Source organism: Helianthus annuus, chromosome 12, assembly GCF_002127325.2.
Source record: "Helianthus annuus cultivar XRQ/B chromosome 12, HanXRQr2.0-SUNRISE, whole genome shotgun sequence".
In the NCBI taxonomy this organism is placed as follows: domain Eukaryota; kingdom Viridiplantae; phylum Streptophyta; class Magnoliopsida; order Asterales; family Asteraceae; genus Helianthus; species Helianthus annuus.
This window is the reverse complement of record NC_035444.2, coordinates 18186392-18258480: the sequence shown is the minus strand read 5'-3', so window position 1 is coordinate 18258480 and position 72089 is coordinate 18186392. Positions and strand designations below refer to the sequence as shown.

The 72089-nt window shown below is 35.8% G+C and overlaps 3 protein-coding genes, 3 long non-coding RNA genes and 2 other non-coding genes across 11 annotated transcripts; 4 read left to right on the top strand and 4 right to left on the bottom strand.

Moving 5' to 3' along the window:
- The first annotated feature begins 14559 nt into the window (after positions 1-14559).
- LOC118485339 lies at positions 14560-14644 on the top strand. Its single transcript, XR_004875639.1, has one exon. It is a non-coding gene; the product is annotated as a small nucleolar RNA SNORD36 (small nucleolar RNA).
- A 305-nt stretch (positions 14645-14949) lies between these two features.
- Positions 14950-15034, top strand: LOC118485340. The gene has a single exon (XR_004875640.1). It is a non-coding gene; the product is annotated as a small nucleolar RNA SNORD36 (small nucleolar RNA).
- Positions 15035-21026: 5992 nt separating this feature from the next.
- Positions 21027-21851, bottom strand: LOC110892571. The gene has a single exon (XM_022139728.1). It carries the CDS (start codon positions 21849-21851, stop codon positions 21027-21029), a length of 825 nt encoding a protein of 274 aa, XP_021995420.1.
- Positions 21852-27587: 5736 nt separating this feature from the next.
- On the top strand, positions 27588-30386 carry LOC110894324. Of its 2 annotated transcripts, XR_002566251.2 has the most exons (4): positions 27588-27910; positions 27993-28206; positions 28972-29648; positions 30023-30386. It is a non-coding gene; the product is annotated as an uncharacterized LOC110894324 (long non-coding RNA). The 2 variants fall into 2 exon arrangements; XR_002566250.2 differs by having other exon boundaries at positions 27588-28206.
- A 1060-nt stretch (positions 30387-31446) lies between these two features.
- Positions 31447-32391, top strand: LOC110894325 (abscisic acid receptor PYR1). The gene has a single exon (XM_022141537.2). The coding sequence runs from the start codon at positions 31593-31595 to the stop codon at positions 32190-32192; it is 600 nt and encodes a 199-aa protein (XP_021997229.1). The 5' UTR covers positions 31447-31592; the 3' UTR covers positions 32193-32391.
- Positions 32392-36484: 4093 nt separating this feature from the next.
- Positions 36485-42311, bottom strand: LOC110894326 (protein AUXIN SIGNALING F-BOX 2). Of its 2 annotated transcripts, XM_022141539.2 has the most exons (4): positions 41673-42305; positions 38012-38504; positions 37884-37921; positions 36485-37198 (listed from the first exon to the last, which is right to left on the bottom strand). In XM_022141539.2, the coding sequence occupies exons 1-4, from the start codon at positions 42122-42124 to the stop codon at positions 37126-37128; spliced, it is 1056 nt and encodes a 351-aa protein (XP_021997231.1). In that variant the 5' UTR covers positions 42125-42305; the 3' UTR covers positions 36485-37125. The 2 variants fall into 2 exon arrangements, with proteins under 2 accessions (XP_021997231.1, XP_021997230.1); XM_022141538.2 differs by lacking the exon at positions 37884-37921 and having other exon boundaries at positions 41673-42311.
- A 5233-nt stretch (positions 42312-47544) lies between these two features.
- On the bottom strand, positions 47545-50968 carry LOC110894327. 2 transcript variants are annotated; one of them, XR_002566252.2, is made up of 3 exons: positions 50707-50968; positions 49179-49263; positions 47545-47755 (listed from the first exon to the last, which is right to left on the bottom strand). It is a non-coding gene; the product is annotated as an uncharacterized LOC110894327 (long non-coding RNA). The 2 variants fall into 2 exon arrangements; XR_004874531.1 differs by having other exon boundaries at positions 47545-49263; positions 50707-50934.
- Positions 50969-53458: 2490 nt separating this feature from the next.
- LOC110894328 lies at positions 53459-56859 on the bottom strand. The gene is made up of 3 exons (XR_002566253.2): positions 56618-56859; positions 55090-55174; positions 53459-53666 (listed from the first exon to the last, which is right to left on the bottom strand). It is a non-coding gene; the product is annotated as an uncharacterized LOC110894328 (long non-coding RNA).
- Between the last annotated feature and the right edge of the window lie 15230 nt (positions 56860-72089).

Here is a 72089-nt window from a genome sequence, read left to right as displayed (position 1 = left end):
GGACCATATTACATTGTAGTATAACCCTCTGAAGTTATATTGCATAGTGCCTAATCGTTTGTAATATATGCTCTTGATCGTAATTATGCTCATTAATGCCTAAAACGCCCTTTTTACATAAAACCAAGATTTTTAGCAATGTGAATGAACTAAAACCTTTGCTACTGATATTTAGACATGTCCCGAAAATTTGACATCAGTTTGAGGTCTAGAATGGGAGTTATGCTCAATAGCGTAATTAAGGGACTTTTTAGTAATTAAAAGGCGTAATTAGCATAAGACCTATCTAAACCCGATTTTTGACACCAAACTTTTTACCTACTGATGTTAAATAATATTTGGGATTTTTAAAGATTTTTATTTATTTTTAGGGTGAGCATAACATAGGATTATAGCCTAATTTCGGTAATTACCGGTTTTACCCTTTTCATGCATAAAATGAGTTTTACATAACTTTTTGAAGCCAAACTTTTTGCTACTGATCCCATATGATAAATATAATATTTTGAACCTTATAAACTGACCAAAATATCAGATTTCCTATTTTTACTATATTAGCCCTTTTAATCGCATTTTAAGCATTTTGGCACCTAGTGTGGGTCAAAACTATAATTATCATTTAAAACTCATAACCTACTGATATTTTAGGTTAATTTACATAGTATTACAGTAAGCTAAAGTCTTAAACTCGGAAACCTATTTTAGTCTCTAAAAGCCTATGAAAAATTACCAAAATGCCCCTACGGTGCATAAATTGGTTATAAAAGGTATATTTTCATATATTAAGTATCTTACTGATATAACTCAATAAAATACATCTTTTTACTAATTTAATCACACCTGGAACTCAGTTTTATAAATAAACTCTTTTATGAGCATCAAAATTACCAAAATGCCCTTATGGGACTTAATTTGGTTTAAATTGCTTTTTGGGCATAAATGTTGATATGCTACTGATATATTAACATATTTTGAGCATAATAATGATTAAGACCTGTATTTAATTTATTTGGTTACCCGCTACGCATTTACGCGTTCGGATCAGTTTACGTGACTAGTTTACGTAAAATAGCCGAAACAGGCTTAACCATGTCATTAAAACCTCATTTTCCAGAATGTATTTAGTTTAGCCACATTATACGAGTATCCAAGCTTGTCGGGTCTAAATTACATTCTATTCCGGTCTCCGTTTAATCTACCGGTTAGGTCTATAAGGTTTCTTTCTAGCTAGTCGGTCTAAGTCCTTGACTTAAGTAAAGACCTGTTAGCATCCTAATAGATAAATTAAACCTTCTATAAAGATTAATAGCTTCCGGTAAAAAGTGCCTTTCAAGAATCTTAGGAATTTTACTGCTACCACCAGGTAAATACTTTTAACTTATTTTCCCTATACGTGCTTGGGATACAGTATATTAATACCGCTTGGTCGGGTATAGGATTATTTTGTCGGATTGTGATTTAATAAATCCGCATAACCCGTTTTAATCTGTATTATTTGATAACATAAACAATTGGGGGTTAACGACCGTGTCCTGGATATCCTTGGCTCATTTAAATTATTAATGGCCACGACCTATGCACGGGGTGCAGGCATGCACCTGACAGATGCAAATGCTAAATATTAAATTACCCACAAGTTGGGGATAACTCCTTTGTGGGTTCTATAAGTGGTGAGTCAGTTAATCATGTTCGGCTTCCAAACCGGCCCCACTTGTATGACAAATATGTAAAGCTGTATACAAGATCTTAATAAACATTGTCCTAAGTTATAAAGGATTTGTGCCATGTGCATCTAAATCAATTATCTTAAATGTTTTCAAAACGAGTCAGTTAAATTGTATTTACCAGTGTATACTGGCGTATTTGTACCGGTATGTTACCGTTGGAACCGATTCTTATATGAATATTATCGTTAGAACCGAATCTTGATATATGTCAACACATTAAATGTAAAATATTACCTTTGGAACCGGTTCCTATATGACCGTTGGAACCGGTTATAGTATAAATATCACATTTTTTTATTTTTTTTCCACAAATCATCTTCTTCTACTATCTATTTCTTCTCCTTCTTTACATATTTTTAATGGCTTCCAAGAACTCTAAAAGCACAAACTCCCCATCCGTCAATAATGTTCCACAAGGTTCAAATGCTCCATTTGTGGTGGAAACATTATCGCATAGCCGCAATATGGATGTTTGGTGCAACTGGGATTTAGTCGAGATGAGCGATGGTTCGCAAAAGGCTCAATGCAAGCATTGTGGCTCCTTGTTAAGCAAGGAGTCTAATTCCACTTTAACGAAGCATGCGAAAAAGTATTGCAAAGCACTAAAAGATTTGACACCCGATCAAGTTCAACTTTCAAAAGATGGTAAGATTTTCCGCTACGAACAAAAGATAACTCGTGATAGGATGGCGAAGTTGGTCATCAAAAAAGCCTTGCCTTTTGGACACTTTGACGGCCCCGATCTCACTAAGCTAATTAGGGAGACGCTTCAACCTAGCTACAAACATGTAAGTCGTCAAACTTTAAAACGTCATTGTTTAAATATATGGGAAAATGCAAGAAAAGATTTAATTGCATTTTTTCAAAATTTAAAGACTTGTGTAAATTTAACTAGTGATGTGTGGTCGGCTCCACACGGTTTACCCGAATCATACATTTGTGTCACCGCTCATTGGGTTGATCCCAATACTTGGCAAATGACGAAGCATAAGTAAACAAACGCATCCACCAAACTACACATTAGAAGAACATAAGACATCAAACATAAGTAAACAAACGCATCCACCAAACTACACATTAGAAGAACCGGATCCTTCGCCCTTTTCTTCCTTTTTTGCCTTTGTCACCGGGCAATGTTTGTCGGTATGCTTCTTGAGGGTGGAGTTTGCCGCCGCCTTCATGAACTTCCCACAATTCTTGCAACGAGCCATCTCATGGTTATCCGACATCAAACACAAATCAAAATTTTTCCAAATTGCGGTGTTACGCTTGGTTTCTAAAATCAAAAGAACTCCTTCTTCCGATGCCATATTGTTCTTCCGGGTTTGAATGTGTTTTACAGAGAAAGAAGAGTGATGGACTGGATGATGCAAATTGAAATGTTTGAGGAAAAAAATCGATTTTTATATTTGAAAACCGGTTCTAACGGTACAAATTTAAAAAAAAAAACAGCTTTTTCTGTTAAGAACCAGTTCTTAACAGTAGTCGTCAGCAGCTTTTCTGAAATACGCAGTGGAACCGGTTCCAAACAGTACCCGTAACCGGTTCTACACAGTACCCGGACCCGGTTCTATTGTACCCGAAACCGGTTCCACCGGTTATAAAAAAAAATGATGTGTACCCGAGTTATACCCGGACCTGGTTCCACTGACAACCCGGTTCCGGGTTTTAAAAATACCCGATAATGCCCACCTCTACTTTAGAGTACCATTTTCACGGGTGACACTATTATGGTAACAAACAAACCTACAAACCGAACCATAACTGAAAAAATAAAATCGACTGAGAAAACATATGATCCTGTTATTGTTATTCTAATATCCAAGTCTATGTTTTCCTCATGATTATACATGTTTAGATAACCCGGTCATCATTAAACCTCAACCGTTATATTTTTATTTTTAATTTTACAAATGATATATCATATGTTTGGGAAATTTGTTACAAGTTTTTATAAACAAGCAAAACTTAATTACAAAGTTTTTAAAAAGTTAAGGGACTATAAATGTCAATGTCAATATCAAAAGTTGAAGAATAAAAGTATAAAAGAAAATGAAAAAAAAAGTCAAATGCAAGTTACTGTTCATGTAACTTGCAAATGTAAAGTTGAAGAATAAAAGTATAAAAGAAAATGAAAAAAAAGTCAAATGCAAGTTACTGTTCATGTAACTTGCAAATGTATATATGTATAAGTAGGGATCATCAAAACGTCAAACCATCCAATGTAAAGACGGTTTTCGGTGCTAGTTATCCAGTTACAGAAGCGACCCCATAGGCTTTCGCTTTCGCGTCTCTCTAAAATTGCAGTCATGGTAAAATCTTGGTTTTATTTAATTATCAGGGACTCCCAAGCGCACGAATTTTCAAATGGAAAACCAAAGGCTTGTTATTTAACAGTATAACATGACTTATATGCGCGTGTCAACCAACACTAGCTGGGTATATTTCAATTTTTTGTAAAGATTAGAGTACCATTTTCACGGGTGACACTATTATGGTAACAAACAAACCTACAAACCGAACCATAACTGAAAAAATAAAATCGACTGAGAAAACATATGATCCTGTTATTGTTATTCTAATATCCAAGTCTATGTTTTCCTCATGATTATACATGTTTAGATAACCCGGTCGTCATTAAACCTCAACCGTTATATTTTTATTTTTAATTTTACAAATGATATATCATATGTTTGGGAAATTTGTTACAAGTTTTTATAAACAAGCAAAACTTAATTACAAAGTTTTTAAAAAGTTAAGGGACTATAAATGTCAATGTCAATATCAAAAGTTGAAGAATAAAAGTATAAAAGAAAATGAAAAAAAAGTCAAATGCAAGTTACTGTTCATGTAACTTGCAAATGTAAAGTTGAAGAATAAAAGTATAAAAGAAAATGAAAAAAAAGTCAAATGCAAGTTACTGTTCATGTAACTTGCAAATGTATATATGTATAATATAATATAATATATTTATAATTTGTAACAATACTTTTCTTTTTTTTGGAACAAATAACTCATAAATATTCTAAACCTACTTTTAAATCTACACTAATACCCATATGATATATAGGGGAAGGTTCATTTGAGAAGAAATTTAATGTGAGAAGAAAAAGAAGAAAGGACATAATGGTAAAACATTAAATAATTTATAACTTCTTCCATTAATTATATTATCTCTTATTAATAAAGAAAAAAACATTTTATCCTACACATTTCAAAATTTATCCTACATATATATCTTACACTTACCGAATTTACCCTACGCATACTAAAATTTATCCCACACATACTAAAATTTATCCTACACATGTCGAAAATTGTCCTCCACCATAAATTATTTTATCTTGAAAGAGTATATTTAAAATGGGAGTTACAAGTTTTAATTAGTTAGCTAATTAATTACAATTAGAAATTTACCTATATGCTCTTATTAATAATATTAACTACACATATTAAATGAACTAAAATGGAGCATTTCTATTGGTTTAAAACTTATGCTTTTTATTCTTACAAAATTTTTCTTCTTATTTGAATCCTCCACTATGACTAAAAACTACAAATCACATAAAGAAGAATACATTTACTACACATCATGATATACTACTTTTCCTTTGCTGTTATTATGTTTTGTTTTATTTTTGTTTTCTTGTTTCAACAGGAAGCTCACCATCATGCCTCCAAGAGTAAGAGGGCGAGGCAAGGGTCCCATGCGTGGAGGACCGTCATCAGCTGGACCATCGCAAAGACGCGCTCCATCGGCGTCTCTATCCTCCTCCGACTCTCACGATATGTGGGGTCAACCTTACGAGCCGGCAAGACACTCGGTCTCGCTAAGCTCTTCGCTATCTTTTCATCCGTCTTTCGGACCATTTGCCCCAAACGAACCCGAACAATCTCACCCTTCGCATGAGTCTTACCATTCACACCACTCTTTGCAATCCCATTCATTTCACCACTCTGACTCCCCCTACTCTCCGGGACAGTTTAACCCAGCCGACTATGTTAATGATTTTCTTGGCTATAACCCATTGGGCCCTGAGGACCATTTCTCTCAAGAAATGGAAATGGATGATGACCCCGACCCGGAGATGCAAACAGGAACCCCGAGCCACCCTATCAGCATATCTAGTGGGTCTCCGTTTCAAGAATCTCCTTATCAAGGGCCCGATTCCTTCCAGGAGAAAATGGCTACCTATGACTGGTTCTTTACCCCATCTTATCATAGCTCACCGGCTCAACCACCTTTGGAAGATCCTCAACTTCAAGCTGTCTCACCACCACCAATCCCGGTAGAAGAGCCACCGTAGCAGCCACCGCAGCCACCTCCCGAGCCTCCGAGGCGAAGGAGGAACGCACGCATGTCCATAAGAGGAGGACCCCGTTTCAGTTCTCCTCGTGGTTTGAGTTCCTATCCCCCTATCCCAGAGGACCCCCAGATGGGTGGACCCTCAAACGCGGCACCGGAGGCTAATCCTCCGCAAGCTTCTTATGCACCACCTCAGCCGCCTGTGGGTTTTGATAACCCAATTCCAACGTACCCAGGTCCTTTCGGGTACAATCCTTATGAGAACCCATCAGGGTACCCCTCGGACTATGTATCACAGGACCCATACCTCACGGCTGCGCAGTATCATCACCTCTATCCTTCTACTTACCCTTCTATGCATCCAGCCCCACTTAATCATGTCCGGCTTCCAAACCGGCCCCACTTGTATAACAAATATGTAAAGCTGTATACAAGATCTTAATAAAGATTGTCCCAAGTTATAAAGGATTTGTGCCATGTGCATCTAAATCAATTATCTTAAATGGTTTCAAAACGAGTCAGTTAAATTGTATTTACCAGTGTATACTGACGTATTTTTCTAAAGATTGAATTGACAGGTACTTATCGAAATAGGCTGGAGCTATAGGGTGTTGTAGAGGATCTTGCAAATCCCATAGATACCCGGAGTCTGTAGTTTATGTTTCTTTGTACTTTATGATCCGCCTGTGGATCTTATTACATTCCAGTCTGTATTATTCATGTATTCGCACATCGACAGACAGTATGGTTTGTAATAGTTTATTTACCCAGCCTTCCGCTGTGCTATATTATTGTGTGTGTTGACAATGATGATATCAACTACGTCACGATACTCCCCGTCGGGCCCACCGGTAACACGTGGAAAAATTGGGGTGTTACAATCTATATAGGTAAGAGGTTTTAAAAAAATAATAATAAAAAAGCCAACTAGCCGTTGCTAGTTCTTCATTGGTCAGTCAAACCCACATGCAGCGTGATTCAAAAAACACCACATACAAATTCTTCCGAAATCACGCCCGATAACGCCTAAGGGGTCGGCGAGGGGGCGTTTTTGGGCGATACTGGGCAATTTTTTTTTATGAAACACGCCCACTACGAACAGTCTAAGGATAAGTAACAACACCCTCATAGAAAAGTTGTTAATATAATTTTGACTTATGGCAAAAGAATATAAATTTACTATATTTTTTTTTAACGGCAAATTTGGATCACTGACGGACCACTGGAGTATCATCGTGCCACCAGCAAAACCACCCGATCATATCCATCTCCACTAGGCAATAATGCCTATATACCAATTCAGGAGGAAACCCAATAAATATGGGAAAACCCCCCTTTGTGGGAATCGAACCTATAACCTATTGGTTATAAGTCTTATCCCACCCCTAAAATACCACTAGGCTATAATGCCATGGGTAAATTTACTATATTCTTCCAACATTTTGAATTTTGATTCAACGTTTCAGTAAATAACAAATATCCTCAAGATTAGTAGCAAAGAGAAGATCAAGTTAAAAAGAAACTTTAAACTCTCCATTCAAACTTAATAATCATTGTAGAAAGATGATTACACACTCAAAGGTTAGAAGGTAATGGTGAGCATTTTCATATCATAAGAATGAAGAAGTTGTGATGATCTACCATTTTGGAGAGAAGTTGCTGTGATCTTAGTCGTAAAAAGACATTTGTAAATCAACGAGATCGGGCATGTATAGATAAGTATAGTTGTAAAAAAAACTTTTGTGTCAAGGTTTAAGGTAAGGTGGATTCATTAAAATGCATCCAAAACCATCATACATCATTGCGTTTATTTGTGTGATGATATTTTCATACCGCTTACTCATTTATCTTCATTGACAAAAAAACTCTTGACGTGTCATAAAATATAAGAATTAAATTACAAGTTAAACATAACTTATTTGACTCCATGGGCTTTAGAGTACCATTTTCAAGGGTGACATTATTATGGTAACAAACAAACCTACAAACCGAACCATAACTGAAAAAATAAAATCGACTGATAAAACATATGATCCTGTTATTGTTATTCTAACATCCAAGTCTATGTTTTCCTCATGATTATACATGTTTAGATAACCCGGTCATCATTAAACCTCAACCGTTATATTTTTATTTTTAATTTTACAAATGATATATCATATGTTCGGGAAATTTGTTACAAGTTTTTTGTAAATAACATGTTACTTTTCTCATCTTTTGCCCTTTATAAGTTAAAAGACTCGTTGGCTTGTTTGACGCAAAACTTGATCATATTTTGAAACTAATCCCATATTAACCAAACGCTCATCTCCAATAACCGGAAAATCAAACTATCTTTGTAGTAAAAATTCATCATGGATGAAGAACTAGGGGAACCCATAATTTTTATAAAATGGTAGTGTTTGTGAGAGAGTTTTGATGTTTAAAATTGAAGGAGTTTGTGTATATATATATATATATAGGTAAGAGGCTTAAAAATAATAATAATAAAAAAAGCCAACTAGCCGTTACTAGTTCTTCATTAGTCAGTCAAACCCACATGCAGCGTGATTCAAAAAACGCCACATACAAATTCTTCCGAAATCACACACGATAACGCCTAAGGGGGCGGCGAGGGGGCGTTTTTGGGCGATATTGGGCAATCTTTTTTATGAAACACGATACGGGCAGTCTAAGGATGAGATACAACACCCTCATAGAAAAGTTATTAATATAATTTTGACTTATGGCAAAAGAATATAAATTTACTATATTCTTCCAACATTTTGAATTTTGATTCAACGTTTCAGTAAATAACAAATATGCTCAAGATTAGTAGCAAAGAGAAGATCAAGTTAAAAAGAAACTTTAAACTCTCCATTCAAACTTAATAATCATTGTAGAAAAATGATTACACACTCAAAAGTTAGAAGGTAATGGTGAGCATTTTCATATCATAAGAATGAAGAAGTTGTGATGATCTACCATTTTGGAGAGAAGTTGCTGTGATCTGAGTCGTAAAAAGACATTTGTAAATCAAAGAGATCGGGCATGTAATAGATAAGTATAGTTGTAAAAAAAACTTATGTGTCAAGGTTTAAGGTAAGGTGGATTCATTAAAATGCATCCAAAACCATTATACATCATTGCGTTTATTTGTGTGATGATATTTTCATACCGCTTACTCATTTATTTTCATTGACAAAAAAAACTCTTGACGTGTTATAAAATATAAGAATTAAATTACAAGTTAAACATAACTTATTTGACTCCATGGGCTTTAGAGTAGAGATGGGCATAAAAACTGGTTCCTACCCGATTCCGGTGGACCCGACCCGGACCCGGTTCCGGTTCCTACCCGATGCTCAGAGGAACCGGTCCCAGGTTTAAAAAACCCGACGGGTATTACCCGGTTCCTTTTTTTTTCTAAAAAAATCCACCCGTACCCGGTTCCTCTCTGTACCCGGTTTCTACCCGGACCCGGTTCCTCTCTGTAACCGGTTCCTATTTGTACCCGATATGTTACCGTTGGAACCGATTCTTATATGAATATTACCGTTAGAACCGAATCTTGATATATGTCAACACATTAAATGTAAAATATTACCGTTGGAACCGGTTCCTATATGACCGTTGGAACCGGTTATAGTATAAATATCACATTTTTTTATTTTTTTTTCCACAAATCATCTTCTTCTACTATCTATTTCTTCTCCTTCTTTACATATTTTTAATGGCTTCCAAGAACTCTAAAAGCACAAACTCCCCATCCGTCAATAATGTTCCACAAGGTTCAAATGCTCCATTTGTGGTGGGAACATTATCGCATAGCCGCAATATGGATGTTTGGTGCAATTGGGATTTAGTCGAGATGAGCGATGGTTCGCAAAAGGCTCAATGCAAGCATTGTGGCTCCTTGTTAAGCAAGGACTCTAATTCCACTTTAACGAAGCATGCGAAAAAGTATTGCAAAGCACTAAAAGATTTGACACCCGGTCAAGTTCAACTTTCAAAAGATGGTAAGATTTTCCGCTACGAACAAAAGATAACTCGTGATAGGATGGCTAAGTTGGTCATCAAAAAAGCCTTGCCTTTTGGACACTTTGACGACCCCGATCTCACTAAGCTAATTAGGGAGACGCTTCAACCTAGCTACAAACATGTAAGTCGTCGAACTTTAAAACGTCATTGTTTAAATATATGGGAAAATGCAAGAAAAGATTTAATTGCATTTTTTCAAAATTTAAAGACTTGTGTAAATTTAACTAGTGATGTGTGGTCGGCTCCACACGGTTTACCTGAATCATACATTTGTGTCACCGCTCATTGGGTTGATCCCAATACTTGGCAAATGACGAAGCATAAGTAAACAAACGCATCCACCAAACTACACATTAGAAGAACATAAGACATCAAACATAAGTAAACAAACGCATCCACCAAACTACACATTAGAAGAACCGGATCCTTCGCCCTTTTCTTCCTTTTTTGCCTTTGTCACCGGGCAATGTTTGTCGGTATGCTTCTTGAGGGTGGAGTTTGCCGCCGCCTTCATGAACTTCCCACAATTCTTGCAACGAGCCATCTCATGGTTATCCGACATCAAACACAAATCAAAATTTTTCCAAATTGCGGGGTTACGCTTGGTTTCTAAAATCAAAACAACTCCTTCTTCCGATGCCATATTGTTCTTCCGGGTTTGAATGTGTATTACAGAGAAAGAAGAGTGATGGACTGGATGATGCAAATTGAAATGTTTGAGGAAAAAAATCGATTTTTATATTTGAAAACCGGTTCTAACGGTACAAATTTAAAAAAAACAGCTTTTTCTGTTAAGAACCAGTTCTTAACAGTAGTCGTCAGCAGCTTTTCTGAAATACGCAGTGGAACCGGTTCCAAACAGTACCCGTAACCGGTTCTACACAGTACTCGGACCCGGTTCTATTGTACCCGAAACCGGTTCCACTGGTTATAAAAAAAAATGATGTGTACCCGGGTTATACCCGGACCTGGTTCCACTGACAACCCGGTTCCAATCACTTGTATCCATACCCGGTTCTGGGTTGGAACCGGTTCCGGGTTGTAAAAATACCCGATAATGCCCACCTCTACTTTAGAGTACCATTTTCACGGGTGACACTATTATGGTAACAAACAAACCTACAAACCGAACCATAACTGAAAAAATAAAATCGACTGAGAAAACATATGATCCTGTTATTGTTATTCTAATATCCAAGTCTATGTTTTCCTCATGATTATACATGTTTAGATAACCCGGTCATCATTAAACCTCAACCGTTATATTTTTATTTTTAATTTTACAAATGATATATCAAATGTTTGGGAAATTTGTTACAAGTTTTTATAAACAAGCAAAACTTAATTACAAAGTTTTTAAAAAGTTAAGGGACTGTAAATGTCAATGTCAATATTAAAAGTTGAAGAATAAAAGTATAAAAGAAAATGAAAAAAAAGTCAAATGCAACTTACTGTTCATGTAACTTGCAAATGTATATATGTATAATATAATATAATATATTTATAATTTGTAACAATACTTTTCTTTTTTTTGGAACAAATAACTCATAAATATTCTAAACCTACTTTTAAATCTACACTAATACCCATATGATATATAGGGGAAGGTTCATTTGAGAAGAAATTTAATGTGAGAAGAAAGGACATAATGGTAAAACATTAAATAATTTATAACTTCTTCCATTAATTATATTATCTCTTATTAATAAAGAAAAAACATTTTATCCTACACATTTCAAAATTTATCCTACATATATATCTTACACTTACCGAATTTACCCTACGCATGCTAAAATTTATCCCACACATACTAAAATTTATCCTACACATGTCGAAAATTGTCCTCCACCCTAAATTATTTTATCTTGAAAGAGTATATTTAAAATGGGAGTTACAAGTTTTAATTAGTTAGCTAATTAATTACAATTAGAAATTTACCTATATGCTCTTATTAATAATATTAACTACACATATTAAATGAACTAAAATGGAGCATTTCTATTGGTTTAAAACTTATGCTTTTTATTCTTACAAAATTTTTCTTCTTATTTGAACCCTCCACTATGACTAAAAACTACAAATCACATAAAGAAGAATACATTTACTACACATCATGATATACTACTAGATTATAAGCCCATTGGTTTGTAATTAACTATAAACTATAATTACGACCCGCCGCAATGCGGCGGGGATTCTTTAGTTATAACATGTTGAACTGTCAAACGGGAATAAAATAAACGATGTAAAAACGTTCACCCACACACGCACATTGCGTCGTGTTAACTCGTAAAATTTAGAAAGAAACGTAAAAACGTTAAACCAAAGACGCACGTTGCGATGTGTTAAATTCACAAAATTTAGAACGAAGCATAAAGCAAAAAGTTTGCGGAAAACGAAAACACTAAAGGACCAAAGTTGAAAGTAAAAAAAAAGTTGTGATGATAGATTGCAAAAGATAAAAGTTTTGGGTGAAAAGTAATTTTTTTTTTTTGAAAAACCCCCAAAGCCAAGGTTACAACAACCATATGCATAACCATTTTTTGTTTGAAAACCCCCAAAGCCAAGATTACTACACATAAGTAAAAAAAAATCAAAGTGGTTAAATCACAAAAGATGGAAACCTTTGAATTAGAAGTGAAAAATCAAATTAATCAAAGGGTTTAAATTGTATAAGATGGAAACTTTTGAATTAGAAGTGAAAAATCAAATTAATCAAAGGGGTTAAATTACCAAAGACTAAAACTTTAAATTTAAATTGTCAAAGATTAAAACTTTAGGTTTAAAAAGGAAACAAAGATTAAAACTTTAAACTTAAATTGTTAAAGATTAAAACTTTAGGGTTAAAAAAGAAAATTATATTTCTTTTTGAAAAACTCCCTAAGCAAATGTTACAACACATATATGCATATACATCTTGCTTCTTTATAGGTTAATAATAACATGTTACTTTTCTCATCTTTTCCCCTTTATAAGTTAAAAGACTCGTTGGCTTGTTTGACGCAAAACTTGATCATATTTTGAAACTAATCCCATATTAACCAAACGCTCATCTCCAATAACCGGAAAATCAAACTATCTATAACCGAAATCACTTGATCACGAAAAAAAATCAAATTATTGGATATATGTTATAAGTTATAACAGATAACTAAACCAAACCGACTCATACTTACTCAGTCACCCTTAACCCATTTAAGTGTTTTTATTTACCTTAAAATAGTCTCAGTCTCTTTTATATATATTTAGGATGATGACTTTTAACATTAAACATGGTTTTTAAAGTTATAGATTTCAGTATTCATTTCTGGAAACAAAAAAGATAAAAAATCCACCCATAAGTAATAAGTTCTGGATCCTAAAATTATAAGAGAAAGCCCAAAGCTGGATATACTAAAGTACTTGTCTTAGCCTAGGGCCGTTCAAATCGCTCGCCGCTCGTCGCTCGCTCGACGCTCGTTCGGAAATTGCTCGGAAAATGCTCGTTCGATTTGACGCTCGGTTGTAAACGAGCCGCTCTGCTCGGTTCGGTTTGGAAACGAGCCAAGCATGAGCAAAGGTCCGCTCGGCTCGGTTCGGCTCGAATTATTATTTTAAATAGTATATATATACGTATACATATACATATACACATACATCTATAAACATGTATATACACAAATATAAATTATACATATATATACACACATACACCTATATATACACACACACTTACACATACATATATACTTAAATATAAATTAAATTTATAGTTTTATATGTAACAATCTATTAGATTTTGGCCAACTATATACAAATTTACAACTATATCTATACGTACTAGCCCAACCACGCCAATAAAAATTAAAATCAAAACTAAAAGTTAAACCCTAAACCGATAAACGACAGTCTGTTCATCGCCTCAACGTTTCATGCCGTTACCCTAAGTCGATCGTCTCCTGCTCTCAACATAATTGTTCGTGCAATATGATCATCACCTCGTCAGCCACAACATTGTTATTCATAAGAAAAATATTATGCCATGAAATGTGCATGTTTTTAAAGACATAAAAACTTGAGACCCAACATTGTCACTATCTCTTTTAGCAAATTTAAATTGGGCGACACGGTTCTCCAAATCGCTCGAACTTCGCTCGACGCTCGCTCGAAATTTTTACTGCTCGAAAAATGCTCGCTTGATTTGATGCTCGGTTTGAAATGAGCCGCTCCGCTCGGTTCGGTTTGTAAACGAGCCAAGCACGAGCAAAGGTCCGCTCGGTTCGGTTCGGCTCGTGAACAGCCCTATCTTAGCCCCATACAAAAGGCAGGCCCAAGTATATGGGCTTCAGCATCTGAATCTGCCGAATTTGGGCCTTCACCGAATCATAGCGATCTAGGGTTTTATGTTATCTCTTTGTCTGTCTATATAAGCTGATGATGTATCTATCTAGCCTATGTTCATCTTCTAGGTTAGAACTGTAATCCATGATTATTTTTTTATTTTTTTTATAATTGGTGGAATTAAGGTTGCAGATGATGAAGAAACTTGATAATGTTTGGGCTGATTAAAACCATGAGGCTCCAAAATCGAGCTTTTTAAAACTGATGCTTCCTCTTTTCACCATTTGTCATCAATTCTAACTTCTTGTCAAAATCGAGCTTTTTCTAGGGGTGAACCGGAACCGGTTTTTTTACGCCTCTATCAACAACCCATCAAACATCATTGCGTTTATGTGCGGTGATATCTTCATATCTCTGAATCATATATTTTCATTGGCATGAAAAAAACTTTTATAAAAAAGTACTATAAAAATTAAAATTAACTTATTCGGCATGCATATGTGCATCTTCCAGGTTAGAACTGTAATCGATTATTAATTTTTCTTCTCTTTTTCTTTATAATTGGTGGAGCTAAGGTTGCAGATGATGAAAAAACTTGATTATTTTTGGGCTGATTTAAACCATGAGGCTCCAAAATCGAGCTTTTTAAAACTGATGTTCTTCTTCCCACCCTTAATCATCAATATATTAAATTTTCTTATCATATTTTTTTCTGTTTTTTTTCTGAAAAAACTTTCTGGATTTCTTTTGTTTATTTTGTTTTACAACAAGTCGATGATTTGTTAAATTTACTTATCTGTTTCTTTTCTTTTTTTCTTCCTTTTCCACTTTATATATATACTAGGTTAAAACATGTGGGATACATGGGGTTGGATAAAAAAAATGAAAATACAAAAAAATGAAAATAAAAAAAATGTGAATAAAAAAAAATGAAAATAAAAAACATTAAAAATAACCATTATTGACTAAGTTCATATATATAAGATCGTGCTACCGATGTAAATGGATTGGCTAAGTGACAAAAAATAAAAATCAGCGCACAATTCGATTGATCCGAATTCATATCTTTTGACTGAAAACCGAACATGTAATGCGACTATGTTTTAAAAGCCTTTGGTGCGGTTTAGTTTGGCTTTACGTTTAATTGGTTTGAAACCGAATAATGAACACTCTGCTAACATCCAAGAACACAAAGGAAATACTAACTGATCTAACCGAGATAAAGCTACAAATTAAATAAAATATATATTATGAACAAAACAGATAGTAAATCATACGAATTGAACTCGGTTCGATTTGGTTGAATGTTAACTATAACCTTACTACATTGAATCTTTTTTTAGTGAACTCCAAAGGATGCCATTTAGCAAAATGAAACAAATATAGTTGATGAAATAAATTCCACTACGATTCAACGTCACCAACATCTCTTACGAACAACAATTTTTCCAGTTTTTTTCTGAAAGCAAAATCACAAAAACACACACAATTCAAGTTAGAAGTGAAGCGATTACTTTAATCAAAGATTAAATATCGGGAAAATGAATCTAGATATGCAACATAGATGAAAAAAATCATGTTTTTACAGCAAAAAAAAATTGAGTGGTCAACCGATCTCCCAGTTTTAACGGGTCAATTAGAAAGAATAGCTAATAGAGAATTGCAAATTAGAGTTCAAAATTCATCGAAAGTGTATTTGAATGAATGCAGTAAATAAACAAAGGTAAGTTTTATTATAGTAACAAACCTCTGTACCAGGGACGCCTATCATACTCTAGTCTTGTAATTTGAGAAATAAAAAATGAAACAGTCTTTTCCAATTTGAAGTATGCTCGCACTGTAGCTGAAAAAATAACAGGATATAAGAGCATTCACATCCAAGCAATTATATTATGTGTGTGTTATTTTTAAAATATAAAGAGTATAAAAAGTGGTTGTGAGTGGGGGAGAGAGAAAATGTTACTGTTCATCTGTATATTTGGGGAGACACTGTTCACCCCTATAATTTTTTAATATATTTTGAAAGTGGTTGTGAGTGAAGGAGAGAGAAAAGGTAATGATAAAGGTATAAAAAATATTATTTAATTGAAAATGAGAGAGAAAGTGTAGTGTTCTTTAGTGTAATTTGGGGTGAGAATATGATGGATTGAATGTGAATGCTCTAATATAAGCATATATTTGACATTAAAAATCACTAAATTGATAAGGTACTTATAACATGATGTACATTCTATACCTCCTATTTTGAATGCAATGGTCCTAACCCCTTGATCCACATTACGAACTGATTTAATATCTAGTACAACACCAGAGGGTTCCAGAAGTGGTATCTTCGGATCGTCCTTCCCATTGACATTCATTCCTGACCCAACACAAAGTCAAGTGCAACATCAAACTTTATTCAACAAATGATATCAAGCCAATTGGATCAAAATCTTCTTAAGCATTATTCAGTTACTCAAGTCCCAATCGATTAATTAAACACACGAGTTTTAGGAATTAGCTCTCCTTTATTCAGAAAATTTGCTCAAAACTGAATATCACTCATAACCACAATAATCCCAGATGGATTGGTTATATAGTGGTAGAAATCCTAATTGAAACATAATCCTAATTCTAGTTAAACATAAACATCCTTTTTTATATCTAACTAAAAATAAGGAATTAGATAATTAGGATAAGGATAGTGTAAAAAGGGCCTAAAGTGTGAGAAGTGTAAGAAGTGTATTATAACACTATATATAATACTATATAACACCATATAAACACCGTATAACAATATGTAACACCATATAATACCATATAACACTATGTAACACTATATATCATTATATAACAAATATAACACTATAGGTTGTCTGATAACATGTCTATGATAGATGTATAGTGTTATATTTGTTATATAATGATATATAGTGTTACATAGTGTTATATAGTATTATATGTTGTTACATATTGTTATACGGTGTTTATATGGTGTTATATAGTATTATATATAGTGTTATAATACACTTCTTACACTTCTCACACTTTGAGCACTTTTTACAGGATCCTTTACCTAGATAATTATCTCTAACTCTTATAATTATCTTCAATTAAGATTAACATTAAACACCCCTGCTCCTTTAGAGACGTTCACGTTTGGCCCGACCCATTAGCTCGGGTTCGGGTATTATGCGATACGGTCTAACAATCACCCCCCTAATACCCGAACCGGGCTAGGGAAGCCTTCCACTCCAAGTAACTCTCGCAATTCAATAAACTTGATCCTCCCGAGTGCTTTAGTTAAAATATCGGCCCTTTGCTCTTCTCCGCTTACATACTCGATCTCCACCAGATCATCTTCAACACATTCACGAATGAAATGGTCGCGCGTATCAATATGTTTGCTCCGACCATGAAAAACAGGATTTTTCATCAATGCTATGGCCGATTTATTATCCACCCGAATAACTATCTTTTCCATCTCTCCACCAACGACTTCATTGTATAAGCTCCGAAGCCAAATTGCTTGACAAGCCGCTGAAGTTGCTGCCATAAACTCCGCTTCACAAGATGATAAAGCAACCGTATTTTGTTTCTGAGAACACCAAGAAACGGGTGTTTCACCAAAATAAAATACGTGCCCTGTAGTGCTCCTTCCATCGTCCGTTTTAGCATTATGGCTACTATCACTGTAACCTACAATCTTGTGACTTCCACCCCGCTTGTACCGTAACCCATAACTCGTAGTACCGGCAATATAACGAAGAATTTGTTTAACTGCAACTAAGTAAGAAGCCATGGGAGTTTGCATGTACCTGCTCGCAATCCCCACTGCAAAAGATAAATCCGGTCTTGTATGTAATAAATAACGGAGACATCCGACCATTCTTCGATAATTTGTTGGATCAACCGGTTCGCCTTTCTCATCTTTTGTAAGTTTTAATCCCGGATCCATAGGATACTTTGCTGGATTACACCCTAACAAACTTGTTTCTTTTAAAATTTTCTTCGCGTATCCCTCCTGCTTGATCGTTATTCCCTTCTCAGTTTGCATCACTTCAATATCAAGATAATAAGAAAGTAACCCGAGATCGCTCATCTCGAATTTTTGCTCCATTTGTTTCTTGAATTCTTCGATCTTCTTAGCACTCGAACTTGTAACAATTAAATCATCTACATAAACACCCGTAATAACTAAATCATTCCCCTCGCGTTTCGTGTAGATTGCTTGTTCTTTAGAGCACCGCTTAAAACCGAGAATTTTTAATGTACCGTCAAGCTTGAGATTCCAAGCTCGTGGTGCTTGACGAAGCCCATACAACGCCTTGGTTAACCGGTAGACTTTATCTTCATGTCCCTTTTTTATAAAACCTTCCGGTTGACTGACATATACTTCTTCCTTCAAATCTCCATTCAAAAATGCTGATTTGACATCTAAGTGATGAACTTGCCATCCTTTGCAAGCCGCATGTGCAAGTAATAAGCGTACCGACTCCATCCGTGCAACTGGTGCGAACACTTCATCAAAATCAATTCCAAACTGTTGAATGTACCCTTTTGCAACGAGCCTTGCCTTATATTTAATAATCTTCCCGGACGCGTCTCGCTTGACTTTAAAAACCCATTTCAACCCAATTGGTTTAACTTTATCTGGTAGTTTCGTTAAAGTCCATGTTTTATTTTTTTCAAAGGACTCTAACTCTACACGCATTGCTTTTTCCCAAAACACGTTCCTTTTGGCCTGAGAATAACAATTCGGCTCATCTTCCGCTGTGAGTAACAATTCTTCCGGTTCTTCTCGATTAATTCCATCTTGAATAATAAAATCATTAAATTTTACCGGAACGCGTTTCTGTCTCGTTGAACGCCTTAGGGGAGTTTCACTTTCAAAGTTAGCATCGAACTCGGGCATATGCTCACCTGGGTCAACTTCTCCAGAACCTGAAATATTTGCTGACACGGCCGAAGCTGCTGGTGATGTTGCGGTCGCGTCCTCCGTTGCTGCTTGCGATTGCTGATGACACGCGGTCGCACCCCCCGGATGCTGTGGGGTGTGCACCGGTTCGTTCTCTGAGCTACCGGTTGTCTCGGTCACAATCTCGTCCTGACCCGCGTGAAAAACAACCGTGAAAAAATCTGGTTCAATTGTATTTTTCTTCCATTGCCAGCCACGCTTCTCGTCACACTGTACTGTTCTACGAACACAAATCTTGTTCTGAACTGGGTCGTACATACGGAAACATTTTAACCCAGGTTCTGAACCAAAATAAACCATTGGAATTCCCCTATCATCAAGTTTATGTAGGTTAACTTTCGGTTCTGTAGCATAACCCACACAACCGAATACCCGTAAATATTCTAAATCTGGTTTTTTTTTCAGCAGTGCCTCGTATGGTGTTTTTGAATCGACCGCTCTCGTTGGACTTCGATTTAGAACATAAACTGCATGCTTTGCGGCCTCGCCCCAAAATCTCTGTGGAACATTTGTTTGTTTTAGCATACACCTTACCATACCTACTACTGTTCGGTTTCTTCTCTCAACGACCCCGTTTTGTTGTAGTGAATATGGAGCAGTAAGATGTCTTCGGATAGCTTGAACTTCACACCAATCATTGAACTCGGTTGATGTGAATTCACCTCCGCGATCTGTTCTGAAAGTTCCAACCTTTTCTTTTAAATCCTTCTCGACCAAAGCTTTAAACCGCTTGAATACTTCGAACGCTTGATCCTTGGACTTCAAAAGATAACACCACATATAATGTGGGAAATCGTCTACAATTAAGAACATGTACCTACAGCCTCCCGGAGTAGCTGGTGTGATAGGACCACATAGATCGCCATGTAGTAGCTCGAGCGGTCTTGTGGCTCTAAAAAGTGCTTTCTTTGGGTACGGCTTCTCGGTTTGTTTTCCAATCAAGCAACAGTCACATATGTTTGATGGATGATTAATCACGGACATCCCATGAACCATATTTTTCGAACTCAGTCTCTTCAAAGAATCAAAATTTAAGTGCCCTAGACGGGCATGCCAAAGCCAAGATTCGTCATCAAGCTTAGAAAGTAAACATACTGGGGAACCAACCATCAACTTGATCTTGTACAATCGGTTACTGGCGCGAAATACTTTTATTGACAGGTTTCTTGCTTTGTCATAAACGAGCAAGACATCATCTTCCATCACAACCTTGCAACCCGTCTCCGTAAGTTGCCCGAGACTAATTATGTTGGAACGCAGGCTCGGTATATAATAAACTTCCGTTAATATTTTATGTTCGCCAGTTTTGCTTGTGAACAAAATCGAGCCTTTTCCTGCAATTTCAACACAAGAATCATCACCGAAACGTACCTTACCGTTTACTCGCTCGTTTAGCTCTGAAAAGATTAATTTGTTCCCCGTCATGTGGTTTGAAGCTCCATTATCTAAATACCACAAGTTCTCCTCCATATGCTTGGATTCAAACTTCTTGGGAATCACCTTATCTTCATTTAAGTAAACCGTCTCACTTGTACATTCTAGCATAAAAAGACTTGGATCCAACTTTTCGGTTTCTGCTAAGTTAGCCTCTTGATTCTTCCTTCTTTCTGGACAGTTAGACGCGAAGTGACCCATCTGATCACATCTGAAACATTGAATTTCAGATTTATCTTTCTTTGGTCTCTGTCGGTTGTCAGTATTCTTTTTGACCTGAGCCCTTTGCACCACGGTTCTGCCCATTATCTCGGTTCTGACTCGTATCTCGCCCTTGACCCAAACCACGTCCACGACCCCGACTCCTATTATTAGAACCTCCTCGCCCACGCCCCCCTGAGTTATTATAGGATTTGTGACTAGAGGAACTTTCACCACCAGCGAACATCAATTTGCTTTGATTTTCGCCTGCAAATTCAATATTTTTAATTCTGTCTTCAAAAGTCTTTAGCCTCCCTATAGCTTCCTGAAACGTCATGGCTTTCAAATCTGCGAACTGCTCAATTGATGCGACAATTGGAACATATTTTGCTGGAACGGAGCCTAATAACTTTCTGGTTAGCTTTTTGTCTTCGTAGGTGGTTCCCAAACTGGCTGCCTTGGTAACCCACTGACTTATTCTGCCCGCGAAAGAATCAATTGTCTCTGTTTCTTTCATCGTCAAGGATTCGAACTCATTTTCCAGTTGCTCAATCTTTGCCTCTCGAACCCGTTCAACCCCAACATACCGTGTCTTCAATGCTTCCCAGATTTCTTTTGCTTTCTGAAACTGAGCCACCTGAAACACGAGCTCTTCGGGTATTGCTTGAAGAAGTAGTGCTACCGCCATGTCATCTTTTTTGGCTTCTACCTCTTGTTCACCTGGTTCTAAAGCTTGCAATATTCCATGAACTCGAAAAACCGCCTTGATCCTAATTGCCCAGATGTTGTAATTAGTTGAAGTCAACATCGGACATTGTAAGCTTGTAGAAGCCGGATCCCTTGCTGCAACCGGTGGCGGTATCGAACCTTCACCACCAGCCATGTTTCTCCTTCTAGTTCGTTTATACGTAAGTGGTGTAGCCGGGCCTTGATCCAGTCCTTCGGATCCGCGAAATTAGTTTGATTCTGAATAAACTCTCAGAATCGAACCAATCCAGGCACAAAGAAAAACCAAACACCGCTGATCTGTACTCGAGCCTTGATGCGCTGCTTTAAAATAAACTTTACACCTGATGCTTAAAAAACACTTGTTCCTTCCAAAGAAAAGATACTGCCTTTATTAAATAATAAAAAACCGTACTTCTTCTTTCCCAACTCAAGCCTGCTGAAATAAAAGAAACCCTAGGCGCTCCAATCTTCAATTAAAGCCTTCGATGTCTACTGCCGCTGTTGCTTGCGATACCTTCTGCCACCGCTGGAGTTCCCTTGTCGGTACCTTCGACGCCAGAAAACCCTAATTATCAGTGTCGCCGGTTGCTGCCTCTTGCCGCCGCCGGTGTTCTTCCCGTCGGTTCCTTTGACGACGAAAAACAGGTTTGTTTTCCTCCGATTCAGTTGATGTCGAAGGTACAAACACAGTCGTTGGGATGTTGAACCGGCTCTGATACCAATTCAAGTCCCAATCGATTAATTAAACACACGAGTTTTAGGAATTAGCTCTCCTTTATTCAGAAAATTTGCTCAAAACTGAATATCACTCATAACCACAATAATCCCAGATGGATTGGTTATATAGTGGTAGAAATCCTAATTGAAACATAATCCTAATTCTAGTTAAACATAAACATCCTTTTCTATATCTAACTAAAAATAAGGAATTAGATAATTATATCTAATTGCTCCTTTAGAGATGTTCACGTTTGGCCCGACCCATTAGCTCGGGTTCGGGTATTATGCGATACGGTCTAACAGTTACTACACTATACATACCAGGTCATTACAATTAATTTCCAAATCAGCATCGCCTTAAATCACTTTAGACATAATTGGTGCTATGTTTAATATGAAGTTCTAAATATCTTTTTTAAAAAATAAACACAAAAAGATAGGACAGTCGTCTTCATAAACATACCAGATCATTATTATTAATTTCCAATCTGCTTGTTATTTGTTTGTATTTTCATTTAATCGGTTTTGAAAGTTATTGGGTTTAATCGAAATTGGTAATCTGTTTACTTATTACACATCTCAAGATAGGTGTTTAAGAAGACAAATTGGGAAAACCAAAATCCATAACCTAAACACCATAGCTGATTAACGCCACATATTGACGAAGAAAATCAGTACCTTATCTAAGCTAATTAACAACTTCGGATATGAGTTGTGTAGGCACCACCGTGCACATCCATACAAAACCCTAAACTTAGTTAATTTTCCAAACTTTGTCGCGATTAAACCTCCGTACTCATCATTAACAAAGGAATACAAAGATCCATACGGATAAAAACAGATTAAGGTGATGGGAATCAATACCTTTGTTCGGATCAATCAGATTACGTGTTCGTACAACGCCATTGAGAATGCTCCTGTGATCAAAGCTTTAATGGAGAAAGAACACAGTGCTTTGGGTAGGAGACGAAGAATTGAATTGTTGGAGTTTAGGGTTTTCAAAACCCGTAAAACAACTTAAAGGATCTGAACGAATACTGGGTCCCGAGTGTAAGGGGATGTGTAGTGGGCGGCATGGCATGGGGCGGTATGCCTCTTCGCGCCGGCATAGCCCCGGCACACCGCCACGGAGGGCGCGATCGATCGAAAAATTGTAGGAGGCGCGATGGTGATGGCGCCGTTATTCTTGTTCCTTTCCAACATTCCACCAATCAGAAACAAGCAATTTTTTTATATTAATTAATAAAGTTGAAAATTATTAAATAGGTAATGATGGGTAGGGGCTTTATGACTACGGGCTCTAGTGATATAACGCCCCATAAAGCCCCCGTGTGACGTGGCACGACACGTGTCGCATAACACCCCACAAGGGGCTTTATGACTACGGATGGCCTAAAGAGTGAGGTTTCTTCCTATTCTATAACAAAGACACGTGGAACATAATCAAAGATCAATCCCCAGGTGTAATCTTGTTTAAATGATAAAGGAAGAATAATGCCACTTGTGAAGATAATAGGGTGGACTTATGTATGAATCACACATCAGCTAAAATAGCTTTAACATATTAGAATAGATAGATTATAGTTATTATTGTGCAAAACAATTAAGAAAAAGTTTCACAATTTAGTTTGAACATTTAAATATAGTGAGTGTCTCGGGTTCGAAGCCCTTCATGGGAAAGAAAATTTTTTATTATCTGTTGCCAAATAAAAGTTTGAGTAAATTGTTTCATTTATTATTTTTTTTGTCATTGTCTATTATTCTTAACTAGGATTAAGACCCGCCCGCGTTGCGGCGCGGGTACATCGTAAACATTGAATGGATTAGTCCAAACATTATATGATGCATTAACCATATGAAACCACGTATTTTGACGTATCCAGTTGAACTCAATGTAACTTGTATAAACATTGTGATTGGATCAAACGTAAAGTAAATCAAATTCATATCGAACAATCTAACGTATTATGTGTGACCCAACTCATACATAAAAAACGTAACAGGTATAAAGGAAAATCTGACACCTGTAACTGAAAGGGGTTAATTAGAGCTTTTGAATAAAAGGGAAAAAAAATCATAATTTGACTTCACTCAGTTCGAAACAAACTTTACGAAACATACATAAAATAAACACATAAACATATTATATTTGACCTGAATCATTTCCCAAAAAAGTTTACGTCGAAACGTAGAACAACTTAAATTTATACCCAAACGTACATAAAAATATGCAAGTAAAAATGGTTTTTTAAACGAAAACGTATTATATTTGACCTAGAGTTGTTTATAAAAAACAAAAGCTTACGTCGAAATGTATAACAAATCGTATCAATACCTACCCGTACATAAAATATGCATGTAAAAAATAGTTTTTATGTAAAGAAAGTATAAGGGTAAACCGAAACAAAATATTAGTAAAAAATTTAATAGGTTAAAAACGTTCGTAAAACCATGCCAAGTAGCACCAATGCCACACAGGCATCGACTCCCAACATTGGAAAACGTCGTAAAAATAAAATAGATAAAATGGAAAAAATTACACCGACCGAAAAGCAGACTTAAAATCGTTGAACCACGCACACCCGTTACCGTGTTTTAATGCGAAGAAATTAAACAGAAACGTAAAACGTAGAAAATAATAACTTAGTCGATCAAGGACCCGCCCATTGTGGCGAACTTGTCAAGAGGGGAAAAATGGACACGTTGCGATGGATCTACCAAATTCAAAAAAATAGAGCAAAAAACGTTGAACCTCACATGCACGCTACGACGTGTTAACTCGCAAAATTTAGAACGAAATATAAAACGAAAAACTTGCGAAAGATAAAAAGTATGAGGGACCAGAGTTGTATATAATAAAGTGTTGGGTTAAATTATAAAAGATGAAAAACTTTGTGTTAAAAGTAAAAAATTAAAAGGGGTTAAAATACAAAATATGAAAATAGTTGGGTTAAAAGTGAAAAATCACATTTTTTTGAAACACACCCTAAGCTAGAAGTACACCTCCTAATGCACAAAATAGTTGCTAATTTATATTGTATAAATAATATTTTCCGTGATTTATTCCTTCTTCTTTTTCACTTTTATGTTGTTTTTTCAGCTTCTAAATTTGTAATTTTTATAACCAAGTCTTTTAAGACAAACACCTTTTTAACATACTTTTTTCTACCTATAGTGTAAGGCAGATTAGGGATGAACATCTGGTACCGGGTATTGAATCAGTACCGAACCGGTATCGTATAGGTACCGAACCGTACTGGGTATATTCGGTACTAGTACCGGTTCCCATTTTCCCTGTTTTTCGGTACTGGTACGGTACCGGTATTTACGGGTAAACCACCGGTAAGTACTGGTACTGTATCGGTTTGGTACCGAACCAGTGTATTCAGTACTTGTACCACTTTCCCCGTTTTCCAGTACCGAACGGGTACCATGCTCTTCCCTAGCGCAGATTGAACCTTACTAGACGTAATGTATTTTTTTATGTGTGGATATTGTTTTTGTCATGGCACAACCTTTTTTTGTTTTTCTTTCGGTTGTTATACCGAGCTTCGGTACCGTATTAATCCCGTTACAAAACGAAGCGAATCGATAACGTTCGAATTCCCTGCCGCGTAGCGCTGGGAAATTTACTAGTATATAACAATTATTAGCATTTGTGAATAGTGACTTTGACTTTTCTCTTTTGTTTTATTTATTTATTTTTACTTTCAGTTACACATCTTTAACCCTATAGTTATAATTATATTATAAATATAACAACTAGTGAAGTTCCCCGCGCTGCGCGGCGGGGAATTCGAACGTTATCGATTCATTTTGTTTTGTAACGGGATAAGCACGATACCCGTTCAGTTCGTTATTTACCGGTGTTTTACTCGTAAATACCGGTACCACCGATTGGTTATAAAAATTACAAATTTAGAAGCAAAGAAAACAACGTAAAAGTGAAAAAAGAAGAAGGAATAAAGCAGAAAAGGAAGAAAAAAGAAAAAAAAAATTTCTTTCCCATGAAGGGTTTCGAATCCGAGACACTTGCTATATTTGAATGTTCATACAACCAACTGAATTGCGAAAGTTTTTCTTAATAATTTCGCGCAATGATAACTATAATATATACATAAAGCAGAAAAGGAAGAAAAAAGAAAAGAAACAGCAAAGCAAAGAAAAGTGATGGCAAAAATGTAAATTAAAATTGAGGGCAAAATAGTAATTTGGCTGGAAGGAGAAAAACAAAACTAATTACAAAACTCTAGATCTAAACGGGGCAAAATCGTAATTTTGAACGGAGGGCAAAATTGTTATTTTTAGTTGTGGGCAAAAGCATAATTTTATTTTGAACTAGGGGTAAAAACGTAATTTTGAATTGATGGCAAAACCGTAATTTGAACTAGGGGTAAAAACGTAATTTTGAACTGATGGCAAAATCGTAATTTTAAAGCGGGGATAAAATCGTAAATTGGTTGGGCCAACGGGGGAATTCCAGGCAGTTGCCTCGCACTATGCCCCCATCTTGTGTCTGTACTTATACACTGGGGGCAAAATCGTAATTTGACGGGGAAAGCAAAGAAAACCGATAACAAAAATGTAAATTTAAATTGAGTGCAAAATCGTAATTTACCTGTGAGGAAGAAAACAAAACTAATGGCAAAATCGTAAATTTGAACCCAGGGCAAAATTTTATTTTTTCACTGGGGGCAAAATCATAATTTTATTTTGAACCGGAGGTAAAAACGTAATTTTAAACTGATGGCAAAATCATAATTTTAAAGCGGCGCAAAATCATAATTTGACTGGAAAAGCAAACAAAACTGATGACAAAAATGTAAATTTATATTGAGAGCAAAACCGTAGCTTACTTGAGAGGAAGAAAACAAAACTAATGACGAAACTGTAAATTTAAACGGGATAAAATCGTAATTTTGAACCGAGGGCAAAAGTGTAATTTTTCACTAAGGGCAAAAGCATAATTTTATTTTGAACTGGAGGTAAAAACGTAATTTTAAACTGATGGTAAAATCGTTATTTTAAAGCGGGACAAAATCGTAAATTGGTTTGGCCCCAATTTCACAATTAAGGGCATATTTATAATTTCAATATTTAAAATAATATATATCAAGTGTTCATCAGACTTCGAAAATGTTATAGAGTTAATTAATTAATTGATGAAGGCCCTTAAGAACAGTATAGGTTTCCAGGTGAATATGACCGCCATCTGCCGTTCTCTTCTCACCTTTGCAAAACGTCTCATCTACCCTACCACACCGCTTCACCCTTCCAGTTCTCATCCACCCTACCATACCACCTGATGCTTCGAACACTCTTCTACCAGATAACCCCATTCACGCCGGCGACACAAGCAACTATTACCGTCGATTCTTAGGAACAGTTTCCTCATCTCAGCCGCTGCTTTCTGATCCAACGTCCACTATGTGTTCGCCTCTTCTTCCTGGTCGGCCGGTGTTAAAGCTTCTGTGGCAATCGAAAAGGATTCAGGTACCTCACGCTAGGGTTTAGTGTTGCTGCTTTTACCCACCCGCCACAATCGACCTCTTAGGTTTGCCTCTGTAAATCGCAGGTGGAGATGGTGTTGGGTTAGGTTAGGGTTTCGCAGGTGGCGAGCGATGGTGATTGTGGAATGCCCGTCTGCATCTTCCACCTCCACCTTCAACATCCGCCTCCACACTCACACCTTTGATAAGGTACTGGATGTTAGATCGGAGGTTTGCATAGCTTCGCCACTGACGGTAATCAAGCGCCTAAGGTTCCGATCAAGTTCTGACAACTTTCTGGTAAGCCCTTTTTTCTCTTGCATGTTTGCTATTTGGTTAGATCGGCTGTTCGTGAACCTTAACCCAACGGGTCAGATGCTCCTGGTAGGCCAATATAAGCTTAAAACTCAATTAAGGACTGTGGATTTGTGCGAGATAGTTCCTTTGATGTTTTTTAATGAAGTAGCAAATCTTATTTCTTTTAATCAACCAAGTCTGGAACTTTTCATGTTTTCGTCATCTATGTGATGCCTATATATTTTAAATTTCATGTATCACTATAATGGATTCTATTTTTTCTTACTATTATTGTCGAAGTTTGCTTCAGCATATCACATTGTTCTTTTAGCGTGTCTATCCAGAATTTACCAACTATAGAAGCAAATGTAATGGTGTTTGCAAAGGAAATACCCAAGAAGTGCTATTGGTGTGATACATGATAGTAAGAAAAAATAGAATCCATTATTTTTACAGAAAAAATCAATAAATAGCATAAAAAAACTAAAACAATAGATTATTTTTACAAAAATAATGAACATACTAAATAGCACAAAACAACAGTGATGAAGATGGCCTTACGTGTGTTTTGAGGCACCTAGCCTTGCCCTTGTATGCCTCTTGCACCTATATCTGTAAACACACATGTTCTGCATATTTGATGTTTACTAACCCTCAAAATAAAATTTTAGGTTTGTTTACAAAAACTTGAATGTTGGGACGTGAGGTATAGTTATATGTTTATGGATAATGTTTTCACTAACCATGTACAACCTGTATTGTGTGTAGGTATAGCTCGCGTGCAATAGCGTTAGAATGAAGATCTCGGATCAGAAGAATAAAACTTTCTTTTGTCATACCATCCCCGGTTAGAGCCCTCTTTAAATAGAGTGGTAACTAAATTGTGCTCATGTTATTTGATAGTTTTGTCGGCAACAAACTCGAACACATGTTTGTTATTATGTTTTGTCGGCAACAAACCCATCCCGGGTTGGTTCCCGCCGCAACGCGCGGGTGGGAACAACCTACTAATATAACAATTTATGTCGATCCTTAGGAACAGACAATTTATTGGACAAAATGAAGATGCAAATTACGGTTTTGCCATGTATACTTTATAGAAGAGAGTGACTAACAGGGAAAAAACGGGAGTAAGAGAGAGAAAGAGTATGGTAAAGAGAGAGAGAGATATACTTATGGGCCGGCCACCAATCCTTATGGCGGAGACCCGACGACACGCCGGCGGTTCCGGAGGACGAGCGTTTCATTAGTGATGTCGGTTCAATGGTACAGTATCCAACAATTGATTTGGCTTCAAGTCGAGGTCTCCGACGACCTGCAACGGCCGCATAGTTAGCGTCACGTCGCAAACTGGAACTACGATTCCGATCGGTTATTGTATCCCCATCGCCACCACATCATCCTATTGGAACGCGAAACCCTACTCACCATCTCCGGCGATTAAGGTATCTCCATCTTCATTCAGTTTATTAACACCAATGATTCTTTGATTCATTGATGCGCTCTTATGTTTCGCTAACGATTAACATATTATGTCGATTAATTGCATCGTATATGTGATTGTGTGGATTGATTAACAATTGAACTATTCTAGATCTTTGTTTTACTTGACTATAGGAGTACTAGAGTTGTAACGTATGTGTAGTCGTTGATGTCCAATTTGCTTTTTAGGGGCGAAACAATTTCATTCCAACTTGACAATTAGAAATAGGATGCAATTGTGTATTTATTATTTATTAATAACCGGTCTATTGTTTGAACTCTATAAAACATTTTAAGGTATTCTGATTCATCTTTAATGTCATGTTGTATGTTTTAGCTTCAAACGCAGAATCAGTGGCAAAAAGGAACTGGAGATGTTTATAGATCAGATGTGTGCCAGTGATGGTTATGATAATGATATCAAACTTGCAGAGTGGGATGTGAAGACTGAAGAGAGAAGGAAGTAACACAATAATGGGAAGAGGATGATTTGAATGATGCTTTATCTATGTAGTTGAGGAGGGTGAAAGTCAAGGTATAAATCTTGATCATGCACCTTTCAGTTTTGCATAAGTGCTACTGAAACATTTGTGATGAATCAACGTGGATTTTAAGTTTTGATACTTTATTTAAATAAAAAGTTTAAACCAGAAATTGTAAAATTACTTATTAGTAACTTTTAAAGTGTTCTGCTCGCCTAATTTTGGATATATGTAATTAAGAAACACAATGACGTTCGAAGCGCCGCCGCAACGCGCGGCTTCATTTACTAGTTTATAACAATTGTCAACTTGCGCGAAAACTGACTTTGACTTTTTTATATGTTTCTATTACACATCTTATGCGTTTTTATCCCTATAGTCTTGTTTTTTTTCATATAACTTCCGTTCATTTGTTTTTTATAAAGACTAAATACATGGTTGTGTTAAATTTTTTTCTTCGTTTCAATTTTGAAATGTTTATATTTAGAGTCGTTTACAACTTTCCATCAATAATATATATTAAAGAAATGGTAGGGATATGGTAAAAACTGTTTAAAATGTGAGAAGGGTAAGAAGTGTTTTAAACCATTGGATATTTGATCTAATGGTTAAGATCAATAGGGTATAAAAATGTAAATTGTGTTTTAATTAGAGGGACCTTATGTAAAATTGAAGGGCAATAGTGTCTTTTTCAATGTTTGAAATATGGTAACCGTAACCTACACAACCAAAAACACATACATTCACTCATTTTTCCTTAAATATCAGAATTAAGATGAGGGACACTTGTCATTCCCAAATTATTTCTTACACTTCTTACAAAAGATGGACTTTGTACAGGATCCTCTACCATTAAACAAATAACTTGAATTTTCTCTTTTAGTTGTTTTATCATATATTAGAGAAATAATTTAGATTTTCTCTTTTAGTTGCTTTATCAAGTGTCGTTACGTTACTGTATCAAAACAAAACAAATAAACACCAACCTAATCCTCGCCGTATAGCGTGGGGGACTTTTGCTAGTTATTACATATAAATAGAGGTTACCAATCACGTTATTTTCAAGTTTCACATTTTTTACCACACAAGTTTTTTTAATCAACTGTTTAGTTATTCGAAAATAATTGAAAGAGATAAGTGACCCCTTTATAAACAGAAGGGACAGGTACCCATGCGCAGCGTCACATTATACCCTGGCTGGCCCCACAATATAGGTAATATTGGTAAATACCAGATTTTAACCAACACTTTCTATTTGTGTATATCTATTAAACTTTCAACTTCAATCTTATCTAATTATTATATCACATAGCCTCCTCCTCCACTTACTCTCTCTCTAGATCCAACCCATTCCTTTATTTCTGTCCGAGTTGATCCTGATTCGACATTAAAAGTATATTGATTTTTTTCCGATAACGGAAAAAAATGGAAACAACCCACCACCTCCACCCTCCACCAGGCGTGACCGAACAAGAGTTCGACACATTAAAGAGTTCCATAAAAGAATTCCACACCTACATCCACACGCGAGCCCAATGTTCATCTCTACTAGCGCAACACATACACACCTCATCCGACATAGTCTGGTCAATAATACGCCAATTCGACAAGCCACAAGTCTACAAACACTTCATCAAAAGCTGTAGCGTGAAAGAAGGCTCTGTTATAGCCGAAGGATGCACGCGTGATGTTATTGTCATATCTGGGCTGCCAGCGGCTACTAGCACGGAGCGGTTAGACCGGCTGGACGATGAGAACCACGTGATGGAGTTTTCCATCATTGGTGGTGAACATAGGTTGAGAAATTACCGTGCTGTCACCACAGTGCACCAAATTAAGCCCAACGAGACGATTGTTTTGGAATCGTATATGGTGGATGTGCCCGAGGGGAACTCGGAGGAAGACACTCGGTTTTTTGCGGATACTGTGGTAAGGTTGAATCTGCAGAAGCTGGCGAATGTCACCGAGGCTATTGCCCGCGGTGCGGAGACTGCTGCTGCGGCTGAGTCGCTTAGTATCAGGTGATATCAGGTGAAGGTGATATCTGCTACCGTGTTTTTACACGGGTTTTACATCTACTTTTTTATTTTAAGAAAAAAAAAAAATTAAAGGCAGAAATGTTTGATATATTCATTTATTTCTATATTTAAGACCATTATTTTTATTGAAAAGGCGACAATACTCTTCTAGGGGTTTTTTGAATTGACGTTACATTATTGATTTATTGTTGATTTCGTGTTGGGTAGGTTGTGATGATCAATGTATGTTGCGTATACTACTATCTTGTTAGTTTTAAGTGTTTTTTTAAACTTAACTTTCATTGCACATCAAACCACAAAACCAAAGCCCTCTGCCACAACAGAGCTTACAATAAAACCAAAAATTTACATATAAAAATATCCATAAGATCTTGTTAGTTGTAAGTAGTGAAAATTTAGATGATGGTAAGTTTTTCAAGTGTTTATTTAAATCTATTTAAAGCTAGTTATTCAACTTTAATTAACTTTACATTACGTGTTTTAAGTACAAATATAGTTTTGAAGATGAAGTAGTGTAATTCTCTTATGCGATGTAGTGGTAGTTCAGTTTCGGTTGATATTGGTTTATTTGTTAGGGTAATCGTAGTACTATCGTTTATAATATCAAATTTGAAAATAACTCTATTTTAGTTGAATTATATTATATTATATATAGCTACAAATAGTAACTGAGTTCATTAATAATTGACTACCACCCTTTCACGCAACAAGCATTTAATTTCCATCCTTTTTGCACCTCTTCGCACATAAAAATATCAAAAACATTTATATTTTATATATATACAACATAACGTTGCAAGTTAACGGCGGTGTCTCCATCCAACCGTCGGATCCTTCAATTGGCGGTATCGTCGCAACTGTTAAAAAACCATCACATGATGAATGAATACACCGTTTGAATGACAAACGTATACACCGTTTGAAATGATAAAAGGAAGTGGTTGAATTCTATATAATTACCATCACAAGATGGATGACTAGTGTCATGCTGCTGCATGGTAGTTGGCCATTGGTCAGTTTAGTTTTTTCTTCTATTTCCTTTTAGTATGCTTTTTTTAGCCTTTACCCTTCAACATTTAATATTGGCAGTAACAACCCTTCAACTTTCTAAAAACTTTATAATCATTTTTGCGTGCTTATATTTATGTACGTTTCAGTATAAATCAAAGCCGGTTACGTTTCTTTGAAAATGGGTAGGCTCATATATAATATGTTTTTTTTTTCTTTTTTTGTACGTTTTCATATGATCTACGTTTTGGCATAAATTTTGTTTTACAACAAGTCGGGTCAAGTATAATATGTTTTCGTTAGACTGTATAAATTCGACTTACTTTACATTTCAACGCCATCGCAACATCTGCTACTGATCAGGATCGCCCTAGTTTAAAAATTGCAACCACCGGGATCACGTTTGTAATTTTTGAAGTCTCGGAACCAACTCTGCAAAAATTGCAAACCACAGAGACCAACAAGGAATTTAACTCTAAGAAAATATTACCAAAATGTAGAAAAAACAGAAATAAACAAAGCTGCATATTCAGTATTTTTTAAAAGTTATCGAACGGAAATCAAATTTAGACGAACTGCAATGTTGTCCAAACCATTGCCGTCCAAGATGAGGTGGCAGGTGTCCAAATCTAAATGTCCATTAATGTTTGTCCATACTTCACTCAAAATCCTTCTGCAAGGGCATGATATTTTTGGGTTATTGTGCCATTATATGAATATTATGTTAATATTTACATGTGAGTGGGCCAAGGTAAAATGAAAAAAAAAATGTTTTATTTATATATTGTGTGTAGTTAGTTGGTGGTAACGGGTAAGGATATTTGTAGGGTTTGAGATGAAATAAGAGTTTTTAAGGATTTGTAAGGATATGATGTGGCAATGTGATGTGGCAACTAAGGGCGACTAAGGATGTCCGTAGCATTGGAGATAGTCTAAATAAAAGTTAAATGTGTTGAAAACACATATATTATTTAAAGTATGATGTGTGTGAATATACATGTTATTTCAGACCAAGCTTTAAAATACGGAACTCACTAAAACTACACACAAACGGCAAGTGTATCGGATGTGTAATTATATAGAAAGTAAGACCGAGTATTGAACCTAGGGACTCTAATTAGCAAACTCTAATACTTAACCTAAAGCGAATTACTAGCCTATAAGTGATATGGTTTTGATTTTGATTTTGGTTTTTAATTAACTAATAACTTAACTATAACTAACAAGACTAGAACAAATACTAAGAAAAATAGCAAGTGAAGATGTGACCAGTGATGATGAACAAACCACCTAGGCAAGAATCCTTAATGACATGCAATGACTTCTAAGTTTGACAAATTACCAATATCTGATTTTAGACCCAATTAACCTCTTGTTAAAGAGCATGAATCATGTAGTAATTAGACAAAAGTGGTCACCGTTTCTGTTTCCAAGTCAAACTCTTCTACCTCCTCGCGTGTCGTGATGTAATTCTCAACCCGGATCGCGACGCGTGAAACGAACATATTCTAAAATTTTCATTTTCAGTCCCTGTACTTCTTAAGTTGCTCCTGGATGCCCGTTTCTTCTCGTTTTTACTTCTTTAACGCACTGGGATCTAAAAAACACCAACTAATAAAATACAAACTAAAAGCTATAAAAACGACACTGAAACTATCTAAAATGTACAAAATACATAGGATAAATGCATGTGTTTTGCAACACATCAAACATCCCACAATTACACTTTTTTCGTCCCCGAAAAAACTGCAATGGAATCATAATTAGGATAAATGGTTTCAAAAACTTCACGTTACTTAACTTCAAATATAACGACGTATTAACCACAATTACCAATATTATGATCCACCTAAACCAAACCATCAACCAATCATGCCCCAATTATGCTTAGCAATTTTGCATTATGTTCAAGTTAGCATTCAATCTAAGAGTCTTACACTTAAAATCCATAGATCTACCTATGTGTTTTGAACTAAATTTCCTATGGATGAATGAATGGAATTTATTAATTTTCTCATATATAGCCTAACTCAGTGTTGTTTCAATCAAGCTGCAACTCTACATATGACACGTAAGCTTTAGCATATACATTTAATTTAGTAACCTTTACCTAGTGGTGTTTCAGCTAAGTTGCAGCTTAGTATATGACACATAAGCTATAGTTACTATTCTTTTAAGCTCTTAATGATATGATCGAATTTTTCTCGGGCGTTACCAGTTCTGGATTTATTTTCATAAAAAGGAAAATGTGTGCCATTTAATTAAAAATAAATATTTGTCTTTAAAAACTGCAGTGGTATCTTTTAAACTATCAACAGTTTCAGTTTTAGTATTTCCCCTACGTTGATAACTCGCAAGATATCATGATTTAATCAGAGTAAATTACAAGTTTTGTCCTTTATGTTTACATCAACTTGCAGCCGGTGTCCCTTCCCTTTAAAATTGACGGGTTTTGTACTTAATGTTTCAAAATCTTGCACGTTATGTCATTTAGGCCAAACCCAGTTAAATTTTTTGGTAAAATCAAATTACAAAAGGGTACTTTAGTCTTTTTGCCCATTTATTGAATATTATTTAAACTGGGTTAGGCTCAAAGGACATATCGTGCAAGATTTTGAAACATTAAGTACAAAATCCGTCAATTTTAAAGACAAAGGACACCGCCTGCAATTTGGTGTAAACATAAAGGACAAAACTTGTAATTTACTCTTTTAATTAAGTATATTAAAAGCAATCTGAGGAAACCTTCAAAGTCAGCTAGGCCTACCAACACATCCCAGAAAAGATACGTTTTCTATCGATTATTATCTTAGATACATATAATATTTTGAAAACTAAAATGCACTTTCACTATATGAGGAAACCTTCAAAGTCAGCTAGACCTACCAACACATGATGCATGATTAACCGTCCTCAGCTTTTAACGTTATTTTCACAAAACTAATAAAATAACGTTAAAATTAGTGCACTTTCACTTTTGCCCCCCGATGGCCCACACATATATACATTATATGCGCATACCGCAAGCGGGGCGTTAACCATAGTTACATGGTGTAACTGTTATATTACACCATCAGTAATGCAATATAAACCACCCTCACAACTTCATGAGTTAATCACCCCTAATTTGTGTCAATGGGTGATTGCAATGGGAAATACTCAAATAGTTTAGACCATGTATTCTATGTTGTTTGCTTGATCCAAGACAGAAGAATCAAACCCGACTCGTTCAATATGCATAACTGTTATATCACTGTAAAAACAAATGCATAAACATAACTAAAGCTCGGCTACGAAATGTAACACACACATGTTGGTACAACTTTTTATAATAAATAAAATTTGTTACGGTTTATTCTATACTTCGATAAAAAAAAAATCCTAAATCCCTCAAAGAAAAGCCTAAACCAAACTCATCCAACGCGAGATGATAGTTTAATAATCATAAATATGAGCTGAAAGCGCGTCATCAAGAAACGAAAAGGTGTTGATCTCAACCTTCTTCAAGTTCTTGCACCCGTTGAACACATACTCTATTCCCGCATCACTTTCACATCCGCTCGGTACAGAAAGCACCTCCAATCTTTCTGCATACATACCAATATAAAGAAAAACATCGTTCGTCAAAAGTCCCGAGGCAGTCAACTTCTTGAGGTCCTTGCATGATTCCACAATGGCACCATACCCGTGATCAAACGGTTGAAGAGTCGTGTGGTCGGGATGTTTTGGCGTCGAGATGATTAGTTTAAACCGAGTGATGTCTGGGCAATTCTTCGAAAAAGTTACCAGGGCCGAATTCGTCATTTGACTACAACAGTAGGTTAACTTTTTAAGCTTTTGACAGCCGATGGATATCGCAGTTAAACCCACTTCTGTTACGACAATACCTCCTCCTCCTCCCTGAAATACCCTCAAGTCTTCAAGGTTTTTACAGTTGTTGGACACAGCTTCAAGACCTTCATCTCCAATGCAATCTCCTCGAACCTAAGTTAACAATCCGAAAAGTAATGAAATAAGTATTGCCGGATTTTTTTGGTGAGTGTGAGAACATGTTAGTCTAGGGGTGTTAAATGGGTCGTGTTTGCAGGTAGGCGGGTCAAACCTGACATGAACCCAAACATGACACAGACATGAGAATCGTGTCAGATACATGAACCCGGATACGACACGAGTTCAGATAGGTTGACACGAACATGGCCCGTTTAACCCAAAATTATATTTTATTTATTTGTTCATATTAATACTCTAGATTTTTTGAACTTACAAAAAAAATAATAATAATAATTTTTTGCATAAACTTTCCAACCAATTTGGAGTTGTGACAAAAAATATACTATTATTTTTTATTTAATAGGTTAAACGGGTCAGCCCGCAATCTCGACAGGTCGACCCAAACTTGACCCGTTTAGCCAAACGTGCTCATGCATTTGCATAAACTATCCAACCAATTTGAAGTTACGACAAAAAAAAACACTTTTGTAATAAATTTAATAGCTTAAACGGGTCAGCCCGTTTAACCCCGCAAACTCGACAGGTCGACCCGAACTTGACCCGTTTAGCCAAACATGCTCGTGCATTGAACCTGAATCTGACCCATGCCTGTTTAGACTAAACCCAACCCATGAATTTCGTGTAAGGTTGACGTCGTGTCAGAAATTCACACCCATACCTGTTACCGGTAAACTCACTAGGGACACCAACAATACCCTGTTAACCAATGGGATCAAACAAAAGGCATAAAACCAGTGGAAAGCGGATTAAGTATCGCTAGTTTGTATGCGGTAAGAAAGAACTTACCCATAAACGTCTAAGCGTTGTGCATTTCTTTATGAAATTGACCAGCTCAACGATCGTAAGACTTGCAGCAAACCTCACATTCAGAAAAACAAGATTCGAGCAGACGGGATAAAGAGCATGTATTAACATGGTGGGAATCCGATGGAAAAACGTGAGGCTTTGGATCGGTTCACGGTTGTGTAACGACAGTGACAGCTGCAGAAAAGATGTCTGTGTGTTTTGAAGCGTACATCCGACACCCAAGTGTACCAGTTGAGGTGATTTCATCAAGATTCTTCGAATGGTGTCGATAGACACTGTTTTGCGTAACGAAAGAGTCGATAGATTCGGACACCTAGCCACTAGTTGTGAAAGATCTGTCGGATTTATTAATCCTCGAATGCATGAGATGTTTAACGATACGAGTGAAGATAAAGTCTCTGGGAAGCGGCGAAGCCACTGTCCGGTGTGATCGACAACGGCACATCTTTCCACTTCCAATCGCTCAAGATTCCTACACAGATTTAGAATAACAGATACAGGATGTTATTTCTTTGGTAACTATATAGTATTTAACATTTTTACTAAACTAATCCATTAGATCCATGCAATAGCTTTCAAAGGGATTTGTTGCTAACACGTCAGACACGTGAACTCAAATATTCACGGGTTGAAAGGAACACAGCCCGTTCAACCCTATACTCTAAAATTACAAATATACAACAGATAATACAAATGTATATAAACAATCACATTACATCCCATTTAATTTATAACTCATCATCATCACACTCAGTAAATCGATTTTTTTGCATAACTAGGTGAGCTGTAGAAACAAAGAGTGCTTCTAGGTGGCTTTTGAATATGAGAGTACTTATAGGTAAGTCGTTGTTTGAAAGAACGATGTTTAGCACAACCACCTGCAAAGAGTGTAAGAACCTGTCAATATTCTGCAACATTCCCTTTGTCCCTGAACATCGCTGTTTCATATCCATACTTTCAGAATGTCGCTGATGCATTTTAATACATTAATCAATGTCGCGGATTCATGTAAATACATTTCAGAATGTCGCTGTTTCGAATTAATACTTTGCCGAATGTCGCTGATTCATATCTATAAGTTATTTAAAGTCGTGTCCTACTTGCGGTGTGCACATATAATGTATATATCTGTGGGCGCTCGGGGGGCAAAAGTGAAATGGTACTAACTTTAACGTTATTTTACTAATTTCGTGAAAATAATGTTAAAAGCGGCGGATGGTTAATCATGCATCATGTGGTGACGTTGATAGCTGAAAGACACGGGGGTACATGCACCAATCAGTCTCTCTGTCCCGATTGTTTGAGTGTTATGTGTCTTAGATCCAAGGCTTGACACAAAACTACAATCGAGCCGGGGGTCTCACTGGAAGCAGCCTCTCTATTCCTGTGGGGTAGAGGTAAGGCTGTCTACATCTACCCTCCTCAGACCCTACCTTAGCTTTGCTATTGGTGGGATTTACTGAGTATGATGATGATGATGATGATGATGATGATGATGATGATGATGATGATGATGATGATGATGATGAAGTTATTTAAAGTCGCTGATTAGGTCCCATATGTAAATAAAAGTCTTTCGTTACAACAAGTTCATAAATGTCGCTGATTTATGTAAATAAAATATGTTAATAAATGTCGCTGTTTTGTTATATTACATATTAAAGTTCGTGGATTTGTTTCCATATGTTCTAAAATGTCGCTTGATATATATACATTACAACAACTTGGCTTTTTGATAATAAAATGTTCAAATAAGCTAAAAGCTCGAGCTCGGCTCGAGCTATTTTATGAACAACCTCAAACAAGCTAAAAGCTCGGCTCGAGCTCGCTTTAATATCACTTAAACAAGCCAAAGCTCGGCTCGCCAATGTTATCATCATTATTATTATATTATATATAAAAAGAGTAAAACTTTGTTTGGGCTCGTTTAGGCTCGCGAGCCTAAACGAGCTTTGTATTTCAAGCTCGGGCTCGATAAATAAACGAGCTCTTTTACAGGCTTGAGCTCGGGCTCGATAAAGCTCAGCTCGTTCGAGCTTTTAACCGAGTCGACAACGAGCAGCTCTCGAGCCTCTAAGCTTGTTTACACCTCTACAACCACCTAAAGATAAAAGGACGTGTCATATAGTTGTTCCAGGTACGGTCACCAATAGGTACCCGCAATTTTAAAGCTAAGAAAAACATCGTGTTGAAACAAAACGATCCGGTTTTTGCTATCATGTGAGGTATTCCTGCAAAAAATTTAGCAAAATGTCTACATACTATTAATTCAAACATTGTAAATACCATGGTTGTAAAACAAGGTTTCCGAGGCCGAGTACTCCCCGAGTTGTCGCTACAAAGTAAGATGCCGAGGCGACTTTCTTCAACTCCGCCTAATTACCTGGAATCGATCAAACGCGGTCAACCTCGGCCAGAATCGGATCTGGTAGGTCAACTTGGGCCTAGTTTAACTTAAAAAAAATAAAACATAATTTCTTTACCTATCATATTAAAGAATAAATATCATTTTCACGTATTTTGTTATAAATATTAGTAAATATATGTTACTTGACACATATTTAATTTCCGAAAAGTAATTTCTTTATAATTTAACATGTCCGAGTTCTCACCGAGTACTCTCCGCCTACGCCGAGTACTCTCAACTCCCCGGTCGACCGACTAGGGAGCGCCTAGCGACTTTTGCAACCATGGTAAATACTAACACCTCTCTCAAAACATCACGTGGGTTCACATGGCTTTAAAGCCTACAAGAGACTTTATATTAACTTCTACTGTCAACTTAAAACGGCATTTTATTTTGAACATTTTATTATCAAAAAGCGAAGTTGTTGTAATGTATCTATATCAACAAGCGGCATTTTAGAACATATGGAAACACATCAACGAACTTTAATATGTAATATAACAAAACAGCGATATTTATTACCATATTTTATTTACATAAATCAGCGACATTTATGAACATGTTGTAACGAAACAGCGACTTTTATTTACATATGGGACCTAATCAGCGACTTTAAATTACTTATAGATATGAATCAGCCACAATCAGCAAAGTATTAATTCGAAACAGCGACATTCTGCAATGTATTTACATGAATCAGCGACATTGATTAATGTATTAAAATGCATCAGCAACATTCTGAAAGTACGGATATGAAACAGCGACGTTCAGGGACAAAGGGAATGTCGCAGAATATTGACAGGTTCTTACACTCTTTGCAGGTGGTTGTGCTAAACATCGTTCTTTCAAACAGCGACTTACCTATAAGTACTCTCATATTCAAAAGCCACCTAGAAGCACTCTTTGTTTCTACAGGTCACCTAGTTATGCAAAAAATTCCAGTAAATCCCACCAATAGCAAAGCTAAGGTAGGGTCTGAGCAGGGTAAGATGTAGACAGCCTTACCTCTACCCAGTAGGAATAGAGAAACTGCTTCCAATGAGACCCCCGGCTCGGCCTTTTAACATGTAGACAGCCTTACCTCTTTGTTTCTACGGTCACATTTTAAACCGTTTCAACCAAATTCAAACACATTTTAAACCGTTTCGACCATATTCAAACCCATTAAACCCAACTTATGACATAAACACACATTTTAAACCGCACAAACAATAAAAAGGTAACAAAATTTACCCGCAATTAGATGCGATAGCCGAAAGACCAACAATAGTAAACCCGGAACAGGAACACAAAACCAACGACTTAAACCCGCGAAAACAGGTCGAAACCATCTGTAACATCTGATCCGACACAACCATCCGCTTTAACTTAAGATGCTCCAACATGGGACACCTTTCGGACATAACCTTAACCCACGGATCAACGGTCCCATCCCAATCATTATCAACAAACCTGGGATACACAACCCCCGATCGGCCGTTCAAGACGAGCGATCGGAGGTTCGGGAACCGTTCGATCACTCGTGTTGGAACCACTGCGTGACAATTGGACACGTAGACGGTTCTACGAGTGTTTCGGTCGATTCTGTACCATTGTTTGTTGACTAATGAAGCTGAATTGCGATCAAGATTGGAGGTGAGGTTGTTGATGATGATTTCGAGGAGTGATTCGGGGAGATGAGGCATGGTTTGATCCGAATTTTGAATTTTGAGGTGATTGTTTTGAGGTTTTGATAGATGGTTTTAAAGGGGTTGAAGTGTTGACCTGTGAAGGTTATGGTCTTGTTGGAATTTTTGATTTGTTTGGGAGGAAATGTGACGGAGATTTTGGCAGAAAGTTCTGAAGTTGAACAACTGTTTTCGAGTTTTGCTTGTGGATGATGAATGGTTATGGTTGATTTTTGACCGAATCCATGGGTTGTTTATGTTTGGGCCGGGCTTCTTTATCTAGGCCGTCATTTGGGCCTAATGGGTCTAGGAAGCTTTCGCATTATAAGACTGATCCGATCCATATGACATAAACTAGTAGTGCCGCGCGATGCGGCGGGGACGACACTTTCCATTGTGATACTCGTTTCTAGTACTTTTCTTATTCGTATAATCGGTTTTTTGTTAATTCGGTTTTTGGTTAATCGGTTTTCGGATAATTTGTTGTTGTTTGATTTCGGTTTGGTTTTGTCTGTTTTCGGTTTGGTTTTAATTAACAATTTAGTGATTGCTAACCCTTAAACAACGTTAATCACGTAACGTATCAATTTTTTAACTTTAAAAAGAAAACGATTACTATACTATACTCTATTAAAGAAAATAATATGATTATTTTATGGTGTATTTTATTTAAAAACAAATATTTGTGTACAAAGAAGTTACCGTCATTTAAAAATGTGAAGGGTAGTTAGTTTTTTTATAGTTGTAACAACTAACTAATTATCTATAATTTTGTTAAATATGAGGGAATAAAGTGTAATTAAGATTAGGGATTAAACTGTAATTAGTATTTGAAAGACTAATTTACCCTTATTTTAGATTGTACCTTATGCATTATAGCAAAAAAAAAAAAAGTTCTTAACTTTTGGGTATCTGAAAATGCTCGTCTTGTGTGTTATATATAGTATAGATATACATTATTATAATATATATATATATAGAATGTTTACTTTTATACAAATTATTTAGATCGTTGAGTAGAGTTGAACAAGAAATCGGTTAACCAAGTCGGTTTTGATGAAAACCCCAACCATTTTAACAGAAAACATACAGCGGAAAATGCGAACCTAAAAATTTCGTGATTTATAAAACATTCTATAACAATTTTATTTTATTTTATTACTATAAATAAGCAACAAAAATATGCAATACAACTTGTACCTTGTGCTTTGAGACTTTTTAAAAAAAATGATTTTTTACTTTTAATCCAAAGGTTTTTACCCTTTGCAATTTTAACCCTGCATAATTTGTTTTTTTAACTTTAACCCAAAACTTTTCATTATTTGCAATTTAACTTCACAACTTTTCTCACTTATAGTTTTCATCTTTCGCAAATTTTCGTTTTACGTATAGTTCTAATTTTTTCGAGTTAATACGACACAAAGTACGACTGTTGTCCAACTTTTTTATGTTTTGTTTCAAATTTTGCAAGTTAATACGACGTAGCGTGCATGTATGGTTCAACGTTTTTACCTCTATTTTTCCATGTTTGTCAGGTTCGTCGCAACACGCAGATCCTAGGTCGAGTCAGTGTTGGTGGTCGATGTGTGTCATTAGTATCATCTGACACCGTTTTACGCCCCGCCACAACGCTGGGTTGCTTTAGCGGTTTCTCAAAGAAAAAATGGTTATGTATATGGTTATTGTAACCTTGGCTTTGGGAGTTTTCCAAAAAAAATTGATTCTTTTTACATTTCACCCAAAAGTAATTCATAAATGTTGTGTAATAACTAGAACCTATTAGCAATGTATAGAAGAGAATGGGAGTACAAGAGATGAATTTCTTATTAATATCACATACAAAATACATGAGCCACTATATATATGCTATAACATTAATACAAACATAAATATGACATGGGGGTTAGAAATGTGGATAGTCACTAATAATGGATGCATTCATAACACTCCCCTTTGACTATCGACATGATGATATACTATTCTTTAATACGCTTGGTGATGTTGCCTCGTTAAAAACCTTGCTAGGAAAACCCAGTGGGACAAAACCTCAGCTAAGGGAAAAAGAGTGCAGCGCGTATTGTCTCCCCCTGATACTTCTGGATCAGGTATGTTGCCTCATTAAGGAAAAAGAGTACATACACTGTGTATATTATGGGTACATTACTCCCCCTCAATTTTACTTGTATATCTTGATGATGTTGAATCCAATCTTCTGTGACAATTGCTTGACTTGATATTTGGCGTAGTGTTCTTTGATTTAAGTGTTGCTTTCTACATTGTCTTCATACAGTATGGCTTGAGCTTCTCTTGATCAACTCTAGTCTACATACTTCTTAAATATGCTGAAATCTTCGACCTTCATAACTTGTATCTGGATTGAGATCGAACTCTATGCAAGTCTAATATATATCAATCATAACCCAGGACGCCATATCGTTCTTGTGGAACTATCCCGTGTCTCGAGATTGTAAATATGTCAAATAATTATTTAATGCGCTTTATAATTCTGCCTCATTAAAAACCATGCCAGGAAAACCCAATGGGACAAAACCGTAGCTAAGGGAAAAGAGTGCACTACGCATTGTACATAATTAACAACATGATTTATGATGATGTTAAATTAGTACTTCGGGACCTATAAGATAAACTGATATTACTGGATCAGTTATGTTGTCTCGTTAAAAACCTTACCAAGAAAAACCCAATGGGAAAAACTTAGTGAAGGGAAAAAGAGTGCAACATTTGAGATTAGAACTGTAATCTTACCAATACAACGTAATATCAGATGTCGTCTTGTTTGCAAGATACGTCAATGCTCTGATCGCAATTAAGTATGGTACTTCTTGACTAAGTAGTTCAACATCCTTTTCTTGGGGTTGATAAGAATAATTTTTCTATGTCAGTCGATCAGACAATCGTTCATGTTCTCAATGAATGAGCTTTTTCTATATAACATCTTCTAGATGTAGTCAGATTGATGAGCAAAAATAGTACATATATACTCGAAACTACAGGTCGAGGATAACTACACTTTGTAAAGGTCATTAAAAATTTTCTTCTTTAGTTTGAGAGTTCCCTCTCGATAATGTTTACATTATCACTGTAAGAGTGAAATCTTGTTAAATAGATCTAGCTCATTTTATCAAAATTATACCTCTCTTTTCAGAGTATAGTCGAATGTACCACATACGAGTAGTTTCCTTTAAGATTCATATATATAACACATATGGGGTTATTGTTTCATAATGCTTTGAGCATTTTTAATCCTTCAAGGGTTTTCATACAGATGCCATTTGCAATTGTCTCGTACATGTATACGGTGATGACATCCATAAGTTGTTTTATCTGAAGTCATTCTGAGATTGCGAGGCCGCTTAAACATCTAAATATTATCGCATCCACTACAGGGGTATACGTTTCCTCATAATCAACTGCTGGGATTTGGGAAAAATCTTTATGTTAAAATGCGTGCCTTACATCGCAAAAACTCATTATTTACGTTTCCTTTTATTTAAAGACACCCTTATAACCTACTGGTTTGACGTCTATGGGTGTTCGAACTGCTGGTTCGAAAACGTTTAGTTTGTCGAGCAAATTTAGTTCAAACTTAAGTCATGTAGCCATTTTGACTATTTGTGTGCGTACACTCTTGCACACTTTCTATATATGTAATCCTTTTCTTCATTGATTACATCTATTGCTATAGCATAATCAAATATATCATTTTACACGTGTTTCATTACGGTTCCATAGTGTACTTATTTTGTACGTAATTCATCGCGATCTCATATTTGTTTGGTACTAGAGTTTCTTTTAGAACTCCATTAGCCTCTTTTGGGGTTTTGACAACAACCTTCTTTAAGGTTTAGTATGCAACCACTTCTGGGGTTTTGTATGCAACCACTTATGGTGTTTTGTGTGCCACCTCTTTTGGGATTACACCAACTGCGTTACTCTGCTCTTTTTGTGTTTGTGGGTTTTATCTTTTTGGAACCGATTTATCTCTCACAATTTATGAATATGATAATCATTTTGTGAGTACTTCCATTCGAGCAGATAAGTTTAAGCTGGTATATGTGACTTTTTCACCTTATTTGTGTTAGTGAATGCATCTTGTATTTTATTTGTTATTATTTGCAAATACACGCTCTTTCTATTGGACTTCAGATTTGTATTGACCACTTCAGGGGTCGATATATAATATGATGCATTTTTTTTATGTTACCAGTCTTTCATTTTCTTGTCTCCCCCTAAGACTGGGAATACGATGTACATATCTCATTTATATGTTATGGTGGTGCTATTGGTACATAGGTTGCACAACAAAATACATAAAAAAATGGAAACTTGGTTCTCTTCAGGAGACCAGTTGTAATGGGGAGTATTTGTGATAAGCAGTTGGTTTTGAATTGATATAATCAATCGATGAATTCCGTCTTGACTACGTATGCCTCTCATTATATTTCACATTGTGCCCAACAATGGTCCCTACAATTGGGTTGTCAAAGAACAGTGTTAAACCATGTAAAAAAAACAACGTTCCATAATGTTGGGCATATGCTACATACAGGTAGCTAAAAACTCGCATGTAACCATGTATGAATGCCACAATCCACACAACTGTACATTTCAATGGTCCCATATAAGAGAGATTGTTTGTAGGAGTCTATTGTTTGGAAGGGCATAAAAATTTATTTGCCACAAAAAAACTAACTAGACATATGATAAGGCATTTTGGGAGCAATGTTTTTAGATTACTTAGAGGTGCTAAGGTACCGGTTAGCATGTTTGATTGTTTAGCATATCATGATGCTATCTTGATGACCTATTTGGTCATGCCATGTGGTGAACGTATAAATATTCTAGTAACTTCTGGTTACTCACCATATTTGATTTAATCGAATATTGTGGAAAATTAGTATCATTTCTAGTAACTTCTAATATCGTCTTCTGGCCATATTTGCTATATGATATATTTTAGATATTTAGTACATTTTCTTTTAGACCATTCCAAGGTGATGACTTTTCATTCAAACATAGTGGAAACTTAATAAATTTCTTCGGTATACATTAGAATATGATGCATTAGGAATTACAAAATTCGATATCAGCGGGTAAACTATCGATGCTCTTCTGGAGCATTTAATATGCTATTAACACGTGAAATAGTATCAATAACGTCTCTACCACGTGAAATATTATAGTTTTAGCCTTTGTTTAGAGGGAAAACATGTACTATTCATAAGGTTTTCCATCACTAGGCTATATGTTAGCCAAAAACGCCAAGTGCGATGAACTAAAATTTGGGTTAAACTTGAGAAATCATTATTAAAAACAAACGGGACTTTGTATACTTTTGGCAGAACTTTGGGTTCTCATCATCATTGATTTATGTTAGACCCTTAATCACGTTTTGACTAAAACGACGCAGCGGAAAATGAACTATAAAATTTCTTCCTTTATAGTTGTTCTAATGTGCCTTAAATCATTTAAATCAATCTTTCTTTAACTTAAATACATCCTTCGTTATAGACCAAAAACTACACTAACATATAATTACATCTATCGCCACTTCCCCGTGCAATCCATGGTCTTCAACTCGATCGTTGTCCACTTATCTCCCATGGTAATAATAATGATCTGACTAACCTGCGTTCACCATATATAACCAACATGTTAGTGAAATGGTAACACTATACACTTTAAACAATTCCATAGTAACTAATGATCACATAGCCTTCTATCAATGAATGGAACCCCAATAGTACGTCCTTCGAATTCGTTCAGTACACCAGGACTCCAACCTTCGTGAATACATCACTTACATACCTGCATTTCTAAGACCATTCTCGAAAGCAAAACAGTTAGCAACGCTTATTCCCCAATGTATTGAAAACTTACATCTTCACATAAACATTAGTAACTAACTCTTACACTCTACAATCATATGCCTCCATACGAGCATTCGAGTCATACTCACCCAACCACCTTCAATCATTGTACTTTAATCACGCGCAATAATTTATCTATAAGCATCCTTATGAACAAGTTTTATCTTCTCACCCGTATAACACGCTCTAACACATTCGACCACATAATTTATTTGTCTATAGATCCACACCCTCACATGAACTTGAGTTCTTAGTTACCTATTTAATAAGGTTGGTGCTTTCTTAAGTCTGACAAAGTTTACGAAGCCCTTTGGAAACTTTACGAAGCAACGGGTCGAAAACAAGATCACCCGGGAGCGCGTAACGGCGAAAACAGAAATCAGGAACAGAGGCACCGTCGCCGACGCCTCATCGGACCGTCGGCGACGCCCTCTAGTTTTGTCCGTCGGGTGAGGGTCCGTAGACAGCAAATTAGAGCGTCGGAGAAAACTGGTTTTGCATGAGGCGTCGGCGACGGCCCTAGGGGCGTCGGCGACGGCCTCTCAAATGCTGGTTTTCATGCTGTGTTGTTTTTATCGTTCGAACACACGAAAACTCGCATAACTTTTAACCCGATTGTCCGTTTAACCTCCCGTTTCTTCCTACATGCTTGTAAATTCACAATCTATCATATAAACTTGAAAACCCATACCCGGATTAAGAAAATTCTTATCTTACGCACCATCGACTCACTACCTTTTTACAAGTTTTGACCCGTTCTTGCATTTATTAGAAATAATCTGACTATTTAACCTCGACTCCTCATAAGCCTTTTAATATCAACATTATTTATCATAAAGGATTGAATTCTTGGATGTCTTGCCTACTCTTAGCGCATTATCGCTCAAAAGCTTATTTTGACCCGTTATGGGTATTTACGCATTAAGTGGTTTATGACATACAAAGCCATACTCCACATTTTCACACTAGACCATAACCATTACACTAATCGAATAGCTTCCTTATAGTCTACTTTTAAGATTGTTCGCCCAACATACCCATCAAGGGCGTTTTAATCAACCTTATTCCCATTATGCACAATGAAAGACTTCAACACATAATTGACATCAAACATCATGCCTAATTAAATAAAGCATTGTATTACTTAAACAAACTAAGAAGTGACTACGGAAATCACTTACCTTGAGTACTCCAATAAGTGTATTTATCACCTTGCCTTATCTTGACCCGTTATCCTCCTATGCTTGAGCTCTCCTTGACACGTTCCTATTATCTCATTCCATTACATCCATTCAATAGTTAGTATACGTAATCATACGCATCTCTAATCACACTTCTATTCACGTGTCAATCGCTTAACGAGTTCAACATGTATCATAATACTACAATGCTAATCAATCTAACAATTTATCATTCCATCATCACAAAAGTCATACATGAGCTTCTAGCATGCATAATTATGTATTTACATCATGTTCATTATTCTTTCAAAATTCCATACTTAGAATGATAACATTTTCTAAGTTAGGCAACTTGTTTCATACGTTAAACATTTCATACCATTTCTTAACACCTTGGTTTTTACACATCCATTCTACTATTTTCTATCAACAACCCGTTTCGACCCGTTGGTGCAATCATATGCATAAACTAGTTGGTAAGTGTTTTAGACACTTAAAACAATCAAATAACTTACTAATAATTTATTAAAATCAGTAGTTCATGATTCATACAAGTGTGCATAACAATACAACTATTTTTACTTAATATTTATACTAAAAATGTGCAGCAACTTTCTGCGCAGCAGCTGTTCACGACACATTGTAACCCATTTATCTTCTGATTCAGTTCTTTGTGTTCAAATATGAAATGATCTACACTCAGAGACCTTTCTAAGCATATAAAGATCGTAACAATCGGACGTTCCTATGATTTTATATGATTTTTACAAAATCAGCACAGAAGCTGAAATGCTTCCAAACAGCTTGCTGTCAAAACAGTATTGCCGACTTTGGGCACTGTTTTGGCCTGTTTAACATCCGAATTCAACAATCATGTTCAAACACAAAACGTAATATGTTTAAATAGCTTTTTGAGCATATAAGGCTCGACCTCACAGGTCCTTCCTATGATTTTATATGATTTTTGCAAAATTGTTGCGCAACAAATTTTAATTCTAATCAGCTTTGTTACTCGATACACGTAGCATGTCATTTTGTACACAACATCATAACTAAGCACTTTTCATACTTATAATACATAATCACCTTCATTACTATTTAATCAACATTCCATACAAGTGATAACACATACTAACCTATACTAGGCATTTCATCTAACACTTGGTGTGCGATCTACTTTCCAAGCATAGTGTACAAGTGGTTTAAGCATGTTCTTCCCAAATTCATCTCATGAACCATTACATTCAAACAAAATCATATTGTCACCTACATCATATTACTATCAAAACCTAATACATAACACATGCATCAACATAATCAAAATCATCACTAAACACATGTTCATCATAGTCTTTCTCATACTCATAAACATGGTTTCCTTCTAAATCCCTAAGATTACTAAAATTCAGCCATGATTCGATTTAAACATGATAACATTAGCAAGTATTCATGCCAATTTTTGATCGAATTCATACATTCATCAAAACCCACTTCACGGTTGTTCTCCAAACTAAGAATCGAGACATACCTTGGTTACATCTTGCTTAGATTATCACTATTAAGGTTCATGCAGGTTCGATTTCGGCCAGAATCCTTCCAATTCGTTGCTTAGGGTTTGAGAAGGGCTCCCCCTCTTTTCTTCTCCTCTGCTCGTACACACACACACACGCCCATAAATGGGTTGTGTGATTTTTAATTTTGTTTTATATTTTGCCTTTCTCTTTGCCCATTTTCAACCCCTCATGTTTCTCCCTTGTTCATACTTAACCCAAATTTATATCCTTATTCCTTTTATCAAAGCATTTAACTAGGTTTAATAATCTAGTTACCACATCTTTTTCTTTTAATGTGATAACATATTAACAACTAGGTAATTCGAGTTTTGGGGTGTTACAAGTCTACCCTCCTTAAAGGAGGTTTCGTCCCCGAAACCTTTCTCATTCAAACCAAACCTATTCTACTCTTACCCCTTTCAAGTTGTTCATCCACAATACTTATGTTTAAATTCTGCTCCAGAGCTCTTATTAGTGTCTTTTACTTTATAATACTGGCTCTTAGCACATATCATCACTAGCGTTTCATTCATCGAATTCATTCCAATTGTGTATAATTATTAGTCGTGCGAACCTAAGCCTGCGGCTTGTTTCTAGCTTCCTATATAAGCATATTACATTCATATATTTGCTAATCGAAATAAATCGATTTATTTTATACTACTCATACATCATATGCTATCTTTCATTTTGCTCACTATGAGCCATCCTAAACATTCCATTATTATCATTACTTCTGATTACCCTTAAGCTCTTAGGAGGGGTCGATACATTATCATACACGTACTATAATCTTTCAAAGACTTATTATTACAACCTCTCAAACCTACTTATCCGTACTTACCATGGAGACTAAGCATTATTTCCATGGTTACTATCGTTATTTATGCCATGCGTATCTTTTCTACAATGTCTTGTTCAAATGAACATGGCCAAAAAAGCCGAGCATCAAGGTTAGTATTTCTTACGATACTTGTCATCTCTTACATTCTATCAGGATTTCCATAGTTACGAGCATTCAAGTTCTATACCACTTGGCGATCATTACGAACATTTTGAAATTCATTCTACATTTTTGCATTTCGGTTTGTGTATATATATATATATATATATATATATATTCAATTCTATTACATCAGCCTCTAGTCGAGTCATAACCTCCTATTTAAGTTATAACTCTTTTTATACATACCTGACGGAAGTAGATTCCGTTGATTTGTTATCCATACCTTACGAAGATCATTCCTTTCCGATTAGTGACATTGCGTGTCCATTCATCAAGCTCACCTACGAGTACAAAACTTAAAATATCAAAACATTAACTAACGAGCCCAAATGGCAATCGCCATCTGACCCGCATGACCCGTTTATCCTTTCGACCTTCTCGCATGCAACGCATTCACATAAATACATTCATATATATATAAATATATATATGAAAATTTAAGCATAGTTTGAATCACATCACTTAAGAAACATTTACTTGTCTGGTCCATAATTCCTTACACCTTCGGATATTTTCACTCCTATCATACTTTTGTTCATTTGCTTTACGTTTACTTATATGACTTGTGTGACATAATTATGGTCAGACTATTGACTTCTTCTCAAGTAGACTAGCTTTAGTCGTTTATACTTTAAGTCCATTTCGCGGATTCAAACACCTTACACATACCTTTCGTACCTTTCATGTTTTGAATCCGTCTCATGAATTCAAATATTGCATTCACCTCTTTCATTCCTTGAATTCGTCTTGCGGATTCAATCATTTCATTCGCATATTTCATTCCCTGAATCCGTCTCGCGGATTCAAGCATTGCATTCGCATATTTCATTCCTTGAATCCGTCTCGCGGATTCAAGCATTGCATTCGCATACTTCATTCCTTGAATCCATCTCGCGGATTCAAGCATTGCATTCGCATATTTCATTCCTTGAATCCGTCTCGCGGATTCAAGCATTGCATTCGCTTATTTCATTCCTTGAATCCGTCTCACGGATTCAAGCATTGCATTCGCATATTTCATTCCTTGAATCCATCTCGCAGATTCAAGCATTGCATTCGCATACTTCATTCCTTCAAAGTACTCTCAATCCCCCGAGAGTCTTACTACCCATTTCACCCACACGCCTAGCTGCTACCAAACTCTATCGGACATACCTGTAATAATTATCACGGTCTCACGAACGTCATACGTTTCTTGTGTATTGGCCAGGTACACATTCCACGTACTAGTTTCGTGTCTTCGCGTAATTGTCACCTTATGTCCGAAGAATTTAGTTTCGGCTCGTGTAACATTTTCAAGAACTTATTTACCATGTCGTTATCATAATTTGTTCAAAATTTTTCTTTCACTTGCTTAACCATACCATTTCATACGCCCATACGTTAGGTTTACATACCTGGGGTCAATTTGTTTCATTACTTGCCTCGATGCCGGTCCTAGACGACATTCACGGATCATCTCTTCCAACAATTGCGCTTACCCTTCACAAAACATACTATTAGTTTCCTCCAAATACATAATCTAATACGTACTTAAATTCGCTTTTGCCTTTAGGCCTCGATCGAGTCTTGGATTGCACGGGTTCTCGGTCACGAGAGCACACCGGTTTGAGTTCAAGTATTTACCTCCTGTTACTTGATTCTCTCAAACCAGGGCTCTGATACCAACTTGTTAGACCCTTAATCACGTTTTGACTAAAACGACGCAGCGGAAAATAAACTATAAAATTTCTTCCTTTATAGTTGTTCTAATGTGCCTTAAATCATTTAAATCAATCTTTCTTTAACTTAAATACATCCTTCGTTATAGACCAAAAACTACACTAACATATAATTACATCTATATTGCCACTTCCCCGTGCAATCCATGGTCTTCAACTCGATCGTTGTCCACTTATCTCCCATGGTAATAATAATGATCTGACTAACCTGCGTTCACCATATATAACCAACATGTTGGTGAAATGGTAACACTATACACTTTAAACAATTCCATAGTAACAAATGATCACATAGCCTTCTATCAATGAATGGAACCCCAATAGTACGTCCTTCGAATTCGTTCAGTACACCAGGACTCCAACCTTCGTGAATACATCACTTACATACCTGCATTTCTAAGACCATTCTCGAAAGCAAAACAGTTAGCAACGCTTATTCCCCAATGTATTGAAAACTTACATCTTCACATAAACATTAGTAACTAACTCTTACACTCTACAATCATATGCCTCCATACGAGCATTCGAGTCATACTCACCCAACCACCTTCAATTATTGTACTTTAATCACGCGCAATAATTTATCTATAAGCATCCTTATGAACGAGTTTTATCTTCTCACCCGTATAACACGCTCTAACACATTCGACCACATACTTTATTTGTCTATAGATCCACACCCTCACATGAACTTGAGTTCTTAGTTACCTATTTAATAAGGTTGGTGCTTTCTTAAGTCTGACAAAGTTTACGAAGCCCTTTGGAAACTTTACGAAGCAACGGGTCGAAAACAAGATCACCCGGGAGCGCGTAACGGCGAAAACAGAAATCAGGAACAGAGGCACCGTCGCCGACGCCTCATCGGACCGTCGGCGACGCCCTCTAGTTTTGTCCGTCGGGTGAGGGTCCGTAGACAGCAAATTAGAGCGTCGGAGAAAACTGGTTTTGCATGAGGCGTCGGCGACGGCCCTAGGGGCGTCGGCGACGGCCTCTCAAATGCTGGTTTTCATGCTCTGTTGTTTTTATCGTTCGAACACACGAAAACTCGCATAACTTTTAACCCGATTGTCCGTTTAACCTCCCGTTTCTTCCTACATGCTTGTAAATTCACAATCTATCATATAAACTTGAAAACCCATACCCAGATTAAGAAAATTCTTATCTTACGCACTATCGACTCACTACCTTTTTACAAGTTTTGACCCGTTCATGCATTTATTAGAAATAATCTGACTATTTAACCTCGACTCCTCATAAGCCTTTTAATATCAACATTATTTATCATAAAGGATTGAATTCTTGGATGTCTTGCCTACTCTTAGCGCATTATCGCTCAAAAGCTTATTTTGACCCGTTATGGGTATTTACGCATTAAGTGGTTTATGACATACAAAGCCATACTCCAAATTTTCACACAAGACCATAACCATTACACTAATCGAATAGCTTCCTTATAGTCTACTTTTAAGATTGTTCGCCCAACATACCCATCAAGGGCGTTTTAATCAACCTTATTCCCATTATGCACAATGAAAGACTTCAACACATAATTGACATCAAACATCATGCCTAATTAAATAAAGCATTGTATTACTTAAACAAACTAAGAAGTGACTACGGAAATCACTTACCTTGAGTACTCCAATAAGTGTATTTATCACCTTGCCTTATCTTGACCCGTTATCCTCCTATGCTTGAGCTCTCCTTGACACGTTCCTATTATCTCATTCCATTACATCCATTCAATAGTTAGTATACGTAATCATACGCATCTCTAATCACACTTCTATTCACGTGTCAATCGCTTAACGAGTTCAACATGTATCATAATACTACAATGCTAATCAATCTAACAATTTATCATTCCATCATCACAAAAGTCATACATGAGCTTCTAGCATGCATAATTATGTATTTACATCATGTTCATTATTCTTTCAAAATTCCATACTTAGAATGATAACATTTTCTAAGTTAGGCAACTTGTTTCATACGTTAAACATTTCATACCATTTCTTAACACCTTGGTTTTTACACATCCATTCTACTATTTTCTATCAACAACCCGTTTCGACCCGTTGGTGCAATCATATGCATAAACTAGTTGGTAAGTGTTTTAGACACTTAAAACAATCAAATAACTTACTAATAATTTATTAAAATCAGTAGTTCATGATTCATACAAGTGTGCATAACAATACAACTATTTTTACTTAATATTTATACTAAAAATGTGCAGCAACTTTCTGCGCAGCAGCTGTTCACGACACATTGTAACCCATTTATCTTCTGATTCAGTTCTTTGTGTTCAAATATGAAATGATCTACACTCAGAGACCTTTCTAAGCATATAAAGATCGTAACAATCGGACGTTCCTATGATTTTATATGATTTTTACAAAATCAGCACAGAAGCTGAAATGCTTCCAAACAGCTTGCTGTCAAAACAGTATTGCCGACTTTGGGCACTGTTTTGGCCTGTTTAACATCCGAATTCAACAATCATGTTCAAAAACAAAACGTAATATGTTTAAATAGCTTTTTGAGCATATAAGGCTCGACCTCACAGGTCCTTCCTATGATTTTATATGATTTTTGCAAAATTGTTGCGCAACAAATTTTAATTCTAATCAGCTTTGTTACTCGATACACGTAGCATGTCATTTTGTACACAACATCATAACTAAGCACTTTTCATACTTATAATACATAATCACCTTCATTACTATTTAATCAACATTCCATACAAGTGATAACACATACTAACCTATACTAGGCATTTCATCTAACACTTGGTGTGCGATCTACTTTCCAAGCATAGTGTACAAGTGGTTTAAGCATGTTCTTCCCAAATTCATCTCATGAACCATTACATTCAAACAAAATCATATTGTCACCTACATCATATTACTATCAAAACCTAATACATAACACATGCATCAACATAATCAAAATCATCACTAAACACATGTTCATCATAGTCTTTCTCATACTCATAAACATGGTTTCCTTCTAAATCCCTAAGATTACTAAAATTCAGCCATGATTCGATTTAAACATGATAACATTAGCAAGTATTCATGCCAATTTTTGATCGAATTCATACATTCATCAAAACCCACTTCACGGTTGTTCTCCAAACTAAGAATCGAGACATACCTTGGTTACATCTTGCTTAGATTATCACTATTAAGGTTCATGCAGGTTCGATTTCGGCCAGAATCCTTCCAATTCGTTGCTTAGGGTTTGAGAAGGGCTCCCCCTCTTTTCTTCTCCTCTGCTCGTACACACACACACACGCCCATAAATGGGTTGTGTGATTTTTAATTTTGTTTTATATTTTGCCTTTCTCTTTGCCCATTTTCAACCCCTCATGTTTCTCCCTTGTTCATACTTAACCCAAATTTATATCCTTATTCCTTTTATCAAAGCATTTAACTAGGTTTAATAATCTAGTTACCACATCTTTTTCTTTTAATGTGATAACATATTAACAACTAGGTAATTCGAGTTTTGGGGTGTTACAATTTAGGATTCATGTGAGCATCAACACTAACTCAAATTTACTTAAGCTAAAGTCCATTAATTATTTTCATAGCTATTTTTTCATCATTTTCATGTGAGGGCTAATTTCTAATGACTATATCAATGTCTATTAATATTTGTTTAGCAACAACAAACAATTAGAAGAATAACCATACAATTCATTATGATGACTATGCATAGCATTGTAACAAGCTGAAATATCAAATCACTAAAGCATAACAATGTTTATCTCAGCGTAGTTGTTTTGGTAACCAGCTACCAATGAAATTTGTATTAATTTATTTAGCACATTTAACTTGTCAAAAGGCAATACATATAACATATATGCTATCTAAAACAATGAGACCAACAGAAGTATTGCTAAACAAATGAAATCCTTAATATCTACCCATAAGCAAGTTATATGCATGTTAATTATTCACAATTTATATGCATATCAATTATATATTAAATCACACACAATCCTAGGACATTATACGTATACATATATATGTGTGAGTGTTAAAGGGATTAAGTTCATATTAATTTGCTTGTCATATCTAGAAAAAAATATTAAAGATCATTTAAAGTAATAAGAATTAATCAAATTTCTAACTAAAAGATATTAATAAGAATGAATTAAAATTAATAAAGAATGAATTAAGTGGAAAAAAATGATATTTAATGATTTTAATTTCTAAGCATTAACCAACATCACATATATTAATATCCATGTTCATAACTCCATAGAATTTAATATTGTAATTAAATGAATATTAAAGATCATTTAAAGTAACGTAGCCATTTGTTTATGATGTGTTGTGTAATTTATGCATAAATGTAACATGATATAGCCAATCACAAGTATATCATATATACACATATTTGTCACTACAGTTTAAAACATAAACAAATGTCACTATCAACTTTCTCGATCATATAATAACATATGAATCTTTATTACTCGTAAATGAGCTTTCTTATACTAATAAATTTTGTTGCTCAAGAAAATATAACAGGCATCTTGAGAATTTTTGTGTCATGTTAATTTGCAAATAATATCTTTTACCACACAAATATTTTATAGAATCAACTCACATATTTAAATATCTAATAGCAACTAAAGGACTTATACAATTGCAATAACAATGATATACAACAAAGATGACTAAGTAGTTGTCATATCATAACATATTATCATATAAACATGTGCATTATTGTAATACCAATTGTATTTTGGTAGTTTATCATAAATTGTCTAAATACTAATAACAAAAACTAATTAATGGACTAATCAAAACTCATAACCATAATAATAAAAGCACATAATGATTTAGAATTTTTAATGTCTCTTTGAAACCCCAAAATCTAATTAATGTACCAATCAAAACTCATAACCATAATAATAAAAGCACATAATGATATCAAAATTCATAACCATAATAATAAAAGCAAATAATGATTTAGAATTTGTAATGTCTCTTTGAAACCCCAAAAACTAATTAATTGACCAATCAAAACTTATAACCATAATAATAAAAGCATATAATGATTTAGAATTTGTAATATCTCTTTGAAACCCCAAAAACTTATTAATGGACCAATCAAAACTCATAGCCATAATAATAAAAGCACATAATGCTTTATAATTTGTAATGTCTCTTTGAAACCCCAAAAATAATAAAAACACATAATGATATCAAAACTTATAACCATAATAATAAAAGCAAATAATGATTTAGAATTTGTAATGTCTCTTTGAAACCCTAAAAACTAATTAATTGACCAATCAAAACTTATAACCATAATAATAAAAGCATATAATGATTTAGAATTTGTAATATCTCTTTGAAACCCCAAAAACTAATTAATGGACCAATCAAAACTCATAACCATAATAATAAAAGCAATTTATCCCACAAGTAATAAGTTGATTACAATTCAAAAACCAAAACTAAATCTTCCAAGAGTTAGTTGACATACAAGTAGAATTATATTATTAAAATCTTTAGAGTGGTTTCAAAATGAACAATTGTGGAGATTTAAATATATATTGCATATTTGACAACTAAATTAACGCATAAATTCACTAGATACTTCAACTTTTCAAACCGTTAATGAAACATACCTATTCAGTTTAGTGTACCAAAACTTCTCTTGAAATCCAATAAAATATTTAATGATAAAAGGGAGATAACCAAGAGGGGTATGAAATTAGTTACAATACTGTAAATAATCAATTAGATAAACTAGAAAAACCATTGTGTTTCTGGTTTACTTTTACTTTCTTTTCTTCACATCTCAATGTTTTTCATAGGTGTTTGTTTGTGAAAAGAAAACTATTCAGATATGTTAACACATAGTAAAGTAAATGATGTGCTAAAAGTGGTTTAACTAAATTAACTAAATTAAACCCTAAACTAGACTCTCTAAGTTTTAAATTTATAAAACTAAGACTCTCTAAAACCCTAAACCACACGACCGGCAAGTGTACCGATCGATGCAGTATAGCCTAAGGAAGTCCGAGTATCGAACCCAAGAGACTCTACTAAATTACGCTAATGACTCGATCTAGACTTAGACTGACACGGACTTTAATTGTTTATTTGATGGGGGGTTTTCTAAATATCCTAAAAATATAATAAAATATTAAACTAGAAAAATCAAGAAAAGACTAAACACGAATGTGAATGAAGACTTAAACCAGTGGCGATGAAGACTACCTAGGCTAGACGCAAGCTAAACTCAGAATGGATCTCTATTCGATGATTTTGTGGTGTGGAACCGGGATCTTTGGATACTAAACCTATTAAGACACCACTAAGCCCCTCAAACACTCTCAAGGTGATTCTTATGGCACTACCTAGGCTGTTACGCTCACCGGCTTTCTAGATTTCTTTTCCGTCCTCTAGTTTCTTGAAAGTGCCTATGTAAGACGCTCTACCTTGCCGCGCGAACGTCTAAAGCAACTACGGGTTTTAATCTTGGCTTAATAGACAATGGAATGTTAAGTCCTTATAACTAAACCGAGACCTATTAATATCCTCGAGCCTTTCCGCGACGAGTCTAGCAGCACACTTGATTTTATTAAATTACCGAATATTGTTTCTAAGGTTACTTACGCGTTTTCACCCTAAAGGATTAATGACCTATTACGTGATATAGACACTCACCTAAATCAAGAACCCTAATCCGACTCTATTATGTGATAAAGACCGTCACCAAGAATCGAAGGAAGCAATAAACAATAATAAAACAATCACAAGCACGCATACGCACCAAGTTAAATTCCTATAGCTTTTACAGTACAAGAAAGACCCACAACCACGACAAAAACCGAATAAAAATCCAAACTTTAATATGCTATTGTCATAACTAGGCAGTACGAAAAGTCTAGCCAATAATCATTGTATCAAAAGACATAATAATCACAACTAATCCAGAATTCAGCATGAATAACAAAGAACAAACGAACAAGAAGAATAAACGAGAAGATAAAACCCGAAAATCTTCAAACCCGAGTGCTTCCTAGCCTTTCACGATAATTCCACACCTTCCCGAACCTTCAAAACCTTCAAAAGAAGTCCAATTTTCGCCTCCCAGTCGTGTATGATCGTCCTCTGATGTTGTATGGCGGCGACCAATTATCCACGTCTGATGACAGCCGTCCCGATATCCCCCTCTATCGATGATGATTTTATGATTATATAAAGTCTGCGCCCAAGATGTCAACAACCGCCAAAAGAGTCCACGGACTCTTATCATATCGGCCCACATGTACGGCCCATCAAGTCCAAGGTCTGCCGTCAAAGATGAAGCCCACCTCTTCTAATTCATGTGATGTCCTAATTAATGTTGTTGACTTTCTCCTTGCATGACCGTCCATAAGAAATCCAATATGTGCGGCCCAATGTTGTGTGCTCCACGTGATGTTGTAAGATGCCATGTGCTGCCAAAGTCCTCCAAACAACCTCCCTTCACGTGATCTTCTCTGATGATGTGATGATGTGATCATATTTAAAATTAATGATGATGTTCTATATTGTCCCCAAAGTCTCACGTGAATATGACTGCCACAATTGTTCCCTCCAAAGCCCAAAAATCGGCCCATACTCTAATGATCCCCTCAATTCCTTTTGATGCTATATGTGACGGCCCAATCAAAATAATTCTAAAAGTCCCCTAATGCTGCTGTTTTTCAATTATAATGTTCCAGCCCCCTCTTTCAATGTGCAGCCTCTCTTTTGTTCGTATGTCTTTTTCCCATGCAAACCCTTTATACAAGCTTGGCCCAAATTTATCACTGTTTCTATATTCTATTCTAATAATATATGGCAATGGTAATAGTAATAGTAGGTTATAATATGTATATTCCTTCAACAATAACATAGAGATAGCGGGCTCGACCCAATCAAGAAAAATAGTGACGATTTTAGTTCAGTCATTGGCGCCCTACTCTACTCAACTGGCAGGTTATTTCTTTATTACGCGTTTCCACTCCATTTGCACCAGAACCTGCCAAAACACCAAATAATGTAATCTAATACTAAAAACTAAATAAAACAAATAAAAATTATACAAAAGGTATACAATTTACATGGGACAAATATGTGTATTTTACCCTACATCAAATATCCCCACACTTAACCTTTTTTCGTCCCCGAAAAAGAATTATGCAAAACGGAATCATAGTCAAGATAATTGTTCGGGCCAAAAGCTTATGTTAATTAAATAAAACCGAAACTCGTGTTAGCCGCGATTGCAAGTATATTGATCCATTTAAACCCAAACCCGGTTTCAAGCCCTTATCATGCAATTTAGTTTCAAATATGGGTCAATCCACCTAGGGTCTCACACTAGAAATCGCATGCCCATCTAATCCCACCTCAAACTTATAGGACAAAAGGAACGATCACTGGACCAATTCCCAACCATCTTATATCAAAACCAAGAGAGTTTACAATCAAAATTTTTTTCCTTTTTCTCTTTCTTTTTTCTTTCTTTCGTGAGTCTAGACGGTGCTTTCCCAAAACTAGAGGCAATCCGGCTGTAGAGTCGCTATCCCCAACCACAGACTACTTAGTTTCGGTACTTTTTATTATATTTTTTTTCTTTTCTTTTCTTGCTTTGCACAGTCGATTTCACACACCCTAGCGGTAATCCGGCTGTAGAGTCGCTATCCCCAACCCAGACTACATAGGAATGGCTACTTTCATTTAGTTTCTAGCTCACTTTTTATTCTTTATTTTTTTTTTCACGTGATCACAAACTCTAACGGTTTTAACTTATAACGGTGCCCCTTATGTTATTTTTGGCGGTTTCAATTTCCCCACTTTTCCTAGATGAGAACCCACTAGTAGACCGACATTAGGTATATTAAGATCAAAGGAACCTAGAACCGAATCGAGCCTACCTGCACATCCCAAACTAGACACAAGCACGATTAAATTATCTCATATTATTATTATTTGAACCCGAACAAAAACCCGACTTTTCTATCATTTTCCGTTTTTATTTTTGCAAACTTCTAATTTCAAAGGACATTTTCTACTTTTTTCAATTTTTTTGGATTTTTCAATTTTTTAATTTTTTTGTATTTTTTCATTTTTTTCGACTCAAGACTCACTAACTAGACACACTGAACACTAGTTCCCATCCCCACACTTAAATTTTACATTGCCCTCAATGTAAGATGGAAACCGACTCAAAAAACTAAAAATAAATAAGAAATAAAAAGACTAGGGGCAAATCGGAAAGGACTTAGCTGGTTAAAAACATCATGTATGCTTCACATCTTTCGTCCAATCCAGCTCGATCGTATAGCATTTCATTCGCGATCGGCTTTGACACTGACTGGTACACTTGATAAATGCCTGAAATCTGAACAGCAGCTCCAAACTCACCCGAATGGAGATTGAGTACGGGTGGTACGATTAAAACCTGCATAAACAAAAACAAGCAAAAACCAAAGCAGTACCGACTCTAAAAAAAACGACTCAAAGACTACTAACTAAGACTCAATAAACAAAAACTACGACTCAAAATACAAACTCTACAAAACCTCCCCACACTTGAATTTAATCAGGAGGCTTTTCTTTGACTTAGACCCTATCTAACCCGTTCAATTCCATCCGGTCCTCAAAAATAGTTAAAAATTTAATGGTGGAATAATAAAATATTTTAAAATTTTCAAACGGGTCAGACCACCAAAATTTAAACATACCTGGAAGAAACCGAATGCGTAGCATGTAATGAGAAGACCGATCGTTCGTGAACGGCTTCTTCCTCTCCATCTCTCCCCAACCTTCGATCCTCTTCCGGTTCAGATCCTTTATCTTCCTTTTCTTTGCCCTCTCCCGTGGTGTTGTTGATTTTTCAGCTTCACTTAGTACTAACACCAGGGGCCAGCTGTGGTGCTCTTCCTCTTCCACCACCACTTCTTCTTCTTTAATGTCCGTCATTGGGTTTCCTTCAAGTAAAACTTCTAAGTAAGCAAGGTCTCCCTCCGGATCAAACTCCTTTACCTCTTCATCTACCGGCAACCCATCTAGTTCTTCCTTAAATTCATTCTCCCAAGTCATCTGATCTTCATTAGATGGTTGCTCAACTTCTACCTCCTCTTCTTCTTCTCTTTCTACCTCTACTTTTTCTGCCTTACTCTCCACATATCCCCATATTGTCTCTCCTTCAGCAAGCTCGGGGAGCACTATCGCCTTATAATATGAGCTTTGAACTGTAATCCACTCATCATCATAATCGCCCCATTGTATTTGTTGCTTCTGCTCTCTGTTTCTCCAACCCATTCCACCCCGAGCAGCAATCGCACAATCTTCAAACCGGTGTGATCCACCACATTCTTCACACCTTGGATCCCTTTGCCGACTGAGGTCACACTCTATATTTGGGCCTATTTGCTCGAACATTCGATCAAGTAGATCGATCATTCTTGGTAACCTTGGATCCCCGTACTCCAACTCTTTTGTTGCTCGCACACACTCCAAAATTAATTCCCTGAGCTCGAAAAAATTTGGAAACATCTCCTTAGCATTTGCGGGATACCCCTGCAAAGAATATTGTTGTGGCTGCACAAAGGGGTTAGCATAATATGGCGTAGAGGACCCCTCATATTGGGGGCATTTAACTGTAAAGTGAGGCCCTCCACAGATTTCACACATATCTACTAGACTCAAGAAAAATAAAATAAATAAGAAAACAAAAAGAACCCGGACAATTAGACTCCTATGACTCAATCTACAAAAAAAAAACACTAGCACGTATAATGTCAGTTAAGTCCAAACAAAGTAATCAACGCAATTGCCAAGAGTCCCCGGCAACGGCGCCAAAAACTTGATGTGCTAAAAGTGGTTTAACTAAATTAACTAAATTAAACCCTAAACTAGACTCTCTAAGTTTTAAATTTATAAAACTAAGACTCTCTAAAACCCTAAACCACACGACCGGCAAGTGTACCGATCGATGCAGTATAGCCTAAGGAAGTCCGAGTATCGAACCCAAGAGACTCTACTAAGTTACGCTAATGACTCGATCTAGACTTAGACTGACACGGACTTTAATTGTTTATTTGATGGGGGTTTTCTAAATATCCTAAAAATATAATAAAATATTAAACTAGAAAAATCAAGAAAAGACTAAACACGAATGTGAATGAAGACTTAAACCAGTGGCGATGAAGACTACCTAGGCTAGACGCAAGCTAAACTCAGAATGGATCTCTATTCGATGATTTTGTGGTGTGGAACCGGGATCTTTGGATACTAAACCTATTAAGACACCACTAAGCCCCTCAAACACTCTCAAGGTGATTCTTATGGCACTACCTAGGCTGTTACGCTCACCGGCTTTCTAGATTTCTTTTCCGTCCTCTAGTTTCTTGAAAGTGCCTATGTAAGACGCTCTACCTTGCCGCGCGAACGTCTAAAGCAACTACGGGTTTTAATCTTGGCTTAATAGACAATGGAATGTTAAGTCCTTATAACTAAACCGAGACCTATTAATATCCTCGAGCCTTTCCGCGACGAGTCTAGCAGCACACTTGATTTTATTAAATTACCGAATATTGTTTCTAAGGTTACTTACGCGTTTTCACCCTAAAGGATTAATGACCTATTACGTGATATAGACACTCACCTAAATCAAGAACCCTAATCCGACTCTATTATGTGATAAAGACCGTCACCAAGAATCGAAGGAAGCAATAAACAATAATAAAACAATCACAAGCACGCATACGCACCAAGTTAAATTCCTATAGCTTTTACAGTACAAGAAAGACCCACAACCACGACAAAAACCGAATAAAAATCCAAACTTTAATATGCTATTGTCATAACTAGGCAGTACGAAAAGTCTAGCCAATAATCATTGTATCAAAAGACATAATAATCACAACTAATCCAGAATTCAGCATGAATAACAAAGAACAAACGAACAAGAAGAATAAACGAGAAGATAAAACCCGAAAATCTTCAAACCCGAGTGCTTCCTAGCCTTTCACGATAATTCCACACCTTCCCGAACCTTCAAAACCTTCAAAAGAAGTCCAATTTTCGCCTCCCAGTCGTGTATGATCGTCCTCTGATGTTGTATGGCGGCGACCAATTATCCACGTCTGATGACAGCCGTCCCGATATCCCCCTCTATCGATGATGATTTTATGATTATATAAAGTCTGCGCCCAAGATGTCAACAACCGCCAAAAGAGTCCACGGACTCTTATCATATCGGCCCACATGTACGGCCCATCAAGTCCAAGGTCTGCCGTCAAAGATGAAGCCCACCTCTTCTAATTCATGTGATGTCCTAATTAATGTTGTTGACTTTCTCCTTGCATGACCGTCCATAAGAAATCCAATATGTGCGGCCCAATGTTGTGTGCTCCACGTGATGTTGTAAGATGCCATGTGCTGCCAAAGTCCTCCAAACAACCTCCCTTCACGTGATCTTCTCTGATGATGTGATGATGTGATCATATTTAAAATTAATGATGATGTTCTATATTGTCCCCAAAGTCTCACGTGAATATGACTGCCACAATTGTTCCCTCCAAAGCCCAAAAATCGGCCCATACTCTAATGATCCCCTCAATTCCTTTTGATGCTATATGTGACGGCCCAATCAAAATAATTCTAAAAGTCCCCTAATGCTGCTGTTTTTCAATTATAATGTTCCAGCCCCCTCTTTCAATGTGCAGCCTCTCTTTTGTTCGTATGTCTTTTTCCCATGCAAACCCTTTATACAAGCTTGGCCCAAATTTATCACTGTTTCTATATTCTATTCTAATAATATATGGCAATGGTAATAGTAATAGTAGGTTATAATATGTATATTCCTTCAACAATAACATAGAGATAGCGGGCTCGACCCAATCAAGAAAAATAGTGACGATTTTAGTTCAGTCATTGGCGCCCTACTCTACTCAACTGGCAGGTTATTTCTTTATTACGCGTTTCCACTCCATTTGCACCAGAACCTGCCAAAACACCAAATAATGTAATCTAATACTAAAAACTAAATAAAACAAATAAAAATTATACAAAAGGTATACAATTTACACGGGACAAATATGTGTATTTTACCCTACATCAAATATCCCCACACTTAACCTTTTTTCGTCCCCGAAAAAGAATTATGCAAAACGGAATCATCGTCAAGATAATTGTTCGGGCCAAAAGCTTATGTTAATTAAATAAAACCGAAACTCGTGTTAGCCGCGATTGCAAGTATATTGATCCATTTAAACCCAAACCCGGTTTCAAGCCCTTATCATGCAATTTAGTTTCAAATATGGGTCAATCCACCTAGGGTCTCACACTAGAAATTGCATGCCCATCTAATCCCACCTCAAACTTATAGGACAAAAGGAACGATCACTGGACCAATTCCCAACCATCTTATATCAAAACCAAGAGAGTTTACAATCAAATTTTTTTTTCCTTTTTCTCTTTTTTTTTTTCTTTCTTTCGTGAGTCTAGACGGTGCTTTCCCAAAACTAGAGGCAATCCGGCTGTAGAGTCGCTATCCCCAACCACAGACTACTTAGTTTCGTTACTTTTTATTATTTTTTTTCTTTTCTTTTCTTGCTTTGCACAGTCGATTTCACACACCCTAGCGGTAATCCGGCTGTAGAGTCGCTATCCCCAACCCAGACTACATAGGAATGGCTACTTTCATTTAGTTTCTAGCTCACTTTTTATTCTTTATTTTTTTTTCACGTGATCACAAACTCTAACGGTTTTAACTTATAACGGTGCCCCTTATGTTATTTTTGGCGGTTTCAATTTCCCCACTTTTCCTAGATGAGAACCCACTAGTAGACCGACATTAGGTATATTAAGATCAAAGGAACCTAGAACAGAATCGAGCCTACCTGCACATCCCAAACTAGACACAAGCACAATTAAATTATCTCATATTATTATTATTTGAACCCGAACAAAAACCCGACTTTTCTATCATTTTCCGTTTTTATTTTTGCAAACTTCTAATTTCAAAGGACATTTTCTATTTTTTTCAATTTTTTTGGATTTTTCAATTTTTTAATTTTTTTGTATTTTTTTCATTTTTTTCGACTCAAGACTCACTAACTAGACACACTGAACACTAGTTCCCATCCCCACACTTAAATTTTACATTGCCCTCAATGTAAGATGGAAACCGACTCAAAAAACTAAAAATAAATAAGAAATAAAAAGACTAGGGGCAAATCGGAAAGGACTTAGCTGGTTAAAAACATCATGTATGCTTCACATCTTTCGTCCAATCCAGCTCGATTGTAACAACCCTCGACAAAACTATTATTTATTATATTATCTTATTCAATAGGAAAACCTAACTGAGACACCCAAGTAATTCTGCACAAACCCTGAAAGTTTCAGAACAATCGGAATCAGGATCAGGGCCCCTAAAACTCAGGGGGGGTAATTCCTAGTTAGTATTATCTAAACAGTTTTCGATAGAAATCGAATTTTCTCGAACCGTCGACTCACCCAAGCTACTGAGACGCGTGGCTACCTCATATCAAAAGTGACCTCTCGCGCCACGCGCCAGGACCAGGTTTCCCTGTCGTGACACGCGAGGGAGACTATTTTTCAGCTATAAATAGGAGAGGTTGGGACTTGAAATTCTGCGTTTGAACGATGAAGAAATTCGTCTGAGGCACGGAGTTATGCTCTGTTTACCACAATTAACACACCCAAACCTCGAATCGCTGCCGCAATCAGGGTAATAACTCGATCGCTATTACGATTCATTTCCGGGATCAATATGTCCAAAGAATGCCTAAGTGCCGCCCACATTGGGTTATGCTTTGTCGTTGTCGATAATTCGATAATGAGTTGAAGCATTGTACTTTGTCGTTGTCGATAATTCGATAATGAGTTGAAGTACTATACTTTGTCGTTTGTCGTTAATACGATAAATGAGTTGAAGTATTGCACTTTGTCATTCATTGTGAGAATTTGATCTCGTAAATTATCGTAACTGCTGTATTGATCATTAACCCAGAATTGTGTGCTTGTTATTAAACTTAGGATAAAAAGGCTAATCAATAGACTAGACTCTGCTTAAATTGAATCAGCAATACATCAAGGCTTATCTGTAGACTAAACTTGCCCGTAGAAATCTGCACTGTGAGTTCATTTCTCTTTTCTCACCGTTTGTGAGTCCATACTCTTTTATCACAAGTTTTATCACCTTTTTGTGAAACAATTATATTACAAAATGCTTTCTAAAATCCTAAATGGTTACCAGTTATACTTACAGTGATTAAGTTATTATATTTTACTGGTATGGGAGGTATTATACATTATTTGATTCTCATTACTATTACCCAGAAAGTTAGCATGACCATAATTATTATATATAAATCTAAATCGCGGATACCATAACAAAAGTCGAGTATACTGTATTCTATGTGTAGTCAGGTTATTATATCATAATATTACAATTAGTGAATTAACATATTTTGATAAATTATAATAATTGACATAAAATGTCATTATTCTGGATTGCATGATTTGGTGCTAAAGATAATATATTTGACAAAGTAATAAGACATCATTATGTCCAAAGTCACTAGCTGAAAGAATGATCAGTAGTGATATGTCCAAAGACACTAGTTGAAAGAATGATCAACAGTGTTATAATTAAAATCACTAGTTGAAAGAATGATCAACAGTAATAATGTCCAGAAGCACTAGTTGAAAGAATGATCAACAGTGCCATGGATAGAATCGCTAGTTGAAAGAATGATCAACAGCGATATGACCAAAGACCTTAATGAAAAGAATGATCAACAGTGTTATGAACAAGTAATATGGTCAGAGTCACTAGTTGAAAGAATAATCAACAGTGATATGACCCAGTCATAGGAATTGCCTAATGATAGATAAATTGAATAACAGTAAAGTATAGTTATTTGATTAATTCACTATTGGATGAAAGTAAACCAATGAGTGATATTATTGCTGTTATATTGGAATTACTATTATGTGACAAAATACTGATTGAGTAAGGTAAATGCAAATAAATATAAAACCTTAATACTGTAAGGTATAACAATATATTTGTATAAAAAAATGGAATGAATTCACTCAGCATTCCCGCTGACAAAACCTTTTTCAAACATGTTTCAGGTAATTACCATAGATTGGAATAAAGGCTGGATACGGCACTGAAAGGCATCAAGAAATGGCTTATTAAAGAAATATTGTTTTATAAAATAAAATTTATCTTTATTAAAGCTACCATTTTAAAAATAGGGATTTATCCCATCTATTTAAATCAAATCCGGTGTTTTCTAAAACTCTGATATTTTTCCTAACTCACGGTCCTGATGAAAATTCTGCTGCAATGTTTTTCAAAAATAATCACCGGTACCACGGGACTGCTCACGGCACCCGATTCCGTCCAGGGTGGGTCGGGGGTCGTGACAGAAGGTGGTATCAGAGCTAAGCCACTACTTTGAGCCTATAAGTGTTGTGATAATAATATTTAAACTTAAATAAAAGAGTTAGGAGATTGCTATTAACTGGTAGCACATCTGATAATATTCAAAGGTTGAATAAGAAAAGATGCCTTCATATAAGTTAAGCCACTTGTTTAAGCTAATTAGGTGTTCTTTAATACCTAAACAATAAAATTAGGAAACTAATACAAATTAACTTATGTGTTGTACATGAATATGTATATGTCAATATGCACACATAATATCCTGGAGGTATTATTTTGTTTAATTATTCTGTGATATTAATAAGTGAAAATATTTGCAATCCAGATGTCGAATGAAGTATCACATAATCCAGAAGTTCATGCTAATAATGAAAATCCTTTGGATAAAAATGCTATAGAAAATCTAATAGCTCAAGGAATAGCTAATGCTTTACCTTTAATAATTAAAGCTGTTAAAAATTCCATAGAACCTACCAAAGCTATGAGCAGTAAGCATACCCGTGACGATAGTTTTAACCATAGTGTCCATAGTGATAATAGTGATATTCCCAAAACCCCATTTCCTAAGAAGAAGAAAGCGATGACTCTCGGGTGTACCTACAAAGAATTTCTAGCCTGTAAACCAACCGAGTTCGCGGGCAGTGAAGGTGCCACGGCTGCTCTACGATGGTTGGAAAAGACGGAAGCTGTTCTTACGATCAGCAAATGTGCTGAAGAAGATAAGGTGATGTATGCATCTAATCTCTTTAAGGAAGAAGCCTTAGAATGGTGGAATACTATTCTTCAGGCAAAAGGAAGGACCATGGTGTCACACCCCAACCAATGGCGGAAACATCGGGATGAGACGAAGTGTGAAGATTGCTAGAGACATCATAACGCTATTTGTGACAATATTTAGAAAATCCAAATTTCATTTCATTTCATAACTTCAAATAGTCAACATTACAAGAAATTCAAATACAACAAGTTTAACATAACAACATGATAACATAACAAAATTTGATACAACATATTAAACCCTAACGTCTATATGTGTATCTAGGCATCAACGCTACTTCTTTTCTTAGCATCATCCTCATCAACCTGTAACATGTTTAAAATAATTCAATGCAAAAGCAAAGGCGAGTATACAAGTTTGGTACGTACATAGCATAAGATAAAAATGTGAACAATCCCTCATAGCAAGCATGCGATTCAAGATAAACATTAAATATGGCATGTGTCTAACATATCAAACCAAGAAAACGCAACTTGCTCATGACATAACCAAAGTTTCAGTAGAGGCGGGTCGTTAATCCTATAGCGCTACATATGTCAAGGTTTGGCTCGTACGAAGTTAATGATAAGTTCAACACATAAGAATCACCCAAATTTAAAGTATCAAGCCATCACATATACAAGCATTGTTATAGGAATGTTCGTGTGTTTAGACAAAAGTTCATGTGTAAGTTTCAATAGGTAAACATGTTACACCCCAAAAGTGGTAAAAGTAAAAGGGGAAAAGTACGAGTATACTCACAAAGTTTGCATATGTTTTCCGATTATCCAATTGTTGACGAGTAGAGATTTAGAGTCCGAATGTATAAGGGTTAAAGTTCAAGTATGTTTAGAGTCGAGATTCGGTGTTTAAAACAACGTAAAAATAAGATATGAGAATAACAAGGAAAATAATCATTTAGTACATATGATGCTTGTTCTTGACACTAGGAAACTCGAAGGAGTTTAGATGTTTTCATGGAACAAGGTTCCATTAGAATCGTGACAAGTTATCATAGTCTAGGATGATGTAATCTAGTACCCCGACATATGAACACTAGTTCATCATCAAAGATTCGATTATTCGAATAATATATTTAGGTTATATAATATATGTCCAATAGTTCAAGCATGAGGTAGAAGATTAAAATCTTCATTTTGGTACCTCTAAATGTCATAGAAGTCATGTAGGAGGTAGGAAGATCAAGTCTTCCATTTAGGCACCTCTATGTGTTCACCACTACACTTGATGTAAAAAAAACAACCAAGGAGGGTCATGAACATACAATAAAGAATAAGAAATATACACACTAACTAAGAGAAATCATCAAATCATGTGAGGATTGTATGTTTGGACAACCCAAGTTGTTCCATAATCACT

Coding starts and splice junctions, on each gene's coding strand:
- LOC110892571 (XM_022139728.1), bottom strand. CDS start 21,851: ATGGCTGGTGGTGAAGGTTCGATACCGCCACCGGTTGCAGCAAGGGAT.
- LOC110894325 (XM_022141537.2), top strand. CDS start 31,593: ATGGAAACAACCCACCACCTCCACCCTCCACCAGGCGTGACCGAACAA.
- LOC110894326 (XM_022141538.2), bottom strand. CDS start 42,124: ATGCCTCATCTCCCCGAATCACTCCTCGAAATCATCATCAACAACCTC. Junction 38,505..41,672: donor GCTATCGCATCTAATTGCGG/GTAAATTTTGTT, acceptor AAATCTGTGTAG/GAATCTTGAGCGATTGGAAG. Junction 37,199..38,011: donor CAACGCTTAGACGTTTATGG/GTAAGTTCTTTC, acceptor TTGTTAACTTAG/GTTCGAGGAGATTGCATTGG.